The sequence below is a fragment of the Leptodactylus fuscus genome, chromosome 9 (genome assembly GCF_031893055.1).
Source record: "Leptodactylus fuscus isolate aLepFus1 chromosome 9, aLepFus1.hap2, whole genome shotgun sequence".
Classification (NCBI taxonomy): domain Eukaryota; kingdom Metazoa; phylum Chordata; class Amphibia; order Anura; family Leptodactylidae; genus Leptodactylus; species Leptodactylus fuscus.
In genome coordinates this window covers 60,067,032-60,128,399 of record NC_134273.1, presented here as the reverse complement: position 1 = coordinate 60,128,399, position 61,368 = coordinate 60,067,032, and the positions used below count along the sequence as shown (strand labels likewise).

Sequence of the window (61,368 nt, the reverse complement as noted above, 5' to 3'; positions counted from 1 at the left end):
TATTATCGATTCAGTCCTAATGAGTGTATCTCTTCCTCCCCACAGAAGGGAAGGGAATAGTCAAGGCCACAAAAGTCCTACTGGCTCCTCAGCCAGTCACTATCATGACAGGCATGAAAGTATTGGGACTGATGTCCTCGGCTGCAGAGGCAGTTCCTTAAATGTTAGGGCATCTTCGCCCCCTGCAGAGAGAAGTCCTGTCGGCCTGGAATCACAAAACCAACAGTCTAGACAGAAGATTTTTTTTTCCTGTCTCAGGAAGCCCACTCGTCCTTCAAGTGATGGATTGTGCTAAGAGACGGAAAGTCTATGGTCCAGCCTCACTGGACCATGTTGACTGCGGATGCATCACTCACAGGTTGGGGATCCCACCTAAGCGACATTCCAACCCAAGGGTCTTGGAATTTCCTCAAGAAAATGATATCATCCAATTGAAGAGCACTCCGAGCAGTGCATTTGACAATACTTCACTTTGCCTTCCAATTGAGAGACAAGGCAGTCCGAGTGAGATCGCACAATATAACAACTATCCTTTACTTGAACAAGTAGGGAGGAACTCTGGCGCAATCCTTTCTAAGCGAAGTGTGGAAGATCTTGAGTTGGGCAGAGAAGAACCTAAACCCATCTTTCTGCCGTACATATCCAATGGTCACTGAATGTAGTTGCGGAGCAATTGAGTCATGGCATCCTTGTTCCAAGGGAATGGTCTCTCAACCAGAGATCCTATAAGCTATCACCCTGAAATAGGGTCATCCAGATGTAGATCTGATGGCAATCAGACTCAATGCCAAGGTAGATACGTTCTGCTCTCTATACAAGTAGGATAACCCCTTGGCTGTAGATGTCCTGTCCATCCCTTGGAGATTCAGGCTGGCATACATATTCCCTCCAACTTCCATGATACCAAGGGTATTGATGTGGATCAGACAGGACCAAGTCTCGCTAATCGCCATCATTTCATTTTGGCCAAAGAGAGCTTGGTTTTCCCAGCTCATAAAGATGAATCACGGGATATAGTGTACAGCCTAGAGGTTGGCCAGTCCCTATTATGATCTAAGGGACTAAGGGGAGCGGTCCTAAGTACTCACTCTCTCACTAGAGCAGAGTCTACTAATAAGAACTATGCCCAGATTCATAACCTCTTCATCTCCTGGGCATCAATTAAGGAATTGGAAGCTCTGATCCTTTTAATTCCAGAGATCCTGGAATTCCTTCAGGGTGACTTAGACAAAGGTCTTAGTCCTTCCACTTTGAAGTTTCATGTTGCAGCCTTGTCAGTCTGCTTAGGTAAGCAGTTTTCCATAAACCCGCTGGTCAAAAGGTTTAAGGGTGCATCAAGGCTCAGACTGCCTGTTACCCACCCAATTCCCCAATGGGATTTGTCTATGGTTTTGAAGGAGTTATGGGATCCCCCCTTTGAGCCTCTGGGAGAGGTTATTAAATTTCTTGGACTGAAAACAGTGTTTCTATTAGCCGTAACCGCAGCTAAGACGGTTTGAGAACTTCGGGCTTTATCTTCGGTAGAACCTCACATATCCTTCCATCTGGATAGAGTGCAGTTAAAATTTATGCCGGGGTTAATCCCCAAGGTACCCTCATATTCTAACTTGAACCAAGTTATTTCTTAACCAGTCTTCTATCCCACTCTGTCAACTCCTGAGGAAGTTAAAATTCATTCCCTGGATGTTGCCAGATGTCTCAGAATTTATATTCAGAGATTTCTGCCCTTTAGGCTTTCGGAAAACCTCTTTTTGTCTTTTACTGGGAAGTATAAAGGGTTCAAGGCTTCTAAGACCCCTTTGGCCTGCTGGTTTAAGGAAGCCATCAACTTGTTTTTTTATTTACAGGGTTTAGACACCCCTGAGTCTGTCGGGCTTTTTCAACGAGAGCCGTTTCTGCCTCCTGGAACAAATCAGTTCTGCAGCTTCTTAAAGCTTTCTCTAGATATTTGTAAATCATTATAGATTTAACACCTGGGGTACGGAAGCCATTTTCTTTGGCCAGTCCGGCCTCCTTAAGGTCTCTTCTTGCTAGATCCACAGTATTGTGCTGGTGGTGGGACGATATAGAAGTATAGATTATGATGTTAATCTGTTTTCCCTTAGTCCCAGCATCAGCACAAAACTTCCTCCCTATGAGTTACATATTTTTTTCTTTATATTTAGACGTTGCGGGGTTGGTAATAATACCTCATTATTGTGCTGCTGTTGGGACTAAGAGAAAACAGATTATCATAAACTACTCTTCACCACCAGATTGCTTGGGAGAAGTTTCTCTTGAAGAATGTTTATATAACCTTCTTTATTCAAGACTGTTTTTAGGCATAATTTTGAGTGACCCACTCCTTTGGATGAAAAAAAAAAACCCACACAATGAGAATGGTCTCAGGATACTTTACTGTTGGCATGACCCAGGACACATCATAGAGTTCAGATGGTATGGGAAATATGGACTAAAAGTCCCCTTGTGGTAGATTTCCTCTTTTATTTAACTTGGGCACTGAATACCGAACATTATTTTTGTGTACTGAGTGTGATACTGTTATTTTGGGGACACCAAGTTGAGCACTATATTCTTTTTTGGGAGATTGTGGCACTGTGTTCGTTCTAGAGAACTGAATTCGGCACTATTATTTTTAACCTTGAAAATGTGACCCCAATTGTTTTGGTTGCACCAATGTGAATGATATTATTTAGGGAGGCACTTTCAGTTGCACTGCTATTTATAGGCACTGTAGGAATACAACTATCATTTCAGGGGTACTATTATTTACAAATATTTTGGAGGTACCGTGGTCTTGGTGCACACATTACTTGTGCTAATATTGGCACTTTGAAAGAGTAACTATAACAGTAGGTCAGGTGCAAGCAGGCATGACCACCATCTTTATGACAGATTTACTATCATTTACACCAGAAACTGGAATAAATTATAATGCATATCTATGCTTGCCCAGGGCTCACTCTAGCACATTACCTCTTTGAATGTTCCATACAGATAATTTGTACTAGATTTTGCTGCTCAGATGCTGAAACTGCTGGTTTAGTCTAGTTATATAGCCAAGAAACATGTTACTGATTAGCATTTGTTCTGGGGTGTGTATATATATTATATACTGTATAATATATATATCAAATCAAATAAAAAAAGCTTTATTGGCACGTCCGAATAGATATTTGGCATTGCCAAAGCTAGTAAAGTGGGGGGGGGGGAGTTGGACTCGGGTGGGTGAGTGGTGGGTATGGTGGGGGTGGGGTGGGTGGTTTGGGGTATAACAGTCCGTGGAGTCTCATCTTCCTCTTCGCTGTTGACCGTTATATGGGGAGGTGGGGTGGGGTGGGGCGGTTGGTTTGGGGTATAACAGTCCGTGGAGTCTCATCTTCCTCTTTGTTGGTGACTGCTATATGGGGAGGTGGGGTGGGGTGGGGCGGGTGTATTGGGATAAATATAACAGTCCATGGAGTCTCATCTTCCTCTTGTTTGGTGACAGCTGGACACGTATTGGGCAGCGATCTCCACAGTGGCTTCTTCTTCTCCCAGTAGGATGTAGAGTTTCCTCTTCTCGTCTGCAGATATGAAGTCTGGGATGTGGGCAGAGAGTCTTTGGTAGTAGACGGCCCTCACCGCTGAGTATTTGGTGCAGTGAAGCAGGAAGTGGGTCTCGTCTTCTAGGGCCCCCTGGTCACAGTGCTGGCACAGTCTGTTCTCCCGTGGCTTGTACGTCTGCCTGTATCGCCCCGTCTCTATCTCTAGGTTGTGGGCGCTCAGTCTGTACCGGCTCAGGGTCTGTCTGTGTTTAGGGTGGCGTATTCTCTCCAGGTAGGTGGCCATGGTGTAGTCCCTTTGTAGGGATTGGTACACGGTGAGTTTCTTGGAGTTATTTATTTCGTTTCTCCATTCTTCAATGTACCGCTCTCTGTTTGCCTCTGTGGTCGCCTTTATTTCGGCTTTGGTTATCATCTGTTGGTGTTTTTGGTTTGGTGGTTGGCTGCTGTTTGGTTGCTGGGTGTCTGGTTTGCTCAGGTGGCTTAGCCAGGCTTGGTGGTGGTAGGAGTCAGGCTTGCTCCCCTGGATGTGTGCCTGGAAAGCTAGCGCCCTCTTCTGTATGGTGATCCATAGGGGGAGTCTGCCTAGCTCTGCCCTGCAGGCCATGTTGGTGGTGTTGCGATGGACATGGAGCAGGTATTTGCAGAACTCCAGGTGGAAGTTCTCTGTTGGGCTGGAATCCCACTTTGACTGGTCTGGATAGGTGGCTGGGCCTGTTGGAAGTATGCTGTCCTTTTCCCATTCACCTTCACACTGCACTGGTTTCCGGTGTAGGAGCTTTTGATGACGTCGTACGTTCTTCCTCCTATTCCACTCTCTCAGAGTTTCAGGAGCAGGCCTGGGTGCCATACTGAATCAAACGCCTTCTTAAAGTCTACGAAGCAGGCGAATATCTTGCCTCTTCTGGTGTTGTGGACGTGCGTCTTGATGAGGCTGTGCAGGGTGTAGATATGGTCTGTGGTGCGGTGGTTTGGCATGAACCCTGCTTGGCTCTTGCTGAGGACCCCGTGTTGTGTGAGGAAGGTGAGGATTCTGTTATTGATGATGCTGTTGAACAGTTTCCCCAGCGTGCTGCTGACGCAGATCCCTCTGTAGTTGTTGGGGTCATAATGGTCCCCATTCTTGTAGATGGGGGTTATGAGGCCTTTGTTCCAGTCTTGGGGGAAGTGTCCAGCATTGAGCACGAGGGTGAATAGCTTTTCCAGTGCCGCGTGTATTGCTGGAGGGCTGTATTTGATCATCTCTGGTAGGATGCCGTCAGGGCCACTGGCCTTTTTGCCTTTCAGCAGGACAACTCTTTCCTGTATATCTTTTATGGTGATTGGCGAGTCCAGAGGGTTCTGGAAGTCTTTGATGACTTTCTCCGTGTGTGTGTGTGTGTGTGTGTGTGTGTATATATATATATATATATATATATATATATATATATATATATATATATATATATACAGTATATGCGCATTATGGGTGTGGCCGTTTAAATCGTCTGAAATTGTTATATGAGTAATGTGACACCTTGTATACTGTCAGTTTTATGTTGTCCTATTTATTTTTGATACATTATTTATATGTGCTTGTGTATATATATATATATATATATATATATATATATATATATATATATATATAGTCAATAAATGTAATTTTGATATATCGGTTATTTTATTTTCTCGTAGCTATAACAAATTTGGCACATTTTACCTCCCCCTATGTGTGTGGCTTTAAAGGGATCCTATCATTCACACACAATTTTTTCTAGGTACCACGTAGAAATAGCCTTGAGAGGCTATTCTTCTTCTACCTTTCGTTGTCTTCTCCGCGCCGCCATTTTCCTACAATCCTGGTTCTTGTCGGTATGCAAATGAGTTCTCTTGCAGCACTGGGGGCAGGCTCCAGTGCTCAAGTAACACTGAGGGCGTCCCCAATGCTGCAAGAGAACTCTCTCCAGCACAGACTCCAGCTTAGTCAGCAGCATCATCTTCGCCCTCTTGGCTTGTAACTTCTAGGCCTCGGGCTTTGAGCAGAGCAGACTGCGCATGCCCACAGGCCATGAGAAAATGGCTGCTTGCACAGTAGTGTAAGCGGCCATTTTGTCGTGACCTGTGGGCATGCACGGTCTGCTCTGCCCGAGGCCTAGAAGTTACAAGCCATGAAGAGGAAGAAGAGGATGAAGATGACGCTGCTGACGAAGATGGAGGCGGCGCTTGAGAGAGTTCTCTCGCAGCATTGGGGACACCCCCAGTGCTGTTTGAGTGCTGGCGCCCGCCCCCAGTGCTGCGAGAGAGCTAATTTACATACCGAGAAAAACCAGGATTGTAGGCGAACGGTGGCATGGAGAAGACGATGAAAGCTAGGATAAGAATAGCCTTTCTTAAGGCTATTCCGACGTGGTACCTAGAAAAAATAGTGTCTGAGTGATAGGATCCCTTTAATACGTCTGCAGATTAGTATTTGGGACCATTGGGCATCACAGCAAAGTATTTGGGGTTATTTGAGTAACTCTGACAAAAAATGCTTTGTAAACATGCTGCATGCTCATTCTTTAAAGTTATGGGGCACAGAAGCGGTCATATTGGACTATTGAAGTATTGCATCAAAAAGCTTAAACTATGCCTGTAATAGATATAAGTGGAATCATAATATACATGCAGTTCATGCATTTGTTTCATCCCATGATTGATTTTCTTCATGGTTAAAATTAATTACTACTATACTGTAGCATTCTCTTCCCTATTTCCTCCCAACCTTTCAGCACAAGTGTTCCTGGCATCAGCATCTAATCAGATAGTGATCGCCCTGAGTAAGAGGTCACACCACTGTCTGCTGCTGCTGCTATAAATAGGAAGAGGACAAGATACTGAACACATGACTGCTCAACATGAGGCTGCTGCTTATCCTGCTGCTGTTTGGGTCCTGCACTGGCCAGTTCAATCCTAATGTGGCTTGTGGTAGAACATCTATTGTCCATTTGTTTGAATGGCGCTGGGAGGACATTGCTGAAGAATGTGAGCGCTATCTGGGACCAAATGGGTTTGGTGGTGTTCAGGTATGGCTATTCCTTTGTAGACACTCAGTTCAGTGTGTGCTACTGTTTATCTATCTATCTATCTATCTATCTATCTATCTATCTATCTATCTATCTTTATCATGAAACACAATGTAACAAAGTTTTGGATGGAGTCTTTATAAAGTATGCCTTCTGTAAGTTTTTTGGTAACCTGTGAATCCGCCCCTGTCCAGTTTCTCTGGGGCTGAGGACGTAAACCTGGTAGAATGGTACAGTAAGTAACAGTGTTTTTTATGCTTGTATCTTCCCCTGCATCTCTGATCATTATACTCTGGGGTCTGAAAAAAACTCCAGAGTTTAATAACTGTTCTTGGATTGTCCACAATGGGGCATATAATACTGTGTGCAGGGGCCACTATGAGGCATAATACTTTGTGCAGGGGCCTCTATGGGGCATAATAGTGTGTGCAGGGGGCATTACGGGGTATAATACTGAGTGTGCAGGGGTCACTTCTGGGGGGAAGGGGTTTGGGTTGGTCGGGGTCAGGAAGAGGGGGGCCCCCCCAAGTCAAATGTTTGCCTTGGGGCCCAGCCATTCCCAGTTACGCCACTGTTATGAAGTCATTGCAGCACCTAGTGCCCAAGTCCCAATGTGGGACTAAGTGTAATTATTTTCCAATGGGAGGCAGAGATTGCAGCAGGATGCGGAAAAAAAGAAGTGTCTTGCTCGATCTAGCTGCGGATTCTGCGGTTGATTCAGCCACGGAGTTCACAGCTTTGGACTCGCTGCTGATTAGCTCATTCATCTGGACCTAAGCAGCAGCGGAAAGCCCTGGATCAGCATCTTGTCGTGGCTAGACCTCGGGCGAAAATGTCAGTGGTGGAAAATGAAGAGGAATTCCTCTTCATTTTCCGCCTTTTGAACATATTCTTACAGTATAGGTGAACTAAATTTGAGCTCCTTTATTTATAGTCAGATTAGATGCTTTTATATTTATTTAAAAGTTATTGCTTAGTAAAGTAATGCATACCAACTTGCTAAATTCCACCTTTGGTCCTGAGGGTCAAAACATTTATATCTTGTGAGAAGGTGACAGACAGAATGCTGGAGTCCAGATATATCAGCCCCAGGATTCTGACATTTGTGTGGTCCAGGGCGGATCAGGAGTAGGCCTCAGCCCAGGTGTAGATCCTTGGCTCATTACTGACCCATAAAAGGCTGCAGAGCCCGCATTGCAGTGCAGATCCATGAGGTGAAAGGAGATGTCTGGTTCTGTCCTGTAACCCCGAGTCCGGTGAAACTATATTGCACCTGTTGTGTTCGTGTTATTGGAGGAAGTAAAAACAGTCCTCAAGCTCAGGGAAGGGGCAGACAGACAACCAGAACACCCCCTCCCCTTTCCCAGCACCCAGTATCTACTACACCCAAAAAATCTGACCATTTTAATTTTTGAAATTTTCCAGTAGCTGCTGCATTTCTCCCCCTAGGCTTATACTTGAGTCAATAAGTTTTCCCAGTTTTTTGTGGTAAAATTAGGGGTCTCAGCTTATAGTCAGGTCAACTTTTACTCAAGTATATATGGTGTGTGTATGTGTGTAGATTCCCCTCACTAAACTCTCCCCTCTACAATCTATTCTGAATGCAGCGGCCAGGCTCATCTATCAGGCTAGACGCTACAGAGATGCCTCTGGTCTGTGCCAATCGCTACATTGGCTGCCTATTCATTATAGAATAAAATATAAAGTTATCACTCTCATCCACAAGGCTCTCCATAATGCCGCACATCCCTACACTTCCTCCCTCATCTCTGTCTACCGCCCAACCCGTGTTCTCCTTTCACTCAATGACCTAACACTTATATCCTCTATTATCAGAACCTCCCACGCTCGTATACAAGACTTCTCCCGAGCTGCACCACTTCTTTGGAATGCTCTACCCCGGACAATCAGATTAACTCCCAATTTCTACAGTTTCAAACGCAAACTAAAGACACATCTTTTCAGACAGGCCTATCACAATTTCTAACGTAAACCCTTAACCCTCCTCTGTCCCTGCTCCCACATTTCCCCACATGATATGATGTCATCTCAGGATAACTTTATAGGTCCAAGCTCCATCCACATGTTAAAAGACACGACTGTTGACGGCTCATAAAGTTTTATGTTTGTGTAATGACAGTCACCTCTATTACAAAAGTGTCTGACCTCTGCATAAGCAATGCCACCCCTGCTACCTCTTGTTTCACCCCCTCTACCTCATAGATTGTAAGCTCTTGTGAGCAGGGCCCTCAGTCCCATTGTGTGAAATGACTTTCTTTGTAATGTATCTTTCTGTCTGTATTTGAACCCTACAAATTGTACAGCGCTGCGGAATATGTTGGCGCTATATAAATAAAAATTTTATATATATATATATATATATATATATATATATATATATATATATATATATATATATATAATGTTTTCTTGGTACTATTCCGTTATCGGGCCAGCAGCAGCGCATTTCAGCACCAGCTTTCGGGACAGCAGTTCAGTTCAGCAGCGGGAATTACAATGACATCCGAGGACTGCTGGCCCGATGCTTGTGCCCAGTAGCCAGTACATCAATGACCCCCCCTCCATCTCCTCCTCCTTCCAGTGCTGCCCCCCAGCTCTCCTTACATCTACCCCGTACCCTCTCCCCGCCACATGACTAAGCCGATGCTGGCCCGATGATAGAGGCCGTGCTTGTGTGTAGTAGGCAGTACATCGATCGATGCCCTCATCCTCCTCTTCCTTCCAGTGCTGCCCCCCAGCTCTTCTTACATCTGCCCCGTACCCTCTCCCTGTAATAGGCCTCACCGTAAATCTTGAGCAATGAATGCTACTAGATAGCCGCCGGACGCTGCAGAAAGTTTGTCCCTCCGGCTCGCTGTAGCTCACCGTTCCTATAGTCGGCGTGTTTCTTGTCAGGGCCTGGATTGAGCCCCGGTGTCTTTCCTTTCGGTCTCGGTACTAGCGCTGAGGTGAGGCCTAGTCGTGTGGCGGGGAGAGGGTACGGGGAAGATGTAAGGAGAGCTGGGGGGCAGCACTGGCAGGAGGAGAAGGATGGGGGAGGGGGGTCATCGATGTACTGGTTACTGGGCACAAGCATCGGGCCAGCAGTCCTCGGATGTCATTGTAATTCCCGCTGCTGAACTGCTGTCCCGAAAGCTGCTGCTGAACTGCGCTGCTGCTGGCCCGATAACGGAATAGTACCGTTTTCTTATTTTGAAAATAACATTATAAGACTCTGCTCTGTATAGCATAAGACATTTTTCTAAAAATCCTGTGTAGTTTGCCCTGATCTGATGTTATTGTAGATGGTTTATTTCGTATGGTTGATACACTGAAATCTGTGCCTTAAGACTGTACACCTATAACCTCTTTCTTTTTCTATAGATTTCACCTCCTAATGAGAATTTGATCATCACAAACCCCAACAGGCCATGGTGGGAGAGATACCAACCAATCAGCTATAAGATCTGCACCCGATCTGGTGATGAAGACCAATTCAAGGACATGGTCACCAGATGTAACAATGTTGGGGTAGATATCTTATTGCCAGTACAGTAGAGCTAGAGCTATTTTTCTGTCACATCATGTTTTTTGTATATGATTATCATGCACATCAGGGAAATTACTGATGCATACACTAAATGTGTCTAGAGTTAGGAGGCCAAAAGAGAGTCTTTGTGGTATGGAACAGCATTGTTATGAGACAGCCTGAAGTTTTATATTTTGGTTGAATCATGGAACCATCTGCCATTTGGATTATAGTCATACCCAGATGGTGGGAATTTTTTTTTTTACTCGGTCCTTTGGAATATGCAGGACTAGGACTAATATATATTTATTATGGGGAATCGCTCAGGTAGATGCTTGTAGCAGTGCAGGAAACAGGGACACACACACCGGATTGCACACAAGTTCAGGCTTTATTCACATGTAACGCATACACTGCTTTTGCAAAGCCACAGGATAAACAAAACAAAATCCTTCTTGGCTGAGAAAACTAACTTAAACGTAAGGAAACTTTTCCCTGACTATACAGGAGACTGGCTACCAGTCTCCCACCTTGGCAATAACAACAGGTGGCACAGTACCTGCTTTGGAGGTCCAGTGTGGACAGTTCAACTCTGTCAGTGTGGTGCCACCCTGCTAGTCTTCACACTCAGACTGTTATTAGGGCCTGATTAGTCAGCTGACCTCCCTGGTGTGAATCTTTACCAAACACCCTTTAGCTGCCTGGCTGGGACATACCTCTCCCCAGACCACACCCTTCACTCTCACAGTATATATATAAGTTACTCGCGTCTTTTATGGTCTTTTTCTGCCCTGCTGATTTACAGTATTTATGAAGCACTTGCACCTTTTTCCCAGTGGTTACGATGCCCTTGCCAATGTTGCAGATCCTTTTCATGCTTGTTTGACTTGCACTTCTCTAAAAAGTGAATTAGCACAAAATCAACTCCAGTCCATGAGCAGTGTAGAAGAGCCCGTCAGGTCAGACAGTATTAAAAAGGGGCAATTGAGCCTTTTTTTTTTTTAATAACCAAAAAGGGGACAAGTGCATAAGCCATAAAGATGCATATAAAGTAACTAACGTGTACAACATTAAACAAGTGTCTACATCATAGATAGATGGATACCACAGTAAAGCTAGTCTGAAAAAAATATAAATATGCCCCCCAAAAATGGGGCAGATGATAAATAACCATTAGTGAGTGTTATCTGTCAAGGTGTCCGTTTTTTTAAATGGATCAGTTAAAAAAAAAAATTGACACATTAACCATATGGTGACAGATAATACGCACTAAGGTTTTTTTTTTATCATCTGCCCCTTTGTTATTTTTGGCATATTTACATTTTTTTAGACTAGCTTTACGGTGGTATCCATCTATCTAGCATCAGTTAGCATCTGTTTTTTTTTTTATACTGTGTTGTTTTTTTTTGGTTCGTTTCTGCTTTCTGAGCATGCGCAGAAAACAACGGACACAAAATAACGGACAGTAGTCGATGGTTATCAGTTACTGTCCATTATAAGTTTGTTCCCCATACACTTCAATGTAAAAAAATACATAACGGACACTTGCTGTCTGTGAAGAATTGTTTTTTTCAATCGGACTCAAAAGTCCTGCATGTAGGATTTTTTGACTGCTGGAAAAAGATGGAATTCTGTCGGATTGGGCATTAATGGACACAAACAGAGACTAATGGACCCAAGATAAAATCCTATTGAAAAAAATGGAAATTGTACCGGATTACTGACGGTTCAGCTAGTGTTTGTTGCTAAAATCTTGTAACGGACAATAACTACGGACACTAGTGGCGGTCACTAACTGCAGTGTGAACGTGCCCTTACATTGAGGGATTTTGAGGGCATATTTATTCATATAATCCTTCCTAACTGTCCCCCCATCCCGATATAAGTGCCTCACTATTTATAACATAAGTTACATTTTATTCATTATGATTTAAATCAACCCATTAATCTAATTACTTGTGTTATTAACCCTATGATAGTGTTACTGGGGACCCGCTTTCGTCAACAACATATATAAGTGTATTATATAAGTGGATTATATTTGTTGTGTATAAATGCACTGCAGGGCTTTACATAATGCCATATATCAACCAGACTATATTTGTATTTTACAATGTTTAAACATCAGGATCTGACAGTGCAAGGTCAAAATTAGATAAGAACTGAAAAGTATCTCTGGCAGTATTCCATATGTTGCAATGATTCCAGTGAAATAAATGTCCTCCATTCTGAGCTGCAGCTGTACAGATATTCATACTGCACAGTCTCATAACCGTCAGCCAGTAAAGTTACAGCATCAGATAGACCCATAGGGTCGCCAGTCTGGAAAAGGACAGGATTTTTATAAGTTTGTGCAGAATGAGCTTAATTTAGGTTGGCGCCTTTCCACCGATCAGTGTCCCTGAAGATAACAGGGAACATTGTCTGAGCAAAAAATTACCACCTGTTCATACCCTCTAAGGGGTGGGGCTTAAAAATTAGCTTGTGGTGCGCAAGATATGCTAAATTTCTAAATGGGCATAATCTTCTTTATTAATTTGGTGCGTCTTGCTCCTTCTTAGACCCCTTTATGATATGCCAATTTTAGTAAATCAAGTGCCTAATCTGTTATGGGACCAGTTTATTAACCATTTGCACCAGATAGTAGATCCGTGTCTATCAAGTCAAACAATTTTAAACCCAAACAAGATGCGCCACATTATAAAGTTGGTACCATGTTTACACCAGTGTCTGGGCCATTGTCTCCAAAAAAAAAAAACTGACTTAAAAAATTCCATATATCTTTTCTAAATGATAGACCCTAAAGTCTACTCACTGTTATGATCCACGCTACAGACCATACAAAAATGACAATAAAAATTTCTGGCTGCTCTGTCTCATTCAGTCAGTTTATTCCATTTCATGGGGAATAGAGATGAGCGAGTACTGTTCGGATCAGCCGATCCGAACAGCACGCTCCATAGAAATGAATGGATGCACCTGGTACTTCCGCTTTGACGTCGGCCGGCCACTTAACCCCTGCGTGCTGGCTACGTCCATTCGTTTCTATGCGAGCGTGCTGTTCGGATCAGCTGATCCGAACAGTACTCGTTCATCTCTAATGGGGAATAAACCAAAGTGACATTCCATGTCTTAAAATTTCAGTGTGAACGTACTATTTAGATGACCCTTGTATAACTAAAGGAAGTTGTTACATAAATCTGAGAACCTACTCTGAATTACTTGGATCTACAAATGTAAAATAAGCAGAGAACAATATTCATTGCAATATGAGCTCCTTAATGCATTTTAGATATAGATGGTGCAAATACCTATTAGTACTGTTTTTTTTTTTTTTTTAATTTTTAATAATAAAATTACTTTCCAATTAATTTCTTTAGCCTCAGTTTACCAACAACTATGCCATTGGAAAATGCAGAAGTCCTCTAAAGGGGTCTTGTTTATAACCAACACTTATCATCTAGCCACCAAATGTGTGATTATAACTAGAGATGAGCGAGTAGTACTCGATCGAGTAGGTGTTCGATCGAATACTACGGTATTCGAAATACTCGTATTCGACCGAGTACCACTCGCTGTTTGAATGTAAAAGTTCGATGCAGAACCAGGATTGATTGGCCGAATGCTATACAGTCGGCCAATCAATGCTGGTTCTTCTCCTACCTTTAGAAGTCTTCTCCGTGCAGCTTCCCCGCAGCGTCTTCCGGCTCTTCATTCACTCTGCCAGGCATCGGGCCTGGGCAGAGCCGACTGCACATGTCCGCTTGTAGTGCAGGCATGCGCAGTCGGCTCTGCCCAGGCCCGATGCCTGGCAGAGTGAATTCAGAGCCGGAAGACGCCGCGGGGACGCTGCAAGGAGAAGACTGCACGGAGGATCCAGCCCGACCCTCACTCGTGGACTTGGTAAGTATAATTTGATCGAACGTTGCCTACCCCTGAAACGAGCATTTTCCCCCCATAGACTATAATGGGGTTCGATATTCGATTCGAGTAGTCGAATATTAAGGGGCTACTCAAAACGAATATCGAACCTAGAACATTTTACTGTTCGCTCATCTCTAATTATAACGGCTTTTCTTGATACGTTACAGGTTTATATTTATGTAGATGCCGTCATTAACCATATGTGTGGATCCGGAGTTGGAAAAGGAAGTTCTTCTACATGTGGCAGTTCATACAGTACGAACGATGAAAGCTTCCCTGGCGTGCCCTACTCCAATTTTGACTTTAACGATAACAAGTGTAAAACTAGCAGTGGTGATATTGAAAACTATGACGATACAGACCAGGTATAGTTGTAAAAAATTGGCCCCATTATAAATTGTAATATAAAAATTGGCATTACAAGACATGGCAAGAAGTAAATCATTGGCACCCTCACTTACTCTGAATTCTGCACAGGTCCGAAATTGTCGTCTGCTGAGTCTTATGGATCTGGCATTAGAAAAGGAATATGTCCGTGGAAAGATTACAGACTATTTGAACAAGCTCATTGCTATCGGTGTGGCTGGCTTTAGAATTGATGCTTCTAAACACATTTGGCCCAGGGATCTTCAAGCCATTGTCAGCAGGCTAAACAATCTCAACACTCACTGGTTCCCCAATGTTTCTCGTCCATTTATTTTCCAAGAGGTAAAAAAAAAAAAAAAGGTCTATTAATCCAATCTGTGTCAAAATTTGTTTGAAGGGACTGTGCCACATGGGTGAATGTTGGAGCCTCATCATTGTTTACATGGGTCCACATAGCAGCAGTAGTGTAGGGTATTACAGATTGATTTCATTGACTTTGGCTAAGGCCCCACGTTGCGGAACGCAGCTTTTCTTGCAATATTTCACTGGGGGACACAGAACCATGGGTATAGACCTGGTCATTAGGAGGCGGACACTAGGAACAAAAAAGTGGTTGGCTCCGCCTACGCAGGCTATACCCTCTCACTTGCAGAATGCTCAGGCAGTTTTTTTTCCTAGTGTTGTAGGAGGCAGTCATGACCTGAGTCAGGTCTTTCTGTCTTACATCGTTTTTATTTTGTTTTTCTTTCAGGGGCAGTGGGTTGTCAGTGTATCCGTTACACTAGTCTACCCCCTGTGGGTGCACGCGCTCATTTTATAGAGCGCACCGCAGTCACCCAGTCCCCTGTTGGTTGCTGCATCAGCGGTTGGATTTCCGGTGACCCCACTTAGCTGCGAGGTATCACCGAGGGGGTGAGTCTGTGGCGCCTGAAGACGCCAGACGGTAAGTATTTTTCCCTTGTGGGGGTCTCCCCCTTCTCCCCCCTCCCTTTTCCTCCTCCTTCCCTTCTCCTTACCTTAGGTGTGAGCAGAGGGGATGGCTCGTTTTCTGGCTGCCGGGGCTTCTTTGAGGTGCGGACCGGAAGAGGGGGTCGGGCGGCCATGGCTTCTAATCGAGGCTGTGGCTTTGCGTTTAAGGCATGGCTGTTGCAACCAAGGTGTTGAAGCGCCGGGGTTTTTCTGAGCCTGTTATTCAAACTATGATTAGGGCCAGGAAGCCTCAATCAGCAAAGATATACTACTGCACTTGGAAGGCCTTCGTCCATTGGTGTGAAGTGGAAGAGTATCACCCTCTTGTTTTTTCTTTGCCTAGGGTCCTGGCATTTTTGCAGTCCGGGCTGGACCAGGGTCTTGGTCTGTCTACCCTGAGGGGTCAGGTCTTGGTGCTTTCCATTCTTTTCCAGAAGGCTATCGCCTTCTTACCAGGTAAAGACTTTTCTTCAGGGGGTAGCGCATTGTGTTCTTCCTTACCGGCCTCTTATTGATCCTTGGGATCTTAATCTCGTCTTAGAGGTTCTACAGGCTCCACCTTTTGAGCCTCTAAGGGACATCTCTCTTCACTTGCTTTCTTGGAAAGTGGCGTTTTTGGTCGCTATCACTTCTATTCATAGGGTTTCTGAGTTGGCAGCTTTGTCACGCCAGCCCCCCTTCTTGGTTTTGCATAAGGACAAGGTTGTGCTTCGTTTCCCTCCATCCTTCCTTCCCAAAGTGGTGTCCTCTTTCCATATCAATGAGGACATTGTTCTGCCATCTTTTTGTCTGGAACCAAAGCATCCTTGCGAGCACTCCCTCCACTGCCTGGATGTGGTCTGGGCAGTCAGAGTCTACCTGGCTCTTACGGAGCCTTTTCGGTGCTGTGATGCTCTTTTTGTTCTTCCAGAGGGATCCAGGAAGGGCTTACCTGCTTCCAAGGTGTCCATCGCTAGATGGATTCGGTCTGTCATCAAGGAAGCCTATTGGCTTAAGGGTAGGCATCCTCCTTTCCGGGTGACAGCTCATTTGACTAGAGCTGTTGGTGCCTCCTGGGCTGTTCGGCATCAGGCTTCCGTTTCTCAGGTGTGCAAGGCTGCCACCTGGTCTTCGGTTCACACTTTCACTAAGTTTTTCAGATTCATTCTGTGTCTTCTGCCGATGCCAGTTTGGGTCGAAAAGTTCTTCAGGCAGCAGTGTGCATTGTTAGCAAGGTTGTCTAGGTTTTTCCCTCCCTCTGGGACTGCTTTTGGACGTCCCATGGTGCTGTGTTCCTCAGTGAAATATTGCGAGAAAAAGGGATTTTTGTGTACTCACCTGTAAAATCCTTTTCTCGTTGTTCCACTGGGGGACACAGCACCATGGGACGTCCAAAAGCAGTTTTGGCACAGAGTTGGGGTTTTCTTTTTCCCTTCATGGGTTTAGGTTTTTTGGTGGTTTTTGGTTCCATATATAATGTTCATTTGGGGACTCTCTCCTTCTGCTGTGGTACAAAACTGCTTGAGCATTCTGCAAGTGAGAGGGTATAGCCTGCGTAGGCGGAGCCAACCACTTTTTTGTTCCTAGTGTCCGCCTCCTAATGACCAGGTCTATACCCATGGTGTCTTGGCGTCTTCAGGCGCCACAGACTCACCCCCTCGGTGATACCTCGCAGCTAAGTGGGGTCACCAGAAATCCAACCGCTGATGCAGCAACCAACAGGGGACTGGGTGACTGCGGTGCGCTCTATAAATTGAGCGCTTGCACCCACAGGGGGTAGACTAGTGTAACGGATACACTGACAACCCACTGCCCCTGAAAGAAAAACAAAATGAAAACGATGTAAGACAGAAAGACCTGACTCAGGTCATGACTGCCTCCTACAACACTAGGAAAAAAAACTGCCTGAGCATTCTGCAAGTGAGAGGGTATAGCCTGCGTAGGCAGAGCCAACCACTTTTTTGTTCCTAGTGTCCGCCTCCTAATGACCAGGTCTATACCCATGGTGCTGTGTCCCCCAGTGAAACAACGAGAAAAGGATTTTACAGGTGAGTACACAAAAATCCCTTTTTTTTTTGTTGCAGATTTTGTTGCGGTTTTTTTTTTTTTTTTTTTGAGCCAAAGCCAGGAGTGGATTGAGCAGAAGGAAGAAGGCAGAAGTATAAGAACTTCCTATATATTTCCCATTCCTTTTGTAGCTATTCTTGTCTTTGGCTCAAAAAAACACAGCAAAATCTGCAACAAAAAAAAGCTGCGTTTCCGCAACGTGGGGCCTTAGCTTTTCATGGGAAAAAGCCTCAATAACTTGCACAGCTGATTCTTAGTAGTTTTTCTGAAGGCATATGGGTCTCTTTGAACGGTTAATTAAAAACCCCATTGGGTTAAGGCCCTAGATTGCGGAAATGCAGCTTTTTTGTATCAGATTTTGCTGCGTGGCTTGACTTTGACTTAAAACACAATTCGTAATATGATTGATTTTATGTCATCTCTAGCTTCAACGTGATTTTCCATTTATTCATGGTTACAGGCCAACTTAGCATTGCTATGACTAAGGGTTGTTTCACCTTGAAACGCGTCAGCTAAGCTAGTATGTGGATCGAAGTTGGCCTGTAACCATCTTTTAATTATGAATATTAAAATTTTCTTTGTATTATTTAGATTTTTTCGGATGATTTGGTTGGTTGCTGGAAAAATATTTTTTTATCTTCTCTGGAGTAAGCTGCACACCCTAAGAAGTCAGGGTATATTTCCGTGCACCAGCATGAAGGGGTGAACCTGCGTGATGTTGAACCTATTGGTGAACTGAAGTATCTTTTTCTCTTTTGGTATTCATTGGTTTCTGTTAGGTGATTGATCTAGGTGGAGGAGGAATTTCAGTCAGTGACTACTTTGATATTGGACGGGTAACGGAATTTAAATATGGGACCAAACTTGGAAAATTAATTCGGAAATGGGATGGAGAGAAGATGGCCTATCTAAAGTAAGTCTAAAAGAGAGTATTCTTAGGTACTGTGCATATATAGCTGAAAATGGCACTTAACACTTTCTTCTTCCAGAAACTGGGGAGAAGGCTGGGGCTTTATGCCGACAGATAGGGCCTTAGTTTTTGTTGACAACCATGATAACCAAAGAGGCCATGGCGGTGGTGGAGACTCTATCCTCACTTTTTTTGATGCACGGTAAGGATTGATATCTTTCGTAAAACTTGAGACTATTTACTTTCTTTACCATACACTTGACAATAATCTTTACAGCTTGTACAAAATGGCAGTGGCCTTCATGCTGGCACATCCTTATGGATTCACACGCGTAATGTCAAGTTTTAGCTGGCCTAGGAACTTTGTAAATGGAAAGGTAAGATATAACTATTACTACATAATACTGTGAGTGTTGTTCCTCTTAAATAATGTATTTTGTGTCAGTTTTTATTCCATGGGTCTAAATGGTCTAAACTTTATTTTGGCAAGCTCAACAGTAAAGAAAACGTACAGGAGTATGACATTTTTCATATTCTGTGGAAGTGTACGATATGAAAATCTTGTTATTTATATGTGAGCAAACCTAAGGCTGGGCGCACACTTGCTCTGTATGACCATTTGGGGATTCCATCCCCCATTCTGCTTGAAAAATGTGGGGAGGAAAGTCCTGCAAGCAAGATTTTTCTCTCCACATTTTTCAGGCGGAAACCAGACCAATCCCATTATAATCTATGGGGTGTGCAGGTAACCGGTTTTTGCTGTTTTTTGAATCCCAAGGGACAGAAAGAACAGAAACCCAAGCACAGGGGTGAACCTTTAGTTTTTTGCAGGCTTACTCTTTTAAGGAAAAATACCCAATAAGCTTATAATAAATAACTTAGACTGTCAATGGAGGGGTGAGGTTTTTAAAGGGATTGTTCTGTTATGGACACATCCCCTATACTCAGGGCAAGGGATACGTTTACGATCGCTGGGGTCCCTATGGATGAGTTCCTCAGTGATCAGGAGTAGGATAGACCAAAAATTCCCCCTAAGGCCTCCTTGTGAATAGAGTGCTGGTGCGCTCCATTCATTTCTATGGGGCTGTCGAGACTGTAAACTTCAGCAGCGCTCACAGTCACCTAGAAGTGAATGGAGTGCACCAACACTTAGGGGGACTTTCAGTCCTCCATCCTCTTAATGGGACAACTTTAAGTTCAAATCCTGGAATAACGATGGAGTGTAAAAGCGGGTAGGCGGGGTTCTCTCTCCAACAGGTAACTTTAACATAACATGGAGTACATGAAAGAATAACCATCAGTAAAGTAGCAGAGAACAGTGAGAGGGGAAGGGCATAAGGAATGACACAACATATCCCAATGACTAGCAACCACTATCAGCTGTTTGTATCCGTTTTTAGCTTGTGTTTTTGTATACGTTAAATGGATAGAAAAACATGTGGTGAACAGAGGATAAGAATGCCTAAGGGCTGTAGAAGAAGATAGAAGTCCTAAAATGAAGCTATGCAGTTACATGAAAGCTAATAACCGCTGTATCCTTGGTGAACAAAGCTCACAACTAGGTTTACTAGAATGTAGACATCTTCATGAGAAAAATATAGAACTGGGACCAGGTTGCAAACTAAATATTTGGGTCTGAAATAAATTAAAGAATGAAGATTTCAGCATGAAACTTAGTGCAACTTTTCAAGCACAAGGAATAATAATAATAAGGAATAATAATATTTTAATACATTAGAAGGAATAAAGTGCAGTCATCACCTGTGAATTCATCCTTTGTATCTTGTGATTGTAGGATATAAATGACTGGATTGGACCACCAAGTTACAATAATGGGTCCATTAAAGCAGTCCCCATCAATGAAGATTCCACTTGTGGAGATGGCTGGGTTTGCGAGCACAGATGGAGACAGATAAAGTAAGCCATAAATAAGAGTTAGCCAGTGTGATTGCTGGATCCAACAATGTAAAATACAGTATTTTCAGAAATAAGTTTTCCAATTTAATTCATTTCCTATAGAAAATATAATTGGATATTTCTTGACATCGAATGTTCATTAGGTGGGCATGTATTGTAAACTTCAAACACCTAAAAGAATATGGTTATTCTTAGAATCTGTAATTTGCTTCTAATTATTTTGTAGGAATATGGTCATCTTCCGGAATGTTGCTGATGGTCAAGCTCTCACTAATTGGTGGGACAATGGACAAAATCAAATTGCTTTTGGGCGAGGAAACACGGGTTTCATTGTGTTTAACAACGATAACTGGTGAGTGAAGTTGGTCAATCAACTTGAGATCCATTTCGTGTACACTAAATGGCCTTTCATACTGGCCAACAATTGGGCCAATACTCATTTCATAGAGGATCATGTGACACTGTGCTGCTGATAATAATGAAATTGTATGTGTCACACCATTGATTGTTTGGGCTCATACAGTACTGATCATTGCTCCATATAAACTGCACTGAACAAGAGCTGATTGACTTGTAAAAAAAATGTCAATCTACGAAAAAAACAATAACAATGGGGCATTAACTCCATTGATAAGACTCCAGGAACTGTTAATAAAATTATTATAAACATGTCACATACCAGAAAGAGCCTAAATAGCATAAATATCAGCAAATAATCCTCCATCCACTATAGGAAGAAGAGAGCATATAGAACTCATCATTATATAATAGCAGCCGGTATTAAGGTATAATTATTTATGGCCAGCAAAACTCTGTTCAGGCCTATTTGTAACCATAAAAATACTACAAAATAGTTAAGAGGTAACCAGTCCCTATTAACGGATTAGTAATAACGATCAATGACCGGGCAGGTCCAGAACCAAGCAAATTCAGTCAAACTAAAAGAAAATATCTGGGCAAAAGCTACAAGACCCAAACCTCTAAAAATTATTAAAAATTTGTAATCATTCTGAAATCCATATATAGCGGTGTCAGTGTGACAGATTTGCTGATATTGATTCAAATTGCACCAGTAAATAATCTCTTGCAAGCAACATAACCTATGTTATGAATCTTACATATAGTTACATAGTGGATGAGGTTGGATGAAGACATCAGTCCATCAAGTCCAACCTAGAACCCTACAATCCCTACAGTGTTGATCCAGAGGAAGGCAAAAAACCCATGAGGCTTATGTCAATTGCCCCATTTCAGGGGAAAAAATTCCTTCCCGACTCCAATCTGGCAGTCAGTATAAAAACCCTGGATCAACGTGTCCTTATAATCTAGAGATCTAGAATCCATAATCTGTAATATAGTTCTCTCCAAGAAAAGACATCCAGGCCCTCTTTGAACTTGTTCAGTGAATCCACCATCACCACTTCCTGGGGAAGAGAGTTCCAGAGCCTCGCTGGTCTTACTGTAAAGAGTTCCCTTCACAGACATATGAATGATGCTGTTAATATATATATTGATAGATAGATAGATAGATAGATAGATAGATAGATAGATAGATAGATAGGCAGAGTCTGAATTAGTGATAATTAGTATGCAGAGTCAACAGGGAATTGGGCTAGCACTAGAGATGAGCGAGTAGTACTCGATCGAGTAGGTATTCGATCGAATACTGCGGTATTCGAAATACTCGTACTCGATCGAGTACCACTCGCTATTCGAATGTAAAAGTTTGATGCAGAACCAGCATTGATTGGCCAAATGCTATACAGTCGGACAATCAACGCTGGTTCTTCTCCTACCTTTAGAAGTCTTCTCCGTGCAGCTTCCCCGCGGCGTCTTCTGGCTCTGAATTCACTCTGCCAGGCATCGGGCCTGGGCAGAGCTGACTGCGCATGTCTGCTTGTAGTGCGGGCATGCGCAGTCAGCTCTGCACAGGCCCGATTACTGGCAGAGTTAATTCAGAGCCGGAAGATGCCGCGGGCACGCTGCAAGGAGAAGACTTCTCGGAGGATCCAGCCCGACCCTCACTCGTGGACTTGGTAAGTATAATTTGATTGAATATTGCCTACCCCTGAAATGAGCATTTTCCCCCCATAGACTATAATAGGGTTCGATATTCGATTCGAGTAGTCGAATACTGAGGGGCTACTCGAAACGAATATCGAACCTCGAACATTTTACTGTTCACTCATCTCTAGCTAGCACATAACAGGGCTCAACATCCCCTCCTACTGGAGCTTAATACCTCCCCTCCTCACTTAGTATAACAAGGTTCTCCTGTCTATGTAATACTAATCATCATTGCATGCTGCTTGGCTAGCAAATCTACATAAAAGCTTCAAGGATAGCTCCTTCTTGCAATCTCATAATTCTTGGAAATAGGATGGCCACCTCCCCGGCCCAGCTAGTGTAGATGGAAATCACGGCTAGGATCAGAGATGATAAGAGCCAGAAGTTAGTCACACGTGCATGGGGGTGTCTGAGATCATTTCCTCATATATGTTTCAACCAACTGGGGCTTCCTCAAGACACACATCCATTAGAAAAGTGGCCAGCTTTGTAAGGCGATGTCTAACTGCTCCACCATATAAAAACATAACGCATGCCACAAACCTATAGACTACAACAATAGTAATCCAAGAGAAGACCATTCAATGTTATCTATATAACCCCACACCAATAAATATACAGGACATTATAGATCCTGAATTTATTTTCATTATTAAGGCCATGGGCAGGTTATGTGCAAAGAAGAAAAAATTGTCTCAGCCCGTATTACAAAAATGATAAATGTCTCTTACTGTTAATGCAGGAGTAGTAGGTGCTTGTAGTCATCCGGATGCCCGGGACGTCATGTCCCGCACAGACACAATAGAAGCAGCAAATTGAAGTAGTCTCAGCACGCCGGATGATTTTTTTTAAAAATTCCCAAATTTTATTGTGGAGACATGCTCCAAGTTAAAAAAAAAAAATAATAATAATAATATATATATATATATATATATATATATATATATATATATATATATATATATATATATATATATATATATATACAGTCCTATGAAAAAGTTTGGGCACCCCTATTAATCTTAATCATTTTTAGTTCTAAATATTTTGGTGTTTGCAGCAGCCATTTCAGTTTAATATATCTAATAACTGATGGACACAGTAATATTTCAGGATTGAAATGAGGTTTATTGTACTAACAGAAAATGTGCAATATGCATTAAACCAAAATTTGACCGGTGCAAAAGTATGGGCACCTCAACAGAAAAGTGACATTAATATTTAGTAGATCCTCCTTTTGCAAAGATAACAGCCTCTAGTCGCTTCCTGTAGCTTTTAATCAGTTCCTGGATCCTGGATGAAGGTATTTTGGACCATTCCTCTTTACAAAACAATTCAAGTTCAGTTAAGTTTGATGGTCACCGAGCATGGACAACCTGCTCTCAAATGATCTGAAAACAGAGATTGTTCAACATAGTTGTTCAGGGTAAGGATACAAAAAGTTGTCTCAGAGATTTAACCTGTCAGTTTCCACTGTGAGGAACATAGTAAGGAAATGGAAGACCACAGGGACAGTTCTTGTTAAGCCTAGAAGTGGCAGGCCAAGAAAAATATCAGAAAGGCAGAGAAGAAGAATGGTGAGAACAGTCAAGGACAATCCACAGACCACCTCCAAAGAGCTGCAGCATCATCTTGCTGCAGATTGTGTCATTGTGCATCGGTCAACAACACAGCGCACTTTGCACAAGGAGAAGTTGTATGGGAGAGTGATGAGAAAGAAGCCGTTTCTACAAGCCCGCCACAAACAGAGTCGCCTGAGGTATGCAAAAGCACAAGCCAGCTTCATTTTGGAAGAAAGTCCTGTGGACTGGTGAAACAAAGATTGAGTTGTTTGGTCATACAAAAAGGCGTTATGCATGGCATCCAAAAAAAACAGCATTCCAAGAAAAACGCTTGCTACCCACTGTAAGATTTTGTGGAGGTTCCATCATGCTTTGTGGCTGTGTGGCCAATGCCGGCACCGGGAATCGTGTTAAAGTTGAGGGTCGCATGGATTCCACTCAGTATCAGCAGATTCTTGAGAATAATGTTCAAGAATCAGTGACGACGTTGAAGTTACGCCAGGGATGGATATTTCAGCAAGACAATGATCCAAAACACCGCTCCAAATCGATTCAGGCATTCATGCAGGGGAACAATTATAATGTTCTGGAATGGCCATCCCAGTCCCCAGACCTGAATATCATTGAACATCTGTGGGATGATTTGAGGCAGGCTGTCCATGCTCGGCAACCATCAAACTTAACTGAACTTGAATTGTTTTGTAAAGAGGAATGGTCCAAAATACCTTCATCCGGGATCCAGGAACTGATTAAGAGCTACAGGAAGCGACTAGAGGCTGTTATCTTTGCAAATGGAGGATCTACTAAATATTAATGTCACTTTTCTGTTGAGGTGCCCATACTTTTGCACCGGTCAAATTTTGGTTTAATGCATATTGCACATTTTCTGTTAGTACAATAAACCTCATTTCAATCCAGAAATATTACTGTGTCCATCAGTTATTAGATATATCAAACTGAAATGGCTGCTGCAAACACCAAAATATTTAAAACTAAAAATGATTAAGATTAATAGGGGTGCCCAAACTTTTTCATAGGACTGTATATATATAGTTCTTGGAAAAGCAAAGGTGGATATGTCCTTGTGCAGATGGGACAGAAGGACGAGTAAGCCTACGCGTTTCGGGGATATGACCCCTTAGTCAGGGCTGGCATGGCAGGTTATGGTTTGCAGTGAACATATCTACTGTACATGGCCTTCCTCAGTAATAGCGTATGATCCTGATCCTGATCGCCACAGCTTCTATTTCTGCTTAGTTGGTAAATACCCATACATTTAAGGATATTTTTGATGATTATGGATGAATTGAGATGCCTGAGGATTATTATTGTTACATCTACATATTTCTATAAATGTGTTCACCTATACAGATACTCAGTCACTTGCTTACAGACATTATATGAGTCAGACTTGGACATGCCAGGTTTCTCTGGTCAGGGGTTTGTGTTTGTCTTGTCCTAAGATTGTCACATAGTGTATTAAACACAGTAAACATTTTTTAGTGACATGGATATCACCTTGAACACTGGACTTCCTGCTGGCACATACTGTGACATCATTTCTGGGCAGAAGAATGGCGACTCTTGTACTGGCAAACAGATCACTGTGAGCAGCAATGGCACAGCAAACTTCAGAATCAGCAATTCGGATGCAGATCCATTTGTTGCAATTCATCTCAATGTCAAAGTGTAAACTATCAAATCTGTGCATTAATTTTTGTTGCCAATTTTCAGAATTTGTTTTTGTAAGTAAATGGTGATCGATTTAATCTTATATTTTACAATGTACATATTAAATTCAGGGCATTTTTGTATGGCTTAGATGGTCCAGCATATAAATGAAATGCACTATGCACTGTGCAGAGCTTGGTAAGTATTTTTTAGGGTCTTCATGTATGAGGCAGTAGTAGTAAGGTTGGAGGATGTGTCTTACTTCTGCTAAAATGTTTAGGTCTCCTTTGCAGCCAATTGTAACTGCTCAGGCCGGCCGGTTGTGTGCTATTGTGTTCAGATCACCACCTAGGCCAGTGTATGGCAGTAGCAAGATTTTTGTACACAGTGGCATAACTAGGAACGGCGGGGCCCCGTGGCTAACTTTTGACATGGGATCCCCCTGACTGACGCCGAAGACCCCGACTGACCCTCCTCCCGCCTCGCATTCCTGTGCGCACTATTATGCCCCATAGTCACCCCTGCACATAGTATTATGTCCGATAGTGGCCCCTGCACACAGTATTATGCCCCATAGTGGCTCCTGCACACAGTATTATGCCCTATAGTGGCTCCTGCACACAGTATTATATTCGATAGTGGCCCCTGCACACAGTATTATGCCCCATAGTGGCTCCTGCACACAGTATTATGCCCTATAGTGGCTCCTGCACACAGTATTATGCTCCATAGTGGCTCCTGCACACAGTATTATGCCCCATAGTGGCCCCTGCACACAGTATTATATTCGATAGTGGCCCCTGCACACAGTATTATGCCCCATAGTGGCCCTTGCACACAGTGTTATGCCCCACTGTGGACATCCATGAACAATTATTATACTCTGGGGTCTAAACACTGTTACTTACCTATCCCTGGCTCGGCTGCACTCCTCGGTGCATCTTCAATGATGTTCGGGATGTAACATGACCTGGGACGCAGGCCCGGGTCATGTGACGTCAGGGACGTCACACAAGTAGGCCCAGAGCCTAGCTGGAGCCCGGAGAGGTAAATAACTCCAGCCGGTAACAGCCTATCTAAAAAAAACTGCAGCGGTATCGACTGCCACCGGGCCCCTAATGTCCCAGGGCCTGTGGCAGCTGCTACTGCTGCTACCCCCGGTAGTTACGCCACTGTTAGTACATCCATTAATCGTTGTATTCAATGTGATGAAAAAAGATATCTATCATCTAAACAATAGCAGATAAAATGATCTCTTCTGTGTACCGAAAGAATTGTTGTTTGGGGTTTGTTTTGCTTTGATAGACTGGTTGTGGTTGAGTTTGTGGCATAATATAATCATGGGTATGGTTTATTGTATTGGGCTATAAAAATACATGAAATATCACCACTTCCATTCCAACAGGAGCCAAAAGTTATCAGTTCTACAATGAAAATAGAAAAAACATTGAGTTGGTTCAGAGGTGTATACAAAACATGATTGTTAAAGGGTTAAACTTGGCCTTGTCATTAAAAGGTCAAATATATAATATCTCAAGTCAATAGCTTATATATACACAAGGTCCATTTTCTGTCATCCATATATATATATATATATATATATATATATATAACACTGTAGCTTTTGGTTACAAATGAACCTAGTTATATAAAGCAATTGCCACAGATAAGAGTTTTCCAGAAATCTGTCCATTTGCTGTAACTTAATCATTAACTGTCTCGATATTGGTTTAGCGATCTCGGATAAAGACATACAACGTGTTACTACTTACATAACGGATGGAACTTAGTTGACCGAACTAAAATTAACATTTTGTGATGCTTGCTTTCCCTATTAGCACGTTTTATTTACAGCAATGTCATCGATTTTATAGGAAAGCTATTAATTAGAGTTGAGCGAGTACTGTTCGGATCAGCCGATCCGAACAGCACGCATTGAAAACAATGCACGCAGCCGGCACGTGGGGGGTTAAGCGGTCGGCTGCCGTCAAACCGGAAGCACCAGGTGCATCCATTCATTTCAATGCGTGCGTGCTGTTTGGATCGGCTGATCCGAACAGTACTCGCTCAACTCTACTATTAATATATAAATTATAAAACTAGACAAAAAAACTCTATAGCATAACATACAAGTAATACAATTACAAGGGTTGTCCAGGGAGTATTTATTCACTTACCTGGTTCAGGAGATGCTTTTGATGGATCCGGGGGGTTCTTGAGATGTTGTGACCCCCAGGTCATGTGATTGGAGACAGCATTCATTCCCCCATAGCAATGGTAACATTAATTACCCCTGAGATCATTAGAGGAGTGAGCAAAGTGACCCAGGGAACCTTACACTGCCTTCAATCACATGACCTGGGGGTTGTGACATTGATAGAACCCCTGGGTCCATCAAAAGCCTCCCTGGGGGAAAATGTGAAAAAATACTCCTGGACAACCCCTTTAATGAAAAGGATCCAACCTGAAATATCCTTTTGTTGTAAAAAGATAAAAAAAAATCCCTAGATTTTAAGCAGACTCTAGTTTACTCTGTTCAACCATGCATTATAGGCAACAATATTAACACACTTAATGCACAAAAAATATTTTTATTTCCTTTCAGAAGGAAGGGAATTGCAAAAAAAAAAAAAAAAAAATCAATTCTATTGCTGTTCACTCGGGGTGTAACTCTTCACTAACTTCAATAAGTAGCTCTATCCTCCATATGGAGCTGAAGGAAGAGTATGGGCAGGGTCCCGGCTCCTCTCATCTACGTGTTCCCAGAACTACTATACTGTCCATTATTAGTTACAGTCCAGAAGTACAGACCATTATGTATTGTATACAGGTAAGACGTTGAGTCGGCCCCTTAGAGCTTGGAGAGTCCAGAGGAGCTCCTCTATATAATAATGCTGTTTCAGGTGTTCATGCTCTGTGCCTGGCTACTGCTGTGCATAATGGCTTTCTAATCCATAGGGAGCTCAGCTAAGAGTTTATACACTCACCGGCCACTTTATTAGGTACACCTGTCCAACTGCTCATTAACACTTAATTTCTAATCAGCCAATCACATGGCGGCAACTCAGTGCATTTAGGCATGTAGACATGGTCAAGACAATCTCCTGCAGTTCAAACCGAGCATCAGTATGGGGAAGAAAGGTGATTTGAGTGCCTTTGAACGTGGCATGGTTGTTGGTGCCAGAAGGGCTGGTCTGAGTATTTCAGAAACTGCTGATCTACTGGGATTTTCACGCACAACCATCTCTAGGGTTTACAGAGAATGGTCCGAAAAAGAAAAAACATCCAGTGAGCGGCAGTTCTGTGGGCGGAAATGCGTTGTTGATGCCAGAGGTCAGAGGAGAATGGCCAGACTGGTTCGAGCTGATACAAAGGCAACAGTGACTCAAATAGCCACCCGTTACAACCAAGGTAGCCAGAAGAGCATCTCTGAATGCACAGTACGTCGAACTTTGAGGCAGATGGGCTACAGCAGCAGAAGACCACACCGGGTGCCACTCCTTTCAGCTAAGAACAGGAAACTGAGGCTACAATTTGCACAAGCTCATCGAAATTGGACAATTGAAGATTGGAAAAACGTTGCCTGGTCTGATGAGTCTCGATTTCTCCTGCGACATTCGGATGGTAGGGTCAGAATTTGGCGTCAACAACATGAAAGCATGGATCCATCCTGCCTTGTATCAACGGTTCAGGCTGGTGGTGGTGGTGTCATGGTGTGGGGAATATTTTCTTGGCACTCTTTGGGCCCCTTGGTACCAATTGAGCATCGTTGCAACGCCAAAGCCTACCTGAGTATTGTTGCTGACCATGTCCATCCCTTTATGACCACAATGTACCCAACATCTGATGGCTACTTTCAGCAGGATAATGCGCCATGTCATAAAGCTGGAATCATCTCAGACTGGTTTCTTGAACATGACAATGAGTTCACTGTACTCCAATGGCCTCCACAGTCACCAGATCTCAATCCAATAGAGCATCTTTGGGATGTGGTGGAACGGGAGATTCGCATCATGGATGTGCAGCCGACAAATCTGCGGCAACTGTGTGATGCCATCATGTCAATATGGACCAAAATCTCTGAGGAATGCTTCCAGCACCTTGTTGTATCTATGCCACGAAGAATTGAGGCAGTTCTGAAGGCAAAAGGGGGTCCAACCCGTTACTAGCATGGTGTACCTAATAAAGTGGCCGGTGAGTGTATGTTCTTCCTATGTTTACATGGGTTTCCTACGGGTACTCTGGTTTCCTCCCACATTCCAAAGACAAACTGATAGGAAATGTAGATTGGGATCCCTATATGGGACAGTAACCACAATGTCTATAAAAGCGCTGCGGAATATGATGGCACTATACAAATACACAAAGTAATATGTACGAGTAGTCTGTGTTACACAGTTCATATATGGTATAATACATTCACCAGCTCCCACATGCTACCCTCCTCCATGGTGCAGGGGTATATATGCACATACGGCAGTAACAAATAAGCTGCTATATGCCAGAGCCTTCATAATGGGAAAACTCACATTTTTTAATGTTATTCATCAAATTCTTCCATTATTAAAATCTAAGTCTTCAATACTGTATGGTATACGAAATTTTCAGCTACCGTGCTTTATTTAGTTTCCTGTTCTTTTCTGGCCTGCAATATGGCAGTTGAGTTTACTTTGTAGTTAAGCCATGCTTTCTTCATACTTGGACTAATAAAGGTCTTTATAAGTGGCAATCTGTTATTTATCAAAGTGTCTTATATTGTATATCTAACAGTGATAAGATTACACCTGCCTAATATTATACAGATCCACATCGTCCTACCAAACTAGCTCAACAGACTAGGCCTAGAGTCCACAAGATGTCTATAGGTGTCCCTGCACTATCTGGCAATATGTTAGTCCTGTAAGCTGCAAGATGGGGTTTCTATTACTTACATTGTTTGTCTAGAACATTCCACAGATGCCAAATCAATACATCAATCTCTCTTTTTCTGCTCTTCCCTGAATGTTTTTGAAGAGTGACAGATCGCATTATCATACTGAGAACGTTTACTGCCATTAGGAAATGACTGGAACATGTCATTGGCTTCTCCGCTTTGTTTTCTTTCCATAGTGAATCCTGGCTCCATCTTTTTCTCAGGTAAATGACATATACAGACCTGTCCATCCATCCATAATGTAAAACAGATGTTATTAATTAGATAGGACCACCTTCTTCCATTGTTGTGTTATTCCGTTTTAATGGGGTGTTACCTGCTGGACTTAAGGGCCTATTTTATTATATTTTTTTTTTTTTTTAGTACAATTGGTTTCTGTTAATAAAGCATTATTACTGTGCTTTGTGTGTGTCCATAAAATGTTTTAGTAAAAAAAAGAAAGTTGAATTCCGCCAGCAGTGGAAATCTGACCCTGAGGCTATCTGCACATGACTAAGGCCTTGTTCACATCTGCGATGGTAATCCTTTCAGGGGGGTCCCCAATGAGTTCCGTAGTTCATTCGGGGGGGCAGACTCCCCCAAACGGATTACCAACGCAGATGTGAACCAGGCCTAAGTTTCGCTTGTGAAACTATGTCCAAGTGTTAGCCAGATTTACTGGTGTCAGGGTCTGGGGTTGCTAGACGGTTGGGACAGGCAAAAAAGACTCCAAAATGTAAAATGTCAAAAGGTAGAGTTTTATTCACTCTTAAAAACCTCCGCCTGCCTCTTCCACCTTGGCCTCCTGGGGGCGCTGCCCATCACATCCCAATCCTAAACAATGTCCAGATGTCAAGTCCTGACATTCTTCAGTTTTAGGACAGAGTATACCTGTGTGGGGAGGCCCAGTGTAAAGTTTAATATATCAGGAAAAGTACGATATAATAAGCTAAACGTGTCTATATAATCTTACAATATAACTTACTGTAGTAGTTTCTATGTATTTCATTTATTTGCATTTCATTTGTATACTAGTTTCTATGCATTTCACTTTTCATGGCCATACGATTTGAACAGACCGCAAATGTATTGAAGAGTATTCCTGAGAGTTTTTAGAATATCTTCACCTGGCTTCGTATATGACAGAAAAGGTCACAGGTGATCCTTTAGGAACACAAACGGTTACATAACGCACAGTATATAAGCTATACCAGGACTGGTATGCCGTCACTCTAGCAGGCAGGATGAAGCTCCTTCTTCTGTTGGTCGCTATTGGGCTAAGCTCAGCTCAGTTCAATCCCAACACTAGAGCAGGACGGACATCACTTGTCCACTTATTTGAGTGGAGATGGGTTGACATCGCAGCTGAGTGTGAAAGATATCTGGCGCCCAATGGATTTGGAGGAGTCCAGGTACGTAGCGGATACCTGTAATGGATTAGTATGCCATGATAAATGTTATGGGATTTACATTACTTTCTATACTAAGCTATTTAGCAATGTTGGCTTTTTGTGTTTGACTGCACAACGATAGCTTTTAGACAGAAAATTACAAAACCATGATAGACATTTTGTAATTTACCTGAATGTATCCAGCCAGAAGAAAGAGTAAGGGAAGAGACATCTTTATTTATGGAATTTCTATTAACCTATAACCTGGCCACTAGAGATGAACGAACACTGTTCGGAACAGCCGTTCCGAACAGCACGCTCACAGCACGCTCCCATAGAAATGAATGTGCCAGGTGCTTCCATTCATTTCTATGGGAGCGTGCTGTTTGGATTGGCTGATCCGAACAGTGTTCGCTCATCTCTAGTAGGAAACCTTGGCTATCCAGCTGCTGTGAAACTACAACTTCCAACATGCTCCATTCACTTCTATGGAAGTTCCAAGAACAGCATAGCAAGTATGCATGCTGGGAGTTGTAGTTTTGCAACAGCTGGAGAGCCAAGGTTCCCTACCCCCTGCCTTAGAGTATCATATGTGAGTTTTTAGGACAATTTACACTTTTTGTTTTGAGCAAAGTGGCTCTGACCCAAACCAAATTTTTGGTCTTCACAAGCAAATATGAAACAAACCTAATTCTGACAAGTTTGCTCATCTGTAACCAAAAATTAAACAGCTTTATATATTTATTTTTAGATAGGGGCTGGATAGTTGTCTTTTTCTGTACTTTTGTTGTACTCTGGCAATAATTCACAGTATGATACCCCCTATGGAGAATAACTGGGGTTATGTTTATGGAGACCTTTGAAGGGATCTTATTGTCTGCAAGATATTGCAAATTGCACCTACAATATCTTACAGACAATGTCCGTTGTAATAAATAGTGAATGTTTACAGAGTATAGCATATATTATGAACATAGCTTTATTTTGTACATGAGAAAGTTTCCTTTTAGAACGCCACCATGATGCAGATATAATTTATATGTTTATTAATGTATTTTGTAGATTTCTCCACCAAATGAAAACATCGTTATTAACAATCCATGGAGACCTTGGTATGAAAGGTATCAGCCTGTCAGCTACAAGCTCTGCTCTCGTTCTGGTAATGAGCAACAGTTCAGAGACATGGTGACCAGATGTAACAACGTTGGGGTAGGTCTGACTATCACATAGCATGAAATAAACATACAATTGAGAACATGTATCTTATCGGGACAATAATGTATTCTCATTCCTGGTTTCTTAGGTGTATATCTATGTGGACGCCATCATTAATCACATGTGTGGCTCTGGAGGTGGAGCGGGTACCCATTCAACCTGTGGCAGCTATTTCAATGCTGGGTCAAAAGACTTCCCTGCTGTACCTTATTCTGGCTTGGACTTTAATGATGCCAAATGCAAGACTAGCAATGGAGAAATTCAGAACTATGGTGATGTTAACCAGGTATACATACTAATTCTTACCTTATGTGAAGAATATATAAAACAATAGATTATTGATTATTATTTTCTATTATTTTCATTATACGGTTAATGAAAACCTCTATTTTTCCAACATAGGTCAGAAACTGCCGTCTCGTTGGTCTTTTGGATCTTGCATTGGAGAAGGACTATGTCCGGGGAAAGATTGCTGATTATTTGAACAATCTTATCAATATTGGAGTCGCTGGCTTTAGATTTGATGCTGCCAAACATATGTGGCCAGGAGACCTTTCGGCTATCGTTAGCAGACTGAACAATCTGAACACAAAATGGTTTCCTGGTGGAACCAGACCCTTTATCTTCCAAGAGGTAATGCTTTCACTTTACATCTGATTTTATGAATATTAGACTTTTCCATTGTTTATTCTTAAGAGAACCATTTTTAGACAACCATTTTTGGTTGTTAGGATACCTATATAATTTCAAAGTGTTTTTTGTACTATAGCTCATTGTGTTATTACGTTAATTCCCAAGTGAAAGGTCACTGGTTCAAATTGAGGATTAGCCATGAAGAAGATTTCCCAAGAAAGGAAAAACAGCATCATCCAGCTCATCGATAGTAGTCTCTCGCCAATAAAATCGCCATACTGTATCATATGAGTGTCATGACGATTGGAAAAATACATAATGAAAAAATTCCATCCATTCAAAAACCAAGGGCCTTCCGAAAAAATATTGGAGTTAACCAGTCGACTCATCATACAGTCTATCAGTTCTGGCACGAGAAACGTAGCAGTGGAACTGGCTTGTATGCTTCATAATAGTGAAGTCACAGACATCCACGCAGCAAGATAAAATAATCCTTTTAGAGTCCCACAGTGGTGAAATGTCAGTATGTTACAGTAGCATAGTAATACAGATATAGGATAATAAAACAATAATATATTACAGAAGTAGACACACATATGCTGAGAAAAAGAAGATATACTAGGAGTTTGTAGAAGCTAAGGAAGAGAAGAAAGAAGGAAGACTTCAGGATCAATTAGTTCTCTGTGCGAAGTAATCTTTGCTTGGTCTGATGTAGATTATGTAGCCTGATCGCGATTGGGAGGAAGGACCTGAACCATACATCGAGATTAGCAAAGAAATAGTTCAATGACAATGAAGTAGAGGTGCTGGATTGGCCCACACAGTCCCCAGACTTCAATCCCATTGAATAATTGTGAGTGGAGTTGAAGAAAAAGCTGCACTCAGCAGAGTGGACTAGTATGCACCAACATTGGGAATGTGTAGTAGAGACGTGGAATCAGATTTTTGTCGAGACTTGCTTGAATCTGATGGAGAGTATATGGAGCATGAAAGTCAAAAGTTTGAAATGTTGTTACTTTTTTGCTCGTCAGTGTAATATGTAACCCAAGAGATTGAAAAAGTTGTGGGCAGTCTTTATCTTTCCTATGTACAATGACTGAAATATTGTAAAATTGTAAAATATAGTTTGCTGCCTTATATTATCCACAACAATGGGTCTGTAATTTCTCATAATATACAAACTCTATTCATTTCCAAGGCCCCATACCATCACTGACCCCTACACTGCACATAATTGTGTATATGGGTCCTTATACATACTGAAAATTTTAAACATTTGGGTTAATGCTTTTACATTCCTTATACATATTTTTTTTTTTTTTGTCATATTTTTATGTTGTAGGTCATCGATCTTGGGGGTGAAGCTATTTCATCCAGTGAATATTTTGGAGTTGGTAGAGTGACAGAATTTAAATATGGTGCCAAGCTTGGAACTGTTATCCGTAAGTGGAATGGCGAGAAGCTGTCTTACTTAAGGTCAGTTGTAACATTATTCATCAAAATTAACATTGTAAATAATAGCCATAAGGAAAAGGAAAAAAATAATGCATCAGTATAGATATATTATAGTTATATAGCAAAAAAATAAGTATTTGAAAAAAATTAGGTAGTTTTTATTTTGGCGTAATATGTCCGCTTTTTCTTTCTAGAAACTGGGGAGAAGGATGGGGTTTTATGCGCAATGATAGAGCCTTGGTCTTTGTGGACAACCATGACAACCAGAGAGGACATGGTGCAGGAGGAGCCTCAATTCTCACCTTCTTTGATGCTCGGTAATGTTACTATCAAAGTATATAAATATATAGAACTACTTACAGTTAGAATATTAATATGCATTCATTACTTTTAACACCCATGGTTTAATTCTATCTCCAGTCTCTACAAGATGGGAGTTGGCTTCATGTTGGCTCATCCCTATGGAGTCACACGTGTTATGTCCAGTTACAGGTGGCCTAGAAACTTTGTAAATGGCAAGGTAGGATTACTTGCAGTGCTCAAAATCTAGTTTTAGTCTATCCTGATTACCAAATAGTTTAACATTTCTACTATGCTACTCTCATAGGATGTCAACGATTGGATTGGACCACCAAGCAACTCTGATGGGTCTACAAAGTCTGTAACCATCAATGCTGATGGCACTTGTGGTAACGATTGGGTCTGTGAGCACAGATGGCGCCAAATTAAGTAAGATTTAATATAACACCAAGATCTACAATATAGAATATATAACTCATAAAGTGTCTGTTATATGTAGTTCACATTAATATATTTTTTCTGATAGCTGATTATGATAATATTGTCCGTATTGATGTTTTCACAAAATAAAATATAGCTTTTACTGATGCTATTAATTAGAAAATATAATTAGGTAAGGTAAGGGTATATTTAGCTGACCTACTAGGATCTCCGTAAAAAGTCTCCATAGTCTGGGCAGAATAATAATAATAATATCTCATATATTCCTTTATGGATATTATGGCTATGGGATACTAGTCAATACCAGAATCTTTCCAGAGTGTGCCATATCAATTACTGCTAGGATTTCTCAAGGGATCTACATCCACACTGGCCTGGGATTCATATAGTTCGATGATAGAATCTTTTCCATTCTACACTGTCTACCAATAAGTATTTGGACACCTGTGGTAGAATAGAAAAACAATATTTCTCCATATTCAATAGTTGATAGAACCCAGCAGATACTTCCTTATGGATGGCATTGATCGGCACAATACTCCCAGATGCCTGGTGAAACTCCTGGTGTATGTGAGCCATCGGTTGGGTGCAGTTTCTCTGGCCAGCACTCGTCAGTCTCTATCTCCTAGTTTTGGGGATCTGCCAACTTGGGGCACATTCCGACAATCACCGTTCACCTTCCACTTTGTAATCACATAGGCCACTATCTATTTTGGGTAATTCAGTTCGCTTGCTATGTCCCTTAAGGATCGACCATTTCTGTGGTACCCCACAATTACCCCTTTTTCGAAATTGGACACCTCTTCATGACATCTTGCATGTGACTAATGCCAATGCAGTTTCCTATTTAACGGTGGAAGGCGTGACGTACATCACGACCGCAGATATCTCCATTTGCATGGGTGTCCAAATACTTATTGGTAGACAGTGTACACCCAAAAGTTTCCTCACTGACTTATCAACACCTCACAGTTTAAAGCCAGGGCCCCATGTTACGAAAACGCAGCATTTTGGTCATGGTGGAAATGCTATGGCAAAAAAATGCTGTTTTACATTACCTGCAAAGTGGGTGGGATTGTGGAAACTCAACCACACAAAGCTGCTTTTCAAAAATTATATCTGTGGAAATACTGGCGGAAAACTGCAGACTTTCTGTGTGTTTTTGCAGATATTCGCTACGTGGTGTCTTAGCATAAATGTATCAAGCTTAGCTGTTTCAGACTCTACTGTGAATACCACTGGAAAAACCACCAATATGTAAAGGGAGATAAAGATATATAAATCCCCCCATCTCCTTGACTAAGAAGAAGCCTAGGGAACACAACTCTGCATATATCCCTGTGCTTCTTCCTCTACCTCAATGGATTTCCCTTTCATGGGTTAAATAAAAGTGTCCCTGGAGATAAGCAAGTAATTAACCCCCATCGATGTGCAATCATAACTGCAGTTCCTGGGGCCCCGATGGGGGGGCGCCCATTAGAACTGCAGTTATAGCAGCACATTGATGAATATTTGCCCTTTATTGTCTATATAGACTAACCAGCAATAATGTTTGTTTTTTCTTTCTATTCTACAAAGGAAAATTTTTAAAAGCCTGAAGTAATATTTATTATGATGTAATTCTGATATTCTATAGCAGAATATGCTGCAGTGTATCAAAGACTTGTTGCTTAGGATTCTCATATCTTTCTGTTCAGGAACATGGTCATTTTCCGTAATACAGTTGATGGACAGGCCTTCACCAACTGGTGGGATAATGGAAGCAATCAAGTTGCATTTGGACGTGGAAATAGAGGATTCATTGTCTTCAACAACGATGACTGGTAGGAGTCTGCTTTGCTTTTACATGAAATGTAATATTACAGTAAATTAACAGATTTATTCAAGACTAGTTATAGCGCACGATATTTCTTCCATTGCTCTTTAATACCAATGTCACTTGCTTTGGGTCTTGTGCTGGTGCCGAGATGCCCAAAGGCCTCAATATGTACTGTCTCCACAATACAGTTCACTAATATGTGCAAGGAACCAAAAAATCCAAAAAGTGTATCAGGCCTGGTTTACATCTGCGTTCGGATTCCATTCGGCAAGTCTACTTGGAGATTCCCAAATGGAAACCTATTTGAATAGAAAAGCGGTTACCTGGGAAAACAGGTGCACCCCATAGACTAAAATGGTGTCCGTGTAGTTTCTGTTCGGTTCCCGCATGAAATATGTGGAGAGAAAAGTGCTGCTTGCAAGACTTTTCTCTCTGCATGTTTCATGTGGAAACCACATGGACTCCATTATAGTCTATGGGGTCTGCGTGTTTTCCAAGTAAACCACTTTTTCTATGTGTTTAGGTTTCCATTCAGGGAATCCCAAAAGCAGATGTGAACTAGGCCTAAGAGAAAAAAATTAGATGATAACATACTTCACATGGTAACTTATTTTGTCTATTTTAGGTACATGGATGTCACTCTAAACACTGGTCTTCCAGCTGGAACCTACTGTGATGTGATCTCTGGACAGAAGGAGGGTACTCGCTGCACTGGAAAGCAAATCAGTGTAGCTAGCAATGGCTCCGCTCGCTTCCAAATCAGCAACTCCGATGCAGATCCTTTTGTAGCCATCCATGTTAATGCCAAATTGTAATATGTCATTCAAAAAAAACCAAAAAAGTTTTATAACTCATGTTGTGAAATAACATCTGTTTTCTATAGACCCTTGTATCTATATTTATGTAGATGCAAGTTTTTAGAACATTGATTCACTCCATGTGGAAGTCTTTTCATTCTTTCTGTATTGTCAGTTATCCTGCTAATATTTTCATCACCAAATAAAGTAACATCAAGCTAGATTCACGTGTGAGTGATTTCTTGACATTGTTTTCATAGGGCGGGTTCACTCTTGTGCCCGGTCTCCGCTTTGTGGGTTTCCGTCTTCTGCCAACAGTCAGTGTCCGCCCGTGAGTGTCTTCTGGTTTCGAAACCGTTTTTTTTTAACCGGACACAAAGTCCTGCATGTCCAACTTTGTGTCCAGTTAAAAAAAAAAACGGTTTTGCTGTGGAGAGGCAGAAGACGCTCACGGGCGGACACTTTGCAAACCCATTCAAATGACTGAAAACTGACTGCTGGTTTCCGTCTCCTGTCCATTTTCTCAGACAAAACTTGTCTAAGAAGTGATACAATAAATTACCTGTCCTAAAACATTAAATAAAATTGGATATGTCTGAAAGAAAACTTCTAAAAAAAAAACAAAAAACCTTTATTAGATAATCTAAAATCTACAAATCCACTTATACCCCTAGATAGGACTCTGTTGGTGGTAAACTCAAGCTAATTGTTTGAAAAAACCCTGTGTTGCAATTAGCATGGGAAATTTTCAGAAAAGAGGGGGTTCAATAACTACTCTTTGAGATAGGACTCCTCATCTTGAAATAGAAAACCTGGGGGGGGGGGGGGTGGAGCCTGAGATGGCGGTTTTTCACTGAAGCTCTGTCACAAACAGCCTGTAACACGCTACATTGCGCTTTTCCAACCAAAAATGGTAAAACCTGTGAGAGACAAGAGCTGTGACCCTCCTGGCACACCCAAGGGGCCCAAACTTCAAGGAGACCTCCAAAGGTACTTTAAAAAGAAGAGTGTGAATTCCCCACTGGCAGCGCTCAAGATGGTGCCAGAGGGAGGAAGGGAGAGGAGAAAGGAATGGAGTCAGAGATAAGAGAGGAATCTTATGGGGACAGCGTGACTGGCTATGAGAAGAGAGACAGCAGCGCTTCACAGATATACAAATCTTTTCTTCAGAAAGCTCTTGCCAAAGCAGTGAGTCTTGTTCTCTCAAAGCTAGATGACATTAAAGCAGAAATACAGTCCTCAAGTCACAGGGTCTCTTCCCTGGAGGAGGCCTATACCTCAGTTAAGTCCCACTCTGAAGTAGTCTCAGAACACCTCCACCTGCATAAAGACCTGAAAGATCGCTCATTAACCCTGATAGAAAACAGAAGCAGGAGGAAGAACATAAGGCTGAAAGGCCTTGGAGGTCCTTTCCTGCCCTGCCGCCAGTGTGCTATCAGAAAGGGTCTTCAGCACAGCCGGTGGCATCATCACAGATAAGCACAGCCGGCTGTCAGCTGACAGTGCTGACTGGCAGACTTTCATCAAAATGAATAGTCAATGGATAGACCCATCATTTACATGTCAGTTACATGACAAATTTAGTGCGGTTTGCACACTTTGCAAGTCTAAACTGTGTAGGGGCTCTGAAAAGAGCAACCTTACCACCTCTTGCGTGCGCTGTCATTTGGAAGGCAAGCCCTGGGCTCAGTGGCAGAGAGCAAACGCAGGACAATCGTCGCCCGGCGTTGCCGATACTGCCTCTTCCACTGTTTACAGTGCTGGTGCTGCAGTTCAGACCACCAGCCTGGACACCTCCACATCGGTCTCTGACACTTTGGGGAAAGCCTCTCTGAAAGCCTACTCCTGCGCTGTAACCTCGACCACACCTGTGACCTGTAAGTGCTTCAGCACTGGGGTGTGGAGACGTCAGCAGGTCGTGCTGAAGCTCATCAGCTTGGCCGACAGAAAAAAACACTTCCCCTGAGGTTAGGGATGCCATCCTCGATGTGACGGCAATGTGGTTTCCCCGCTGTACCTGGGCCCAGGCATGTTGGTGTATGTGATAATGGCCGGAACCTGGTATCAGATCTGGAGCTTGCCAGATGCAAACACTGTCCACACATGGCCCACGTTTTCAACTTGTTGATACAAAGGTTCTTTGAAACCTACACCATTGTGCCTGATATACTGGTCAAAGTGCAGCCATTTTCGTAAGTGAAAAGTAGCCTCTGCTAGGCTGAAAACATTCAGAGCACACTCCTGTCATCTTCGCACCGTTGGCTGGTGGAGGAGGACGAGGGGGATGAAGTGGCATTTCATGTCACTGTCCCACACAAGGCTTGAGTGTGAAGTTCAGTGCATCCCATTGCTTCACCACAGATGGTGTGAAGGGGAGTGAAAAATGGAGGAAATGGAGAGTGACCCTTACAGTTGGGGGCAGCGAATTCATGCCAAGTAACACACTAGCACACATGGCTGACTTCATGTTGGGTTGCTTTTCAAGAGACAAAGGCATAGTTCACATCATGAAGAGCAAACAATACTGGATTGAACAAAAATTGGATTGAGCTTATATAGCCTGACTGAATTGCTGTGTATCACACCTAGGTTTTGGGGGTTGACCCTTAAAAATTGGATTGACCATACATGGCCTGACTGGATTGCTGTGTATCCCACTTAGCTTTGGGGTTACAGCATTAAAAACAGGTTTGAGCATACAAGGACTGACTGAATTGCTGTTTATCCCACTTAGCTTTGGGGGGTACAGCATTAGAAAGCTGGATTTCGTGTATATGGACTGACTGAATGGCTGTGTATCCCACTTTGTTTTGGGGGGTACAGCATTAAAAACAGGTTTGAGCATACATGAACTGACTGAATTGCTGTTTATCCCACTTAGCATTGGGGGGTACAGAATTAGAAAGCTGGATTTTGCGTATATAGACAGACTGACTGGCTGTGTATCCCACTTAGCTTTTGGGGGTTAGAACTTTAAAAATTGGATTGAGCTTATGTAGCCTGATTGAATTTCTGTGTATCCCAGGTAGGTTTTAGGGTTACATATTGTGAAAAACTGGATTGAGCGTATATAGCCTGACTCAGTTGCTGTATATCCCAGGTAGGTTTTGGGGTTACACACCGTGAAAAACTGGATTGAGCGTATATAGCCTGACTGAATTGTTGTGTATCCCACTTAGATTTTGGGGGCACACACCATGGATATCTGGATTGAGCGTACATAGCCTGACTGAATTTCTGTATATCCCACTTAGGTTTTGGGGTCACACACCGTGGATATCTGGATTGAGCGTACATAACCTGACTGAATTTCTGTGTATCCCAGTATCCCACTTAGGTTTTGGGGGTACACACCATGGATATCTGGATTGAGCGTACATAGCCTGACTGAATCTCTGTGTATCCCACTTAGGTTTTGGGGGTACACACTGTGGATATCTGGATTGAGCGCACATAGCCTGACTGAATTTCTGTGTATCCCACTTAGGTTTTGGGGGTACACACCGTGAAAAACTGGATGAGCGTACATAGCCTGACTCAATTGCTGTATATCCCAGGTAGGTTTTGGGGTTACACACCGTGAAAAACTGGTTTGAGCGTATATAGCCTGACTGAATTTCGGTGTATCCCACTTATCCATGGTGTGTGCCCCCAAAATCTAAGTGGGATACACCGAAATTCAGTCAGGCTATATACGCTCAAACCAGTTTTTCACGGTGTGTAACCCCAAAACCTACCTGGGATATACAGTAATTGAGTCAGGCTATGTACGCTCATCCAGTTTTTCACGGTGTGTACCCCCAAAACCTAAGTGGGATACACAGAAATTCAGTCAGGCTATGTGCGCTCAATCCAGATATCTACAGTGTGTACCCCCAAAACCTAAGTGGGATACACAGAGATTCAGTCAGGCTATGTACGCTCAATCCAGATATCCATGGTGTGTACCCCCAAAATCTATCTGGATTGAGCGTACATAGCCTGACTGAATTTCTGTGTATCCCACTTAGGTTTTGGGGCCACACACCGTGGATATCTGGATTGAGCGTACATAACCTGACTGAATTTCTGTGTATCCCAGTATCCCACTTAGGTTTTGGGGGTACACACCATGGATATCTGGATTGAGCGTACATACCCTGACTGAATTTCTGTGTATCCCAGTATCCCACTTAGGTTTTGGGGGTACACACCATGGATATCTGGATTGAGCGTACATAGCCAGACCGAATTTCTGTGTATCCCAGTATCCCACTTAGGTTTTGGGGCCACACACCGTGGATATCTGGATTGAGCGTACATAACCTGACTGAATTTCTGTGTATCCCAGTATCCCACTTAGGTTTTGGGGGTACACACCATGGATATCTGGATTGAGCGTACATACCCTGACTGAATTTCTGTGTATCTCAGTATCCCACTTAGGTTTTGGGGGTACACACCATGGATATCTGGATTGAGCGTACATAGCCAGACTGAATTTCTGTGTATCCCACTTAGGTTTTGGGGGTACACACCGTGAATATCTGGATTGAGCGTACATAACCGGACTTAATGCTCTGTATCCCTGTTAGGTTTTTGGCGGACACTGCCTGGAAAGCTAGTTTGAGCGTATATAGCCGGACTTAATGCTCTGTATCCTTGTTAGGTGTTTGGGGGGACACCCCATGGAAAGCTGGGTTGAGCGTATATAGCCAGACTTAATGCTCTGTATCCCTGTTAGGTGTTTGGGGCACACCCTGTGGAAAACTGGGTTGAGTGTACTGTATATAGCCGGACTTAATTGCTCTGTATCCCTGTTAGTTTTTTGGGGGGACACCCCGTGGAAAGCTGGACTCTTCTCCCTGCAGTATAGCTCTGAAAAGAGCTGTTGTTTTTCTTCAAGTTTTCCCTGCCTACTAGAAGCTAATCCTCTCTAGCCCTCAGCAGCACATCTGTCCCTACGTCTACAAGCCGCAAAATGACACGAAGATGGCGGCCGGTATTCTTATAAATCGGGGGTCACATGTTTTTGGCAGTCAATGGGTTATTTCTATTTTTTTCAATGCCTACGTTGTCGTAGTTACTGTCCGACCTCCCCTGCGCAGTTATTGGTGCAAAAAACGTGCCAGGCAGGGTGGCAGGGGATACGAATTTTTACTGCGTTTGCAGCGTGGTATTTGATTGGAATACCTATTCGATTGAACGGCGTTCGCTCATCACTAAAGAGGATGGTTTAAGAGTTGTCAATTTTTTTCCTTACAATGAGAAATGTATCTCCGTAATTCAGCCAATTTTCATTGGTTCTTCTTGAATACATTTTAATTCACAGCTACAGGGCACAGCAATGGGGGGCGGCCTGTGCCCCCTTATATGCTAATTTAGTTCTGGGGCTGTGGGATAGGGACCTCTCCCTGGATGGTCGGGATGTCTCAGTGACAATCTGATTGTCTTGGAAGGCACTGAACATCAGTTGCATAAGTTTATAGAAGACATAAATTGTAACAACTTTAATGTTCATTTGACACATAAATCTGATAGGTCCAAAATTGTTTTTTTAGACGTTTATCTTTATAGAGATGAACATGATGTTATGCAGACTGAAATATTTCGTAAAGATATGGCTGTCAACTCAGTTTTGCATGCTTCCTCTTCACATCCCTTCCAGACAGTTAATGTGGTGCCTGTTGGGCAATTCTTGAGACTCAGACAGATTTGTAAAATGAATGAAAATTTCTAATGTCATGCTTTTGATCTCAAAATCCGTTTTAGAGAAAGAGGATATAGTGAGAGACAAATAAAACATGCTTATTGGAGGGCCAAGAACTTTCCAAGATCCAACCTAGTACATTCTGCAGTTTCCAAAAAACCCAACGATAACAGGGTACGCTTTATTACTTAATTTCACTCTCAATGGAGCGAAACACAGAAAGCCCTTTCTAAATTCTGGCCTCTGTTACAGGGGGATACAATTTTGGAGCAATATATAGCTTCTTTTTCTCCAAAAAAATTGTGTTATAGCATGGGTTACATGCCCAATTGATGTAAGTTTTCTGCTATTACTTTTAAGTATCCATTTAGGCAGGCCTATGCCCTGTTTGCGCTGACGCCATATTTTACTGTTGTATTGTCTTGTTGTCCTTTTTTACATTTTTATATATCTTTAATGGTATTTTTTCAATAAAATATATTTTAAATATTTTGAATGCTATCTTATCTTTTTTTTGTTTTTGTTTTAGTTAGATTCTATTTGTTGATAAGAGCATGTTCCTATATAGGGCCCACTCTTATACATAGGGGTTGACACTGTGTTATTCAAGAGGCAACATAGCCCTTTTCCCCGACGTTTTTAGTACTATTGTGTGTTTTTTTGTTTCAATGGTTCTTTAGTTGCCATCCCATGATGGTCTCGGAGGGAGTTGCAGTGGCTGCACGTGGCTCCATCTATGCAATAAACACACATTGATGCAGAAGGCAGACTCCTCTTTGTTAGAGAGAAACTGGCCTCACGTCCCGTCATACTGTATGTGCCAAACAACAATCAAGTGTAGTGTATTGTAACGGTCCTTCGGAAACTTGTTTGCAGTTGGTGAAATCTTGTTAGGAGACGACCTGAACCTGGTGTTAAATCCACTATTGGACTCCTCTTCAGGGAGATCCCCCATAACTCAGAGGGCACTGAATAGGGTGCATTCTTCCCTGCAAGAGTTGCACCTTATAGTCATGTGGCGTCTGAACATAGCCCATACTAAAGACTACTCATTTTACTCTCTGCCTCACAGATGGCACCAGAAGTTAGACTACCTACTTTGCTAGTCATCTTAAACTTCTCACTCCCTGAATTTGAGCATTTACTGCATTAGCTTATCGGATCGTGCTGTTGTATAAATTTAAAAATGTAAAAACCAAATAAAAATGTGAATTTAAAAAAGAAATAGAAAACCTTTGTGCATTATATTAATGTTTTGTCAAACCACTTATAACATATAGATCAAAAAATCATATAGGCTGATACCATCCATACTACAGCATGCAGGGACTATAAAACGAGTTTTTTGTTTTGTCCATACTGCAGCGTTTATGCCACACGAGGCCCCAGCTTAATTGTTACTACTTGTCTGAAATTAGCCCTCTTATGTTTTCACTTTCACACAGCATATACAGTACATGCATAGATATATAAACTCCTTTATTAAGTTATTTGTGGATTGAAATGAAAAAATACATTTAGACAATAGGTATTCGATGGAACCCAGAAAAATAAATCAAACAAAAAAAAATTAAAATAAAAATAAAAAAAAGAAATCCGGGCAATAACCACTGATCCAAAAGCTCTAAAAAATGTTAATAGTTTGTAACTGTTCTTAATTTGATATACACTATGTGATCAAAAGTATCCGCACACCTGCCTGAAAATGACTTACAAGTTCGTGGCGCCCTCCATCAGTAATGCTGGAATTCAGTATGGTGTTGGCCCACCCCTAGCCTTGATGACAGCTTCCACTCTCGCAGGCATATGTTCAATCAGGTGCTGGAAGGTTTCTTGGGGAATGGCAGCCCATTCTTCACGGAGTGCTGCTCTGAGGAGAGGTATCGATGTAGGTCGGTGAGGCCTGGCACAAAGTCGGCGTTCCAAAACATCCCAACGGTGTTCTATAGGATTCAAGTCAGGACTCTGTGCAGGCCAGTCCATTACAGAGATGTTATTGTCGTGTAACCCCTCCGCCACAGGCCGTGCAGTATTAACAGGTGCTCAATTGTGTTGTAAGATGCAATCACCATCCCCGGATTGCTCTTCAACAGTGGGAAGCAAGAAGGTGTTTAAAACATCAATGTAGGCCTGTGCTGTGATAGTGCCATGCAAAACAACAAGGGGTGCTCCATGAAAAACACGACCACACCATAACACCACCACCTCCAAATTTTACTGTTGGCACTACACACGCTGGCAAATGACGTTCACTGTTCATTCACCATACCCACACCCTGCCATTGGATTGCCACATTGTGTACCGTGATTCGTCACTGCCCACAACACTTTTTTCCACTGTTCAATCGTCCAATGTTTTACGCTCCTTACACCAAGCGAGGCGTCGTTTGGCATTGACCTGTGTGATGTGTGGCACCCAATCACCTGACCACGTTCGAAGTCCATGAGTTCCGCGGAGCGCCCCATTCTGCTGTCTCACGATGTCTAATGTCTACTGAGGTTGCTGATATGGAGTACCTGGCAGTAGGTGGCAGCACAATGCACCTAATATGAAAAACATATGTTTTTGGGGGGTGTCTGGATACTTTTGATCACATAGTGTATATGTGGTGTCAGTGTGACAGATTCACAGTGTGCAGAAATTAATTCATATTGCACTAGAAAATAAACTCTTCCAACCAACATAACCAGTATCATGAACCTTCAAAGACGTATGACTGCTGTTTGTTACTGTATAAGGAAAAGGTTTGTTTTTGTACCGTCTTAGCCAGTGGGTATGAAATATAAAAAAACAAAAAACATGAGTCTTCAGTAGTTGATACCTTTTTTAATGGCTAAATAATAATGATGACAGATTACAAGCTTTCGAAGCTCTCGGCCTCTTCCTCAGGTATATTTAAAAACAATTTCTGAGGGATGCATATTTATGTACAGAGGGACACATAGGAATACAATTTTAGGTGGAAGGGTGGAATGTTATTGGTACATGCAAGTGTTACGGATCTGTGTATATATAAAAATATTTTTTTTGAAACAACAGAACCTCATAGCTGTAGAACACTACAACGAGGTCCACAGGCCCAATGATGGGTGGCTGTATGTCTGAACTCAATATGAACTACTGCGAAGACTCTGCAGCATGAAAATTAATGTGAACTACTGCAGAACACTGCAGTCTAACTCAATGTGAACTACTGCAGAACACTGCAGCCTGCAAGACAATGTGTACTACTGCAAGACACTGCAGCGTGGACCCAATGTGAACTACTGCAAGACACTGCAGCCTAACTCAATGTGAACTACTGCAAGACACTGCAGCCTGAACTCAATGTGAACAGTGTGTACTGTGCGACACTCCATGTGAACAAGGTGCAACTAAAATCCCGCCAGTTTAGCTCACTGGCCTTGTGCACCAGTACAAGTGAAACACACACGGCTGCCAAGGGTTAACACTCACCCCAGGCCAGCAAACACACACTTACCCCTGCGACAGCTAGGGGCCACCACGGAAGTTTAGAACATTCTCCTGCACACAGCTTGGAGTTACCAGGGGAGTTTGCATGCTCCTGCACACAGCTTGGAGACATCACACACCCATGCTCCTGCACACAGCTGGGAGCCATACATGAAGTCAGACAGTACACATAGGCTATCTCAGACCATACCTGCCACAGATCTACAAGCTGGAACGGCGTCTACCGCTCTTAGCCCTGGTGTAGATCTAACGGTTCAGGGTTTACAGGTCCTACCTAACACCCAGGAGAAGCAGAGAAACCCCACACAGAGGCCTAGTCTGAAACCTGCCTGAGTACTGGAGCCTAACCCTGAAAACTACTGTCATTCACTCCGTGGACTTTGAGGAAATTTTAGTGGAAGTGTGAGCACCCGGCGGGCGTCAGCTATTTAAAGGGAAGTCCCCGCCCAATCGGGGCGGTGGTGATGACCTCACCGCTCATGCTCAATAGGGGAGAAATGGCACTTAGCTTGTGAGCAGCTCCAATACGTCCGAGCATGCTCAGTAAGGTGAAAGCTGGATGGTTAGACTGACCCGCAGATGGCGCAGTGCGCTCTGATGACAACCTGCGGGACCCAATCCTAACAACAAGTAAACAATTGTCAGTTCCCAAAGTCCTTATCCACAGTTCAAAGAGTGGTCTTTTATGGCTGCTTCAGATCAGTGATTTCTGTATGGGGCCATAAACCCATGAAATTGGCATTGAATTCTACTTTGTCAGCTTCGATTCCCTTATCTCCTCACTACTGTTCATGGCTTTCTCTGTCTTGGCCTCCAGGGAGCATTGCACATTATGTCCCAATGCCGAACAATGTCCAGATGTCACGTCCTGACATTCTTCAGCGTTGGGACATAGTACAGTCATGGCCAAAAGTTTTGAGAATGATACAAATATTAATTTTTACAAAGTCTACTGCTTCAGTTTTTCTAATGGCAATTTGCATATACTCCAGAATGTTATAAAGAGTGATCAGCTTAACAGCAATTACTTGCAAAGTCAATATTTGCCTAGAAAATGAACTTTATCCCCCAAAACACATTTCAACATCATTGCAGCCCTGCCTTAAAAGGACCAGCTAACATCGTTTCAGTGATTGCTCCATTAACACAGGTGTGGGTGTTGATGAGGACAGGGCTGGAGATCAATCTGTCATGATTAAGTAAGAATGACACCACTGGACACTGGACACTTTAAAAGGAGGCTGGTGCTTGGCATCATTGTTTCTCTTCTGTTTACCATGGTTATCTCTAAAGAAACACGTGCAGTCATCATTGCACTGCACAAAAATGGCCTAACAAGGAAGAGTACCGCAGCTAGAAAGATTGCACCTCAGTCAACAATCTATCGCATCATCAAGAACTTCAAGGAGAGAGGTTCCATTGTTGTCAAAAAGGCTCCAGGGCGCCCAAGAAAGACCAGCAAGCACCGGGACCATCTCTTAAAAGTGTTTCAGCTGCGGGATTGGGCTACCAGCAATGCAGAGCTTGCTCAGGAATGGCAGCAGGCAGGTGTGAGTGCATCTGCACGCACTGTGAGGCGGAGACTCTTGGAGCAAGGCCTGGTCTCAAGGAGGGCAGCAAAGAAGCCACTTCTCTCCAGAAAAAACATTAGGGACAGACTGATATTCTGCAAAAGGTACAGGGAGTGGACTGCTGAGGACTGGGGTAAAGTCATTTTCTCTGATGAATCCCCTTTTCGATTGTTTGGGACATCTGGAAAACAGCTTATTCGGAGAAGACGAGGTGAGCGCTACCACCAGTCTTGTCTCATGCCAACTGTAAAGCATCCTGAAACCATTCATGTGTGGGGTTGCTTCTCAGCTAAGGGAATCGGCTCTCTCACAGTCTTGCCTAAAAACACAGCCATGAATAAAGAATGGTACCAGAATGCCCTCCAAGATCAACTTCTCCCAACCGTCCAAGAGCAGTTTGGCGATCAACAATGCCTTTTCCAGCATGATGGAGCACCTTGCCATAAAGCAAAGGTGATAACTAAATGGCTCAGGGAACCAAACATAGAGATTTTGGGTCCATGGCCTGGAAACTCCCCAGATCTTAATCCCATTGAGAACTTGTGGTCAATCATCAAGAGACGGGTGGACAAACAAAAACCTACAAATTCTGAGAAAATGCAAGCATTGATTGTGCAAGAATGTACTGCTATCAGTCAGGATTTGGTCCAGAAGTTGATTGAGAGCATGCCAGGGAGAATTGCAGAGGTCCTGAAGAAGAAGGGTCAACACTGCAAATATTGACTTGTTGCATTAACTCATTCTAACTGTCAATATAAGCTTTTGTTACTCATAATATGATTGCAATTATATTTCTGTATGTGATAAAAACATCTGACAAACACACATAAAAATCAGAGGGCAGCAGATCATGTGAAAATATAATATTTGTGTCATTCTCAAAACTTTTGGCCATGACTGTATATTGTGGGGAGGCACAGTCTAAAGTTTGCAATGGGGCTCAGTCTTTCCTAGTTATGCCCTTATTCAATGGGCATTTTGCCTTTTTCTGGACAACACTTCAAGAAAAGTAGAATGAAATAAACTGAACGTGTTTCTTTGAAAACTCACAATATAACTTTGTTAACCTTTAGGCTGTCCTAGTTTCTATCCATTTCACTTTTCATGGCCATATGATTTGAACAGACCACAAATGTATTGAAGAGTATTCTTGAGAATTTTTTAAATATCTTCACCTGGCTTTGTATATCACAGAAAAAGTCACAGGTGATCACTTAGAAACACAAACGGTTACATAACCCGCAGTATAAAAGAGCTAATCCCAGACTGGTATGCCGTCACTCTAGCAGGCAGGATGAAGCTCCTTCTTCTGTTGGTCGCTATTGGGCTAAGCTCAGCTCAGTACAATCCCAACACTAGAGCAGGACGGACATCACTTGTCCACTTATTTGAGTGGAGATGGGATGACATTGCAGCAGAGTGTGAAAGATACCTGGCGCCCAATGGATTTGGAGGAATCCAGGTATGTAGATGATACCTGTAATGGATTAGTATGCCATGATAAATGTTATGGGATTTACATTACTTTCTATACTAAGCTCTTCAACAATGTTGGTGTTTTTTGTGTTTGTGAGCAAAACAGCAGTGATATATAATAGTGAAAATCAAATGTAATGTATAAATATGAAATAAAGTTGTCTCTTCTCTCTAAAAATTTACAGAAGAATCTTACATAATCCTGTATATAATAGAAGGTTTTAGTTTTATGTGAAATGTTTATTTGATCGAATCAAATGAAATAGCTCAACAGATTCTAAATAAATAACAGTGAAGTGACACTTCTACTTGGAGCCACCTACGAGATCACTGTATAGTATACAATATGCCCTTCCATTTTGCATAATCTTATTATTAGAATATCACCATTTCCAATTGGAAAAGATCTGATCATCTCACTGCTTGGTTCTCTATGATCACTGTCTTCATAAAGGGTTCGATCCTCAGAGCTGTCCAAGGCATTACTGGTGCCACATTTTTGGAAGGTTCTTACAACCATTTCATCCTTCACAGTCTGCCATAATGTTCTCACCCGCTCACAAACTTGATATAATGTCCCATAGTTACCTCCATACAGTATAATATCCCATAGTGGCCTTCACACATTATAATATCCTATAGTGACCCTCCACACAGTATAAGGTCTCACAGTAGACCCTCCACACACAGTATAATGTCTCACAATGCCCCCTCCACACACCATATAAGGTCTCACAGTAGACCCTCCACACACAGTATAATGTCTCACAATGGCCCCTCCACACACAGTATAAGGTCTCACAGTAGACCCTCCACACACAGTATAATGTCTCACAATGGCCCCTCCACACACCATATAAGGTCTCACAGTAGGCCCTCTGCACACAGTATAAGGTTTACAGTGGCCCCTCCACACACAGTATAATGTCCCACAGTGGCCCCTCAACACAGTATAAAGTCAAATAGTGACCCATCCACACACTATAATGCACTATAGTGGCCCATAAGGTTTTCTTTACAAATTTTCCAAAGATTTTTGGAGTTCACCATCTACAAACCATTATTATACTGTGGGGTCTCTTCAGGTCTCTCAGTATAATAAACGGAGGCCCAGGGGAGTTGATTAAACATAATAAACAGTGTTACTCATCTCTCCTGGACTCCGGTGCCGATCTTCTATCCTTTTCTGGTCACAGAGACATCATGAATGATCTCAGAGCTGCGTCATACTACGTCATTTTGTGTCAAAGCACTAACATGATGTCATTTCTGACGTTACTGTGACCAAAAGAGGTTGGAAGATTTGCGCTGTTCCCTTCCCCTTGGCCTCTGCTTATTATACTTTGGGTTCTGAAGAGACCGAAGAGTATAATAAGGGTTCATGGATGGTGATCCTGCAATAGTATCGTCCAGCTTGATTGTCATCATGTTTGGCTTATAAGACACACTGACATTTTCCCGTCCAATTTGGATGGAAAAAAAGTGTGCCTTATAAAGTGAAATATACAATATTTAAAATGGGTTTTCTAAATGGAGCAATCACTATAACTTGGAAGTGGAAGAAAGATATCAATGAACTAGTTCTTAAATCAAATATGATTCATCTTCAGCGTTTCGCCCATCCTTACTTACAGAGTATAGCATACATTATGAACATTGATTCATTTGGTGGTGCAGCATGGTGGCTCAGTGGTTAGCACTGCAACCTTACAGCACTGGAGTCCTGGGTTTGAATCCTGCCAAGCACAACATCTGCAAGGAGTTTGTATGTTCTCCCTGTGTTTGTGTGGTTTTCCTCCCAATGACATACGAAGCAAAAAAAAAAAAAGGTAGATTCATTTGGTACATAAGAAAGTTTCCTTTCATAAAGACCTCATGATACATATATAATTTTTATGTTGTTAATGCATTTTGTAGGTTTCTCCACCAAATGAGAACATCATTGTGACCAATCCATGGAGACCTTGGTGGGAAAGATACCAGCCTATCAGCTACAAGCTCTGCTCTCGTTCTGGTAATGAGCAACAGTTCAGAGACATGGTGACCAGATGTAACAACGTTGGGGTAGGTCTGACTATTATGTGCTAGTACATAAACATACAATTAGGAATATGTATCTTTTTGGGTTAATACTATTTGAGCTTAAAATACATTTGTCCCAACATTTGCCTATCCTGTTGCTAGCCATTCATTCCTTTTCTTAGGTGTATATCTATGTGGACGCCATCATTAATCACATGTGTGGCTCTGGAGGTGGAGCGGGCACCCATTCAGCCTGTGGCAGCTATTTCAATGCTGGATCAAGAGACTTCCCTGCTGTTCCTTATTCTAGCTGGGACTTTAATGATGGCAAGTGCAAAACTGGCAGTGGAGAAATCGAGAACTATGGTGATGCTTACCAGGTATACATATCAAGTTATTATTTGCTAGTATTATTTGCTCGTATTTTCCATATACTGCTAATGAAGACTTCTACTTTTCCTTCATAGGTCAGAGACTGCCGTCTTGTTAGTCTTTTGGATCTTGCATTGGAGAAGGACTATGTCCGGGGAAAGGTTGCCGACTATTTGAACAATCTTATTGATATTGGAGTCGCTGGCTTTAGATTTGATGCTGCCAAACATATGTGGCCAGGAGACCTCAAGGCTATCACTGGCAGACTGAACAATCTGAACACAAGATGGTTTCCTGGTGGAACCAGACCCTTTATCTTCCAAGAGGTAATGCTTTTGTTCACATTTGATTATATGAATGTTAGACATTTTAATTTTCTTAATCTTAGAACAAACCATGAGAACTATCAGAAATAGTGTTTCCATGCGGTAGTTTGATGCGTTTACAGATTTAAATTTTGTGTGTATCTATCATTGAAAATTTAAGTAAGGACTTGTTCACATCTGCACCCAGCCTCCGTTCTGCAGGTTTCCGTTTCCTGTACAAAACAGAGGCAGGATATGGAAACCTGCAGGACTCTTTCATACCCATTCATTTGAATGGGTTTGAAAGATGTCCGGCCATGAGCGACGGTGAGCGTTTTATGCACTCTGCCGCAAAACCGTTTTTTTTAAAATCGGACACAGAGTCAGACATGCAGTACTCTGTGTCCGGTTTTAAAAAAACGGTTTCACGGCAGAGAGCATAAAATGCTCACCGCCGCTCACGGCCGGACCCGCTCTGACAGCTTTCCGTCTTTTGCCGGCATATACTGTATATATATATATATATATATATATATATATATATATATATATATATATATATATATGCATGTTCAGTTATATCTTTCAGAGAGCCTGAGCGTGCATTTTATAATTTTCAAAATATTATTATTCACATTACAATACATTAAAAAAACTTGTTTAAAACCGTTAATATATATTAATATTTTATTATGAGAAATATTGCAATTGTAATATATTGTCACGGTTGTGTCGATGCCCGAGCAACCATATGCTGAATGCTGCTTGCACCTCTATGGAACTGGGGTAGGAAAACTTTCCGTAGCCCTACGACGGCTGACTAGCCCCTGCCTGAAGGTGTTGATCAGCTGTACCAGATTTTTTAGCTGGACACAAAGTCCTACATGTCCGACTTGTCGTCCGGCTAAAAAAAAAAACAATTTCCCTGTGGAAAGGCCACATGGGCGGTCACCTTTACAAACCCATTGAATGGGTTTTAAAGCTGACCGTCGGGTTTCCGCCCCCTGTCCAGTTTCGCCGAGGCTGAAGACGGAAACCTGGCGGAATGCATACACTGAACACTGAGCGCAAGTTTGAAAGCCCCTTAAGTTCTACACTGGCCCATTTTTGTGCCTCTGTCCATTTATCTAAGTCATTCCTTCCGGTCAGTGAGAATCATGGATAAAAAATCCATGTGCAATCCATTCTGATGTCACCGATCCATACACTGTGTGCATGGGACCTAATGACTAACGAAAATTTTAAACATTTGAGCTAATTTGTTTATATTTTTTTAAAAAACATAAAACTTAATTCCTTACACAATAGTTTTTAAATATGTTTGTCATATTTTTATGTTGTAGGTCATCGATCTTGGGGGTGAAGCTATTTCAGCCAATGAATACTTTGGAGTTGGTAGAGTCACAGAATTTAAATATGGTGCCAAGCTTGGAACTGTTATCCGTAAGTGGAATGGCGAGAAGATGTCTTACTTAAGGTCAGTTGTAACATTATTCATCAAAATTAACATTGTAAATAATAGACATAAGGCAAATAAAAAATAATGCATCAGGATAGATATATAATTATATACTGAACTTTTTATGCAAAAAGTTATGTATTTGGAAAAAATTAGGTAGTTTTTTAATGTAATATGTCCACTTTTTCTTTCTAGAAACTGGGGAGAAGGATGGGGTTTTATGCCCAATGATAGAGCCTTGGTCTTTGTGGACAACCATGACAACCAGAGAGGACATGGTGCAGGAGGAGCCTCAATTCTCACCTTCTTTGATGCTCGGTAATGTTACTTTCAAAGTATATAAATATATAGAACTACTTACAGTTAGAATATTAATATGCATTCATTACTTTTAACACCCATGGTTTAATTCTGTCTCCAGTCTCTACAAGATGGGAGTTGGCTTCATGTTGGCTCATCCCTATGGAGTCACACGTGTTATGTCCAGTTTCAGGTGGCCTAGAAACTGGGTAAATGGCAAGGTAGGATTACTTGCAGCACTCAAAATGTAGTTTTAGTCTATCCTGATTACCAAATAGTTTAACATTTCTACTATGCTACTCTCATAGGATGTCAATGACTGGATTGGACCACCAAGCAACTCTGATGGTTCCACAAAGCCTGTAACCATCAATGCTGATACCACCTGTGGTAACGATTGGGTCTGTGAACATAGATGGCGCCAAATTAAGTAAGATTTAATATAACTCCAAGATGTACAATATATCATGTATAAATCATAAGGTGTTTGTTATATTAAGTCCACATTAATATAGTTATTCTCATAACTGATCGTGATAATATATGTGGAGTAACAACCAATAATGTGATATCTTCTATTTTACCAAGGGAACTTTCTAAAAAGTTTGTAATACTGTTTATTATGATGTAATTCTGCTATTCTGTGACATTGTACCAACATCTTGCTTAGGAGTCTGATATCTTTCCGTTCAGGAACATGGTCATTTTCCGTAATGTAGTTGATGGACAGGCCTTCACCAACTGGTGGGATAATGGAAGCAATCAAATTGCGTTTGGACGTGGAAACAGAGGATTCATTGTCTTCAACAACGATGATTGGTAGGAGTCTGGTTTGCTTTTACATGAAATTTAATATTACAGTAAACTAATATATTTATTTAAGACAAATTATAGCGCACAACATTTCTTCCATTGCTCTTTAACACCATAAGAGGCATAAACCCACTCTAGCTGAATTCTGTCACCCTCATTTGTGTAAGGTTAGGACTTGGTATCTTTTAAAGGAGTTATACAGGAATGTTGGAGCAACACATGTAAAGGTGTTAAAAAAAATAAAATAAAGCACACTCACCTGTCCCCAGTTCTCTGTTGTTCCCCACCGTTTTCTTTGGGTCTTGCACTGGTGCCTGGATGCCCAAAGTCCTCAGTATGTACTATCTCCAGAATGCATGGGCAAGGAAACCAAAGAATCCAAAATGTGCATAAGAGAAGGACATTAGGTTATTACATACGTCACGTGTTAACTTCTTTTGTCCGTTTTAGGTACATGGATGTGACACTAAACACTGGTCTTCCAGCTGGAACCTACTGTGATGTGATATCTGGACAAAAGGAGGGTGGTCGCTGCACTGGAAGGCAGATCACCGTAGGTAGCAATGGCTCTGCTCGCTTCCAGATCAGCAACAACGATGAAGATCCCTTTGCTGCCATCCATGTTGATGCCAGGTTGTAATATGTCATCTAAAATAAAGTAGACCTTTATACCTCATGTTGTGAACTGACATCCGTTTTCTGAAGAATATTGTGTCTATAGTTACATAGATGCAAAGTCTTTAGAACATTGATTCATTCCATGTGGAAGTCTTTCTCCTCCATCTGTATTGTTGGTTATCCTGCTAATATTTTCATCATCAAATAAAGTAACCTTAAGACTCACGTGTGAGTGATTTCTTGACATTGCATTCAGACTTGTGAAACACAGAGAGCATTTATGGGTAAGAATACACATTTAGGTTTTGTTCGTATAGTTTTTGAAGTCAGAACCAGGATTGCATCAAAAAAGGGTGAGAGCATGTAAAGGACAGATGGCACTCCTCTTTTTTATCCCATTTAGTATTTCAAGCTATCACATGTCCCAAACAATTGCAAAAGTTGATTTTGGACTTTTGTGCCAAGAACAATTAAGTAGTTCTATCAATTCAAAACCAATAGATTTCACCCTTTCTTAACCATTACCATTAGAAAAACTAACTGTGAATTTGTCTGAAACGAGTCCTTTCAAGTTTTTCACTTTCACCAGTACCATTCTGTGACCTAAGAGGGGTCTAATAACAAAACTCTTTTATCTTTAACTTTTTGTAAACTTATCCTCTAGAATATTTTTAGTTTGGGTCTATGTTGGAGAATATTCTCCATATATCATTTATAGACCTAGTGTAGATTATTTTTGAGACTGAGATTTGGACACCAATATCAACATTTCAATTCCCTCTCTGTTTGTTTTGAACCGAAAATCTCACATTTAAAAATACTTAGAAAGTAGTATTCTTTTCCAACATAGTTAAGTTTAGATTTATTTTTGTGGTTCTTTGAGATATAATGATAATGCAGGGGAATTATAAAAAACATAGCTGAAGTCCAATATACATAGAAGAGACTACAATACAACACACAACCCATGGAGAAGAGTAGTACTGTTTTTGGAAGAAACTACTGATATTGGTATATAAAGTACTGTTGTTCAGAATACAAGAGCATATAAGTGACATCTACCAAAAATAGTCAAAGAGAAACCCAGACAAAGAGAAACCCAGACAAACCCTTGGCCTTGGCCAACTCATAGAATCTCATGGTCTTCAATATCATTGCTATGCTGACGACACTCAAATATACCTCTCTGGACCATATGTTACCTCTCTGTTGGCCAAAGTTCCAAAGTGCATAGCGACCATAGCCTCCTTTCTCTCCTTCTGCTTTCTTAAACTCAACATGGAGGAAACAGAGTTCATCTTCTTCGCCCTACCCCGTACGGCTCCTCTACCTGACCCATCTATCAGAGTTAATGGAACCACGCTTACACCTGTCCCACATGTCTGCTGCCTCGGGATAACCCTGGATTCTGACCTATCCTTCAAATCGCACATAGAAACCCTCAACACCTCCTGCCGCCTCCAACTCAAGAACATATATCGAATCCACTCCTTCCTTGTCCCTAAAACCACAAAGATGTGAGTCCATGCCCTTATTATCTCCCACTTAGACTACTGTAGCACCCTTCTCCATGGCCTCACCTCTCCACTTTGTTTTTCATTGGCTGCTCCTCTCTGCCAATCCCTTCACTGGTTACTCATTGCCCAGCGAATAGAGTTCAAAATTCTAGCGCTAACATACAAAGCCATCCACAACCTGTCCCCTCCATATATCTCTGTCCTAATCTCCTGCTACCTGCCCACACGTAACCTCAGATCCTCCAAAGACCTCCTACTCTGCTATGCTCTTATCCGCTCTTCACACAACAATCTCCAAGATTTCTCCCATGCATCCCCCATACTCTGAATCTCTGTACCAAGACACATAAGACTGACCTCTACAATCAGAAGCTTCAAGAAGGTCCTAAAGACTCAGCTATTCAGGGAGGCCTACAACCCCCAATAACACTACTGTTATACTGACACCAGCATCTGAGCAGTCTCTACCCACACCTTCTGTCTCTATCCTTCTTCCCTCATAGATTGTGAGCCCTTGCGGGAAGGGCCATCTATCCCACTGTGCCAGTCGGTCACTGTTAGTCTTATATTTATTTGTATATTTTGTGTACCGTATGTAACCCCCAAATGTAAAGCACCATGGAATTAATGGTGATATAAATAATAATAATAATAATAATAATAATAATTAATAAAGGAATAATAGCCATGACCTCCAACCCTTAGCCCCTATATTACTGTAGGTTTAGCTTTAACTAGGGGGTGCATCATTGGATTGAGAGAAGCAGCATGGTTATTTCAATGAATTGTCTACTGTCTAGGCTATTCTGACCTCGCTATTTGGAGTCAGTGATTATGTGATGATATGCACACTTGGCAAACAGGATCTGAATGGCCCAGACAGACCAGCAGCAGAAAGTATTGTTTGATCCAGCGACAAGCACAAGGAGCTCCCACAGTTTCTTTGCTTATTACAAAGACACAAGTGGTAGCTTCATTACATGTTCCTGCTTCTTACTGGGCAATTGCCAGGTGCTTCACAGAAGGAAATTTTATGTCACTGCACCCATTATGTGTCCTGCCATTGACAATCATCCATCGTTGCCTTTGTTTGCAGTGGTGTCATAAGTGAGAAGCCTGTATTGCTATGGGGTGACACTGTTTCATCTTTTGTGACTAATTCAGGTTCTGTTTGGGATCTGAGAACAGTTGGGTTTGAGTACGGAGGCCTCGTGGGGAAAACTTCTATCCTATCTATCTCAAATGCTAGTGTGATGATCTTGGGAGCCATCACATATGAGTAGTTATATGAGGTATACTAACAATTTAACAACACGTGCAGGACATCTTGTGGCCACATGTGCTGCCTCTTACGGAACGACTTGTAATCAAGTTTTGGAATGTGACAAATTAAACAACATACTTTTTTTATGTCTTAAGTTTGTAAATTTGTAAAAAAACAACTTTGAAGTCTTATGCTAATGAAGCAATTGGTGTATTGGATTAGGTATATAAGTTGATCCTTTCACTGTTGTAGCATCATTCATCCTAGTTGAGTAGAATAAGCATTGCTCCCCGAGCTTAAATCCAACCCCCAGGGTACCAACTGCCTCATTTGCATATCACTTCATAACAGTTGTTCCCAAAATCTACAAAAGATAAATTCATAACAGAGATATGATCTTTATCAATATAATTTGCTCTGCAATGTGGTCATGGTAGTTGAATATGCTTGGGGGGAGGTGGTAGACTCTCTTTAACCCTTTCCCGACATCCGCCTTACTAGTACGGAGGATGTCGGGTGTTTAAAGATGACGGCCGCTCAAGAGCCTGGTAGCCACTGTAGCCACCTGGTATCTGCTGTTTAACAAAACATTAACCTTTCTGGCACCTCGGTCAAAGCTTTTACTGGCGGCACATGGGCACCTCCATTTTGCCAATGATTTTGCATACAGTTTTTGAAGGAACTTGGCAATGAATTTGTTCTAAACATCTCGTAGCCCGATACTCTGTGGATATGCTTGCTCTAATTCTTCTGTCTCTTCGTGTAATCTGAGACAGACTGGATGATGTTGAGATCAGGGCTCTGTCACATTATCACTTCCAGGACCCCTCCTCCAAAGGACAAAGGTCATACTAAATATTAATGAGATTTAGGTTTCTATTTTTTTCCTTTACTTCATTTTGTTAATTGACAAACACTTCTATTTTGGAAAGCATTCTTACTTTGTGACACCTGCCTAAAACATAACACTGTAAAAAACCAAACCAAAAGAATACTTTGATAACTTCATCCATCGGTAACTCAAACTCTCCCATAATTTGCTATATCAACATGAATTATATAAATTATACAAATTGGTAAATGGGGAAATAATACCATGTGAACAAATCATCAGACAGTATTCCCAAATAAATTCCCATTTTCTGTACTGCACCCAAGAAGTTGAGATAATAAATAGTTACCAGATAAGTCATCAAGAGTGAATATACTTGGTAATGAAAATTTGATAATGCCAAGAACAAAGGCCTACTGCTTTTGTCCAGAACTGCAAACGCCTAAAGAGCGCCAAACGCACAGTGCATCACTAGTCACAGCAGGACCCACAAACCCAAAAGTATGGCGGCAGATGGAGGCTTGAAGCAGAGGAGAATGCAGTAGCAGGAATTCTCCGAGGGATGGCAGTGGTACTGTAGAATAGTCGTACAATCTGGGTCTGTATCAGGAGGTCACACAGTCGCCAAAGGAGGAGACGTAAGCAAAGTGAAAACAAGCCGGGTCAGTATCAGGAGGTCACACAGCACAGAATTGTTGATGAAGGAGAAGTGGTCTAGGAAGGCAAGCGGAGGTCACAGCAGAAGGCAGGCAGAGGTACAGAATCGGCAGGCAGGAATCGAAGTCAGAAAGTCAGAAGCAGAGACTCATACAGCAAAAACACCAGGGACGTAGAGTGGAGCTAACACCCAGAAGATCTGAATAGCCAGCAAGACAGGAGAGATGGACACACCCAGATATAGACTAGGAAGTGGAGGAGAGTTAACTCCTGAAGGACAGAGCACAGCGCTGGCACATACAAGGACCGAAGCAGCACCTCAGCACGCCACTGCCAAGGAGCCGGCTCCTGTCCTAACACTAGGAAGTGGAGGAGAGTTAATCCCTGGAGGACTAGGCGCAGCGCTGGCACATACAAGGACCGGAGCAGCACCTCAGCACGCCACTGCCAAGGAGACGGCTCCTGTCCTAACACTAGGAAGT

The 61,368-nt window shown here is 42.0% G+C and overlaps 3 protein-coding genes across 4 annotated transcripts; all 3 read left to right on the top strand.

Moving 5' to 3' along the window:
• Positions 1-6,361: 6,361 nt before the first annotated feature.
• LOC142217940 (pancreatic alpha-amylase-like) lies at positions 6,362-28,692 on the top strand. Its single transcript, XM_075286280.1, has 10 exons — positions 6,362-6,592; positions 9,977-10,123; positions 14,213-14,410; positions 14,523-14,753; positions 18,206-18,339; positions 18,416-18,538; positions 18,614-18,713; positions 20,132-20,253; positions 20,480-20,605; positions 25,386-28,692. Exons 1-10 carry the CDS (start codon positions 6,425-6,427, stop codon positions 25,573-25,575), a joined length of 1,539 nt encoding a protein of 512 aa, XP_075142381.1. The 5' UTR covers positions 6,362-6,424; the 3' UTR covers positions 25,576-28,692.
• An 859-nt stretch (positions 28,693-29,551) lies between these two features.
• LOC142218482 (pancreatic alpha-amylase-like) lies at positions 29,552-38,705 on the top strand. Of its 2 annotated transcripts, none has more exons than XM_075287232.1 (10): positions 29,552-30,689; positions 32,919-33,065; positions 33,160-33,357; positions 33,474-33,704; positions 35,047-35,180; positions 35,354-35,476; positions 35,580-35,679; positions 35,767-35,888; positions 37,598-37,723; positions 38,345-38,705. In XM_075287232.1, the coding sequence occupies exons 2-10, from the start codon at positions 33,039-33,041 to the stop codon at positions 38,532-38,534; spliced, it is 1,251 nt and encodes a 416-aa protein (XP_075143333.1). In that variant the 5' UTR covers positions 29,552-30,689; positions 32,919-33,038; the 3' UTR covers positions 38,535-38,705. The 2 variants fall into 2 exon arrangements, with proteins under 2 accessions (XP_075143333.1, XP_075143334.1); XM_075287233.1 differs by lacking the exon at positions 29,552-30,689 and adding an exon at positions 31,692-31,877.
• Positions 38,706-50,515: 11,810 nt separating this feature from the next.
• Positions 50,516-56,831, top strand: LOC142217941 (pancreatic alpha-amylase-like). The gene is made up of 10 exons (XM_075286281.1): positions 50,516-50,713; positions 52,645-52,791; positions 52,932-53,129; positions 53,217-53,447; positions 54,770-54,903; positions 55,081-55,203; positions 55,307-55,406; positions 55,494-55,615; positions 55,879-56,004; positions 56,449-56,831. Exons 1-10 carry the CDS (start codon positions 50,546-50,548, stop codon positions 56,636-56,638), a joined length of 1,539 nt encoding a protein of 512 aa, XP_075142382.1. The 5' UTR covers positions 50,516-50,545; the 3' UTR covers positions 56,639-56,831.
• Positions 56,832-61,368: the final 4,537 nt, after the last annotated feature.

What these genes read in the sequence shown, in the direction of transcription:
- LOC142217940 (XM_075286280.1), top strand. Translation starts at nt 6,425, where the DNA reads ATGAGGCTGCTGCTTATCCTGCTGCTGTTTGGGTCCTGCACTGGCCAG. An exon ending in GTCCATTTATTTTCCAAGAG is followed by an intron (nt 14,754 to 18,205) that starts GTAAAAAAAAAA and finishes GGTTTCTGTTAG; the next exon opens with GTGATTGATCTAGGTGGAGG. An exon ending in GGAACTTTGTAAATGGAAAG is followed by an intron (nt 18,714 to 20,131) that starts GTAAGATATAAC and finishes TTGTGATTGTAG; the next exon opens with GATATAAATGACTGGATTGG.
- LOC142218482 (XM_075287233.1), top strand. Translation starts at nt 31,710, where the DNA reads ATGAAGCTCCTTCTTCTGTTGGTCGCTATTGGGCTAAGCTCAGCTCAG. An exon ending in ACTATGGTGATGTTAACCAG is followed by an intron (nt 33,358 to 33,473) that starts GTATACATACTA and finishes TTTCCAACATAG; the next exon opens with GTCAGAAACTGCCGTCTCGT. An exon ending in CACAGATGGCGCCAAATTAA is followed by an intron (nt 35,889 to 37,597) that starts GTAAGATTTAAT and finishes CTTTCTGTTCAG; the next exon opens with GAACATGGTCATTTTCCGTA.
- LOC142217941 (XM_075286281.1), top strand. Translation starts at nt 50,546, where the DNA reads ATGAAGCTCCTTCTTCTGTTGGTCGCTATTGGGCTAAGCTCAGCTCAG. An exon ending in GACCCTTTATCTTCCAAGAG is followed by an intron (nt 53,448 to 54,769) that starts GTAATGCTTTTG and finishes TTTATGTTGTAG; the next exon opens with GTCATCGATCTTGGGGGTGA. An exon ending in GAAACTGGGTAAATGGCAAG is followed by an intron (nt 55,407 to 55,493) that starts GTAGGATTACTT and finishes CTACTCTCATAG; the next exon opens with GATGTCAATGACTGGATTGG.